The sequence below is a fragment of the Leucopleurus acutus genome (assembly GCF_964270905.1).
Source record: "Leucopleurus acutus genome assembly, chromosome: 11".
In the NCBI taxonomy this organism is placed as follows: Eukaryota; Metazoa; Chordata; class Mammalia; order Artiodactyla; family Delphinidae; genus Leucopleurus; species Leucopleurus acutus.
In genome coordinates, this window is record NC_139152.1 from 56,468,354 (window position 1) to 56,540,442 (window position 72,089).

A 72,089-nucleotide genomic window follows, 5' to 3' on the forward strand; every position below is an offset into this window, starting at 1 on the left:
TAGATGTGATTACAGTTCATAATCAGTTGATCTTAAGTAAGGGAGATGTCCTAGATGATCTGGGTGGACCTGATTCAATCAGTGGAAGGCCTTAAGAGCAGAGCTGAGGCTTCCCAGATGAAGAAGAAATTCTGCCTGTGGACATCAGCTCCAGTCCATGCCAGGAGTTCCATCCTATGCTTCCTGATAGCCTTCCCTATGGACTTTGAATTTGCCTAGTAGGCTCCCATTTCACATACGAAAATTTCTTGCAATAAATCTCTTAATATATAAATCTACTGGTTCTACTTATCTGGTTGAAACTTGACTGATACCATTGCATTGGGGTAAACAAAGATTTTTTAACCAAGACTCAAAAAGCACTACTATAAAAGAAAAAACTTGATAATTTGGACTTCATTAAAATTCTTTCAAGAATTCCCCAAAAGTACCATTAACATAATAAAAAGACAAATCACACTGGGAAAAGATATTTACAATACATATTTCTGTCAAAATATTCATGTTCAGAATATGTAAATAACTCCTACAAATCAATAAGGAAAAAATAAACAACCCAACTAAAAGTGGACATGAGATTTGAACAGGCTTTTGCAAAATAAGATATCCAAACATCCAATAAGTGTATGAAAAGACGCTCAGCATCATTACTCGTTAGGGAAATGTAATTTAAAACCACAGTGAAGGGCTTCCCTGGTGGTGCAGTGGTTGAGAATCTGCCTGCTAATGCAGGGGACACGGGTTCGAGCCCCAGTCTGGGAAGATCCCATATGCCGCGGAGCAACTAGGCCCGTGAGCCACAACTACTGAGCCTGCGTGTCTGGAACCTGTGCTCCGCAGCAAGAGAGGCCACGATAGTAAGAGGCCTATGCACCACGATGAAGAGTGACCCCCGCTTGCCACAACTAGAGAAAGCCCTCGCACAGGAGCGAAGACCCAACACAGCAAAAATAAATTAATTAATTAATAAACTCCTACCCCCAACGTTTAAAAAAAAAAAAAAAAACCACAGTGAAATACCACTAGACACCAACCATAATGGCTAAAATTAAACGGATCAATAGTGCTAAATGATGGCAAGGATGTGGAAGAACTGGGATTCTTATACATTGCTGATGTAAAACAGTATAACCACTTTGTAAACCAGAAATCTGGCAGTTTCTGCTAAAACTAAATATATCCAACCGCTTGACAGCAATTCCAGTTCTAGGAATTTACTGAAGAGAAGTGAGTATATATGTCCACAAAGGACATGCATAAGGAAGTTCATCCCAGCTTTATTCGTATTAGCCAAAGCAGAAACAACTCAATGCCCATCAATAGAAGAATAGGTAAATAAATTGAGGTATATTCATAAAACAGAATATATTTTACTTAGCAATAAAAAGGAACAAACCATTGGTACATGCAAGAACATGATGAATCACATAGATACTGAGTGAGAGAAGCCAAGTTTAAAAGGTACATATGAGTCCACTTATACAAAGTTCAAGAATTGGCAAAACTGATCAATGATGATAGAAGTTAGAATAGTGACTACCCACCCTTCCTCTCCATGGAATTGGGATGCAGACTTGGAAGAAGCAAGAGGGAATCTTTTGAGGTGCTGGAAATTTTCTAGATCTTGATCTGTGTGGTAATGATACAAGTATATACAGATACAACAATTCATTGAGCTATACTCTTAGAATTGGTGCCTTTGGTGTTTAGGTATTATCCCTCTATAAAAGTAAAAAAAAAAAAACAAAACAACAACAACAAAAACACTGGGGGGTTCTATTCCTAAGGACTGTTGGGTACAATGAACAGTATCTGTCACAGCCACTCCAGGGGGTCTGAGAACAGAGGTTCCTGCTCTCCCTACACTACCTGAGTGCATTTCCCACTGGGTCTCTGAAGGAGAAGAACCTGAGGAGCACCTTCTCAGGACATCCAGAGAGGCTGGTGGAATTTGGAGTCCTGGGAGTTAAGAATTCTAGTTAATACTCCTCTAAGCTTTACTTGGCTTGGTGCAATGGTGTATAAAAGGAACATGAAGGATCAGACAGGATCTCCTTCAATTTAAACCTTTTGCCTAAAATTTGACTTAGTGAATGTTGTAGGGAGGCCTGGGTTTTTACTGCCTGAACCAATAATAAAGATAGATCTGGAGATGTAATAATTTACAGTAAGCATAAATAAGCACAAATCTCAGTTGACAACTGGGAGGTCACCCTTTCTTCCTGTTAGTATCATTTTAAAACTACATTGAAATTTGCTGTTCCTGAAGTCTTCACTGGTACCTAGGAATATCGCCTCATGTATTTCATTTGGTTAGAAGAAGGCTTACGTTAAATAAAGCAGCAGGTGAAGACCTTCTGCTATCAAAGTTATTCAAAGCCTGTTCAAATGACATCCTCTAAAATATAGACCCATCTGTTTATTAAATGGTCCATTTAAACCTGATGCTTATTTCGTCCTTAAGATACGTCAGACTGAGGATTTCTGGATCAATATTTTATACAAGTTTCAAGCATAGATACTCCACTATTACCTAACAGAAAAAATTACCAAGAATAATATAATAGACTGTTAGTAGCCTCCCATTCTTGGAATTAAATGGGCACAACTTAAAAACTTAAATACACTAAATGAATTATAGAGTTGGTTTTTCCTGTTTGCCTTTTGACTTACCTTTCCTCTGCCTTTAATCCTGAACTAGAATGATTCTACTACGTTAAGCTTCCTGAGCACAGTACTAACTCCCAGCTCTTGGTTCTTATACAAAAGCTGCATTTTAACATCTTAGCAAGAGTCAGTATCTGTTTTCTGACAGATCTGTCTCCTGGCAAACCAGATAACTACATTGAAGGGTCTAAAGCAGGACTGAGTTCTTCTACCTCCCACACCTTCTTATCAACTGCTCTTTGAATGACAGAAAACCCTTGGATGACCTGGGTACATTCCCCTCTGCTGGAGACATGAATTAGAAATGGCTTCAGAGTTGCTCAGAACTGGACTTTTCATGGACGCATTACGCCCTTTTTTTCTATGTCTGTGGTGAGTGATTAGTAAAAGCCTCTTTGAAAATCTTCCATGCTAAGTCACCTCGTCCATACTCTATGATGAAAAAAAAAAAAAAGAAAAGAAACTTCAGGGACTTGAATTTGTTCATTTATTGAAGGACCAGAATAGGTTCTTAAGAATGTTCTTGTCATAGATATTCCTTTGGTGGACCTTTGAAATGAGGAGGGTGTGACAGATTGTATTTTACAAAAATGGCTACAACAATATTTTAGGTCCCACATGCTCTTCTAAACTCTACCACTTCCCCATTAATACCTCCTGGAGTCTATATCCTTTCCTCCTGAAACTGGGCAGACCTTTGTACACGTCTCAATGGATGGAATGTGGTAGAAGTGACAGTATATGACTTCCAAGGCTAGGTCAAAAAAGGTAATATGACTTCTACCTGACTTTCTCTCTCTCTCTCTCCCTCTCATTCTGAGCCACCATGTAAGAAGTCCAGTTATCCTAAAGCCTTGCTGCTGGACAGACTACATGCAGAGACTACATAGAGATAGACTCGCCCAAGGAGCCCAGCTGTTCCAGCTCCCAGCTGACTGAGTCTTCTCAACCTGGTACCGGATGTGTGAGTGAGCAGACCTTCAGGTGATTCCAGCCCCAGTCACTGTCTGCAACTGCATGAGAAAAGCAGAGCAAGAACTGCCTAGTTAAACCCATTCAACCCCTATAACTATGACAGATACTAATAATAACCATTGTTGTTTTAAGCCACTAAGTTTTGGGGTAGTTTGCTAGGCAGTGATAGATAACAAAAAAAGAGAACTAGACATCTATTCTGAAGAATGGTTTGGTTAGGTGTCTCAATTTTCATAAAAGCTGGTAAAAATCTCTTTGGATAACTATAGTATGTGTTGCCATCCTAAATGAACAACATAGAACAATCACCCTTCAGGCTCTGAGAGAAGATATAAACTCCAATGATCTGCTCCCAACCCTTGTAAGAGACCTAGTTCAGAGAGGTGATCTTAATGGAGAATTGTTTGAAGGACTTGCACTCCTCTGGATTTTCTAGATGTATTCTTCGATTTAGCTAAAATTTTAGAAAGTTTTGATGTCAAACCATATTTCCCTGGTCTTCCATAAAACTGCTTTCAATGAGTTACACTACGGACCATGCACCAGGTTTAGAAGCACCCTATTAAGACACAGCTTTAGAAACACCTTATTGAGGGAATTCCCTGGCAGTACAGTGGTTAGGACGCTGTGCTTCCAATGCAGGTGGCACGGGTTTGATTCCTGGTGGAACTAGATCCCCCATGCCACGTGGCACGGCCAAAAACAAACAAAAAAAACCCTTATTGAATTTCTTGTAAAAATATCATTAAGGACACTGTTTACCACATTACTCAATGTCCCAGATATAAAACTCCACACCAGAAATTTATTTTAGAGCTAAGTTCCAATAAAAGCTTGAACAACTAGAACACTTTGCCTTTGTAGTCAAGAAAAATCACAACTGGCCTTCATTTTTCAGCAGAAAACTCACATCCTTATCTGTGGCTCAGCTTAGATAATTATATAAAATCCTATTGCTTATATAACTCATTCCACTCCACTGACTTGTTTTTGCTTAATATATGTTTTTAATGATCCTGACTTTATTATTTATATTTTCTAATGGATCATATGTATTCTTGTAAGCTTTTGGAATCCCTTGTGGAAGAGGACAGAACAGAAATAAAGTGAGAGGAAAATGAATACATAAGTAAATTATTCTTCTGAGACCTTACCCAATTATAGGCCTCCCACAGGTCTGATTTAATGATTTATTCATTTACCTCACAAATATGGATTAAACATCTACTATGAGCCAGGCATTGTATTAGGGAGGGTAGGAGCTGAAAACATTAACACACACACACACACACACACACACACACACACACAGTCCTTGCCTTCAGGGGAATAGAATGCCCGAGGGTGGCCCAGAAGTTTGGGGCCTAAGAGCAGTAGGCAGCAAATGCAAATAGTGACCTCTCTGAGGTCCCGTAGTCAACATAAAGGCAGATCTCCTAATCTTTTCCACAAATAGGCCCAGGGGTGGGGGTGGGAGTGGGGGCTGAAGGTAGATCTTAGATGAATACGCACTTTAGGTTCCTGGCCAGGAGCATCCAGAGGCTACCATCTCAGAAACTCTTTCTAGTTCTGGAGAAGTTTTCTGCTAAACTTGCCCTCAGACCTGGATTGCCACGTCTATGCTGACCAATTCCTTTGTCCCCTGCAAGACTAACACTTGTAACTCTGGTTACACCACTGCCACTTGTAACTCTGGTCACACCACTGCCACTTCTACTTCTTTACTGATTTTTTGACTCCCACTCTGGTCCTCTGCCATTTTCATTTGTACTGGTTGGGTCAACTTTTACACCTGACTCACAGGATACACTTGTAAACTCTCAGCTTCTCCTGCCAAGGGTGACAACGATCTTAATCTTCCTTACCAACCTTAAAACGTCATGTTCTTATCTACTTCATTATCTCTTTTTTCTTTCTTTTTTTTTCTTTTGCTTATGAGTAGAAGCCCCTTTCTTTCTCTTTCTTTCCTTCCTCCCTCCCTCCTTCTTTTCTTTCTTTCTCTCTCTTCCTTCCTTCCTTTCTTTCTTTCTTTCTTTCTTCCTTCCTTCCTTCCTTCCTTCCTTTCTTTCTTTCTTTCTTTCTTTCTTTCTTTCTTTCTTTCTTTCTTTCTTTCTTTCTTTCTTTCTTTCTTTCTTTCATCCTTTTTTCCATTATAGTTTACCCCAGGATATTGAATATAGTTCCCTGTGCTATACAGTAGAACTTTGTTGTTTATCCATTCTATATATAATAGTTTGCATCTGCTAATCCCAAACTCCCAATCCTTCCCTCCCCCACCCACCTCCCTTCCCCTTGGCAACCACAAGCCTGTTCTCTATGTCTCCCACTTCATTATTTCTCACAGCATTTCCAATGAATATTTCTACTCTGTTTTCTGGTCTCTGTTTTTCTTTGGTCTTTGTCTTTGCCAGCAGGGGGCTCTGTACTCTTGTCTCCAAGAGTTCCCTCTACCACTTGAGATATTTTGCTGTCTTCTAAGAGAGCTACTTAGAATCCCTTGTGGAAGAGGACAGAACAGAAATAAAGTGAGAGGAAAATGAATACATAAGTAAATTATTCTTCTGAGACCTCACCCAATTATAGGCCTCCCTACTCTAATATTGTCAAATGTGGTTACTAATCCAGTTATCCTAGTATCTACATTCCAAAGAAGATGCTTGATTGGCTAATGCAAATGTTCATAAATACTTTATAATTAAATTATAAATCCCTTTTGGCTTCTCCAAATGCTGGGTTCTAGGTACTTAAAACAAAAATGAAAATAAGCCTGTCCTCTGTAGGCCCTTGTCTATGGAGTTTTAAGAAACTTTAGTACTCTGAGCTAAATTTAAATAGATATGAATTGCTTTTTTGAAATATTCATATGCTGTCTTCCATTTACCTAATAAGAGATATGTGACCTCAGCTAATTTCCCTGACAAATCACTGTCAAAAAGTGTGAGTACTCTACCTGGAAAATAGTCCTCACGGCTACCATTTTTTTCTCAATGGTGCATAAAAAGGAATAGAAATTCCCCTTTCTGCATATAGGAAAATCACTGAGGGGGTGACTTTAGTAATTGTCCACATCACTGAGCGCTCTTTGCTTAATGATTACTTGAAGTGTCGGTGCTGCAGAATGAAACCACATTCAGGTAATGATGGCCCCATGAATTCAATGCAGCCTTGAAGGCTGAGGTCATCCTGCATCAATATGGTACATTTCATCTCCTGTTCTAGCCCTCCATCAATACCATCCACCCTCCCTCCCCCCAACATTTTGTCAAAGAAATATCCGCCTCTAACTACTGCTGTGTTGGCTGCTGTTTTGAAGGATATGGTTCAAAAAGATATATTTTTGTATCCTACTGTCCACTTGGTTGGGTGTATTAGGTAAGTCTTAGAGCAATACTCCATGCTGTGCTTCTACAGAGAAGAACTAGGTCTATCCCATAACCAAAGCAGATTTTATACACAACTCACTGCATTTCACTACCCAGAACACTTTCTTTCACAGCAGCTGGTTCCACATTTGCTATTTACCCATACCTTTAAGTACCACCATTACCCCCATCAACTGGCCAGTACCTGCAGAAGGTATAAGCCACTAGAGAAAGCCTGCAGGAAATCCTCCTATCTGCCAGAAAGCAATCCATGTTTATTGATACTGAACATCAAGGAAATATATTGAGTGGAGGCCATCGAACTGTTATTTTTCTTATGCAAACATATTACCGACCCATGCTAAAACTGAGAAGACCAGCACTGATGTCCCTCCAGGTCTTGAAAAACATTAACCTCATGGCCTATTCTATCAGTCAGAACACTTTGCATTACAAGTGACAGAAAATACAATTTAAAATGATTTAAACAACAAAGCAAATTTGTAAACCGTAACTCAAAAGATCCAGAGCGAGGGCTGGCTTTAAGAAGCTTTAACCTGCAGCACAAATTGTATCATTAAGGACTGGGCTTCTCTCTGTCTCTGCACTCAGTGTTGACTTCATCCTCAGTCTCCACAACAAGGCCCTCAGTAGTTCTAGAATCTTCTCGAGATAACAAAATGGCTGCAGCACATTCCATCACACCACACCATCCAGGCAGATGCAAGTAGTTCTTCAAGAACTGAGAGGGTTTCTTAGAAGTCCCAGTAAACATTCCTTGGGTCTCATCAGCTGTGGCTAAGATATATGACCATCCCTGAACAATTAACTTGTACCTAGGAAATAAGATTGGAACTTTCTACCCTGAAGAAAATCAGGATATGGAATGGATTTGGGGTAGTGAAAATAATGTCTGTGCAAGATTCCTACCCATGTGCATTTATCTTTCACAACTCCCCATACTACCTGACACCAGGTAAAGAAACCTTTGCTCATCTAAACTGATATAATTTTTCTCTTTTCAAATCAGTGGGCCACCTTCCCTGGGTTATCTCGTCTACTGCCAAGGCTTTAAATACCATCCATGAGGATACCTCTCTAAGCAGTACCTTCAGGCCAGAACTTTCTCCCGAATGTTAAAGAGATATGCCCAACTGCCTACTAGATAACTACATTTTTTTTTACTCAAAAGCATTTGAAACTCCTCTTTAAAAAAAATAAAATCCTTGTCTTTTAGAGATACATGCTAAAATATCTATAGAAGAAATGATATGATATTTGGAATTTGCTTCAAAATATGTCAGTGGAAAGAGGGGGAGGTGTGGGTTTAGCTTAAATCAGATAGATGAAGTGGTAGCTGTTGAAGTTAAAGTTGAGTATGCATGAAATTATCATACTATCCTTTCTACTTTGCGTATGTTTGACGCTTTTCATAAGAAATTTTAAAGGCACCTCAAACTCAACATGTATATGAAAGTTAAGATATGGTTTCAGCCACACACATAAAGACTTAAAATAATAGTGGCTTTACAGGAGAAAAGGTATTTCTCTTTCATGTAAGTCTGGTAAATCACTCCACAGCATCAGGGGCCCAGGTTCCTTCTATCTTATTGCATCCCTAGCCCTATGGTGTTCTCTTGGCCTTCATGGTCCCAGATGTGATATTGTATCACATTTCAACCAACAAGAAAGAAAAGAGGAAGGGAATATGCCACTCCTTTTAAGAGTGCAACCCAGAAGTCATGAACATCACTCCCACTCAGATCCCATTTCCCTGGACTTAATTATGTGAATAATTTAGCTGTAAGCACGGCAAGCTGTAAGCACTGTCTTCCGCGGTAGCCATGTGCCAAACTCAAGACTTCTGATACTAAGAAAGAAGAGAAGACATGTAGAAGGACAACTAACAGCCACCAGCCCATTCTGCCCCTCTAGTCACCCAAATATCCATGTGCACCCTTCTTCCTACACAGTTATTTCCTCCCTGGGGGAAGAAACCACCAAAGTCCCATCCAGTTTCTGCATCCAGCTCAAAGTTCACAATCTCTGTTTAATTCTCAGTCCTATTTAGAGCATCCATGTATAATTCCTCATGGTCTGTTAGCCTATAAACTAAAAGAAAGTCACCTGCCTCCAATCATCCTGTTATAAATTGTAGAGCACAAATAAGATTGCTCCATATATATTTTTCTCCCCTCCCTTTTAAACCATCTATTTGAAAAGAGGTGAATGGGAAAGACACAGCAGCCTCTGGTTCATCGCAATCATCAAATCCTGCAGATCAGTAATTGCAAAGACTCCCTTCACTGGTACTGGAGTGAGTCCCTAGGTTATCCCATATGGCAGTTGCTATTATTGCTGCTTGGGGGTGGACAGGTGGGGTAAGTGGGAACCTCTCTCCTGAATCCTTGCCCTTTTCTCTCCATGACCCCAAATTTTGTCCTGTGGGCGGTTCTTCCTGTCCATTCTTCTCGGTGCCCACATCTGAAGTAGGCTTTGTAGAGTGTGCTCCACTTGGGGCTGGCTGCTTAGTTTTCAAAAGGGATTTCTGTGCTGCAGCCTTGGGAGTTGTTGGGCAAGTAACCACACAGCAAATGTTTCCGCTAGATATTTTTTAAGGCTGAAGACTGATCTTTTATCAAAAAGGCATGGAAACAGATTATCTCCTAAAGCCTCCAAAAAGGAACACAGTCCTGCCAACACTTTGATTTTAGCCCAGCAAGACCCATTTCAGTCTTCTGACCTCCAGAACTCTAATTTTGGAGGTTACCTTTAATTTTTTGAGTAACATATTTAACATATATAACAATATAACAATTTAACATATAATTTTTTTCAACCTATGTCTGAAGTTATTTGATAGTTCTATCATAGTCCAGAACAGAACCTTAGCACAAGCTATTTCTATCTATTCTAGCATCATTATCACGTTGGCTTTTACATACACGTTTACTGCCTCATGGTTGCCATATGGTTGCCATAACTCCATTTAGTACCAAGTTTACATTCAAGGCAGAAAAAAGGAGGGGGGGAGGTGAAGAGAAAGTTTATATCTATCCTATTTATTTATTTATTTATTTTTATCCTATTTATTAAGAAAGCAAAACTTTTCTCATAAGCTACTAGCAGAATTCCAACTAGCTTGCATTGGCCAGAACCAAGTCTCTAGTTGCAAAGGAAGCTAGGAAAACTAAGGCAACACAGTATTTGCTAGTAGATCAGGATTCCATTCCCACTTTACAAAACTTGATAATGGTTTATAAGAGGGAACCAAATGCATCCCTTCTAATTATGATCTGGAGCAAGTCACTTTCCTCTGTTGTAAAACTAGCACATTATATTAGATCATCTTTGTTGGTGATGAAGGCCTGGGACAAAATAATAATAGTAGAATGGAAAGTATTTGAGAACTAGTTAAAGAAAAATTTAACTGTTTTGAGACTGAATGAGCTCAGGCTTTTCAACAGTTTTTTTTTTTTTTCATTTCTTTCAACATTACCTAATAAACACCTATATCTCAGTTCTAATTTCTTTTACTTGGTTATTCAAAGATTTAAGTGGGATCATCACTGCTCTACCACCAACCTGTATAGAATTAGGTTTTCTCTTCTATGAAAAAAAAGGGGAACTTGGATTCATAGGTCCTTCTTAGCTCTGAAATTCCTTGATTCTTTTTTAACAAGCCAATTCAGCCATCATTCATTTAATGCCTTTTATAACTAAGGCATTCTTCAAGATGCTGTGGGAATATAGAGATGAGTAAAATGTGTTCCTTGACCCCAGGGAATTCACAGTATAATAGGTGTGACATTTGGGTTTATCATCATCATCATCATTATCATCACCATCAGGCCTGCTTTTCTTCAGGCCTGCTTGCTTCCAAACATTGTTGTAGCCTAGTACAGAGATAGTTTGTAACTTTACCCTAGGTATTTCCTTTCCTGGTTTCATGTAATTGGGATTGTTTCTTTTCTTTTTTTTTCTTTTATTTATTTTACTTTTGGCTGCGTTGGGTTTTCATTGCTGCACACGGGCTTTTCTCTGGTTGCAGCGAGCGGGGGCTACTCTTCGTTGCGGTGTGCAGGCTTCTCATTGCAGTGGCTTCTCTTGTCGTGGAGCACGGGCTCTAGGCGCACGGGCTTCTGTAGTTGTGGCGCACGGCGTGTGGGATCTTCCTGGACCAGGGCTCGAACCCATGTCCCCTGCATTGGCAGGAGGATTCTTAACCACTGCGCCACCAGGGAAGCCCTGGGATTGTTTCTTGAAGAAAGGAGACAGCATACAGAAGAAAGATTGAATGGCAGGATTAGCTTCCTTTTGGAAGGATCCATGAAAATGAGGTGGAGCTGGAGATACACTAGCTTGCTAGTCAGAACTCCATAATAGCTTCCCTAGCTCCTGAGATCAAATATTTCTTTCTGACTTGAGTGAACAAGAGGCATTAAAAAAAAAAAGAAAGAAACTAGTACAAGTGCTCACTATTGAAGAATTAAATCACTGAACTGGCCATGTGGAAGACTTAACCAGATTTGACTAATACAGTTTAATCTCATTACTCTTGGGCTAGAATTTAGAACAATAAAGGTTGTAAAGTAAGCTTGGCCTAGAAAGATCCCTTCTAGCTTTTTGACCCCACAAGTGAATATATATGGTAGGTAACATTTACTCATTTCTATACATTCTATTCTACTTATTCTTCTTTGACCCTCCAGATCCACTTTCTACCCTTTTCCACCCTGCTCTCTACCTCAGTGGGTGACCTTTATGGACCATATCAGTGGTACCTCTTCCACCTTTCCAGTTGGGTTCATCCAACAGGAGGCCCTACCAGGAGATGTAAGGTCAAGAGCGGAGAAATATCAGGTATTTACTTTCCAGGTTCTCTCCACTGTGTGCCTCTACTGAAGGCTACAGCCTAGGCAAGGGGTCTTCTCTTACAGTTACAGATTTCTCTGAGTTTTAGTAACTGATTGCTCTCTTTGTCCCTTCAACCTTGCCCTAAAGTACTTCATCACCCTTTATTAGTTTCTCTTAACCCTGCCCACACGCTCGTAAATCACTGCTCTATTAAATTCTCTCTTTTCATATACAAATCAATTTTCACTGCAAAGTAAAGGAGCTGTTACGGTGGAGGATTACTGGACTGAATGTCAGTATTATGACATAGTATGAGTGTGTTTCGTGTTTGGTAATTGCAATCATTGTTGCTTTTGTTGTGGACATCCATTTACAATGCTTCGTGTCAGTTTATCTCTTGTAAAAATAAAATACAGTGTGTGTGTGAAAAAAAAAATCTCTCTTTTCCGCATTGAGTGTGGCATCTCTTTCTTGCTGCGTTCTGACTGGTACATCTTCCCAGAGAATTCCAAGAGAGTATCACTGCTTCTAAGGACTACTAGTTCCCTCACATCCCACACACCACACATACTATAATTTTTGTTATAAATTTATTTATTTTATTTATTTATTTTTGGCTGCGTTGAGTCTTTGTTGCTGTGCGGGCTTTCTCTAGTTGCAGCGCGCAGGGGCTACTCTTCGTTGCCGTGCACGGGCTTCTCATTGCGGTGGCTTCTCTTGTTGCAGAGCACGGGCTCTAGGCACGCGGGCTCAGTAGTTGTGGCTCGCGAGCTCTAGAGCGCAGGCCCAGTAGTTGTGGCGCACGGGCTTAGTTGTTCTGCGGCATGTGGGATCTTCCTGGACCAGGGCTTGAACCCATGTTCCCTGCATTGGCAGGCGGATTCTTAACCACTGCACCATGAGGGAAGCCCATACTTTCTAATTTGAGCTGATGCTTATACAGCATTTGTCTCAGGGGCTGGCACATATTACTATATGCTCAATAATTGTTGGCTCTTTCCCATTTCTTTTGTCCTCATCCTAACACTCTATTTGAGGTAGATAGTATTATCCCTATTTTTTTCAACAGGTCCTATTGAGTTTAAGTAACTGTTGCCCAAAATGTCACACTTGGGTCTCAAATGACAGTGTTGAGTCTCAAGCCTAGATCTGTCACATCGCATGTTACCATGCCACTTCTTACTACATCACGATGGAGTTTTATTTATATTTGTAACACTCATTACTACCTACTACAGTGGCCCCCACATAGTAGTTGCATTAAAAATATGTGTTAAAGGAATTCCCTGGCAGTCCAGTGGTTAGCACTCTGTGCTTTCACTGCTGAGGGCCCAGGTTCAATCCCTGGTCAGATCCCACAAGCCACGCAGCTAAAAAATTTATATATATGTGTGTTGATTAATGGAATGAATAAATTATGTCATCACTTATACATTTATTTAGTTGCTGTATAAGTTGTAGGAAAAAATAAACAGTATGATTATTAATTTTGAGCCCCATTAGCTCCATAAAAATTGATTTTTGATATTTAAAAAAATACTTCCACTCATATTAATGTCATTGTGTTTTGCTGAAGTCCAGTCCTTCACATGGACTTTATATTTCCATTTCACTTCCAGTAATTTCCAGAAAGAAATCGCAAAGATTTTTTTGCAAAGACAAATACATTTTACAAAGCACAAAATAAGGCCACTTGTAACAAACAACACACTTTAAAGTCATGGCGAGAACTGTTTATTTTTTAAAATATATTTTCACACAAATGTTGAAAAATAACCTATGGCAAACTACAGTGTAGCCTTCAGATGTTTTTATTTTTTAATCAGATGTGTCTCATTAGGATTATAATTTTCTAAATTCCAAACTCCATCCTGAGTCCAAATGAATAGCTATACTGCACAATAAAGTCTTAATTCTATGGTTTTTATTTTTTAAACTAAAGTTTAAATTTTTCTTGATTATACAGTTAATAAATATATATTATAGCAACAATGAAAACAGAAGTGTATAAATAAATAAGAAACTAAAAATACTCAGATCTCCACTGCCCAAAAATGATATTAACATTTGGATGTCTTTGTAGCCAGTATTTTGTCTATACATACTTGAGATGAACTTTTTATTTTGGCCAGTATCTGATCATCCTGGCAGTGTGTACATGATCCTTTGCTTAATGTTCCAGCCCTGGACTTTGAATCTTGAGGGAATGTACAAAAAAACAACACAGAATAGGTACGAGGTGGCTTCAGCTCAGTAAAAAGTGTGTCAGTCTAGCAAGGATCAACGGTTAAGGGTGGAGTTCAGCCGAGTGATAGCAATTATCTAGTGGCAACAATGCTGGTGAAAGCTTCCTAGGCAGTTTCTCTCTGCAACATGATCCTGACTCTACTTTGCCTCCTTTGGTTCTTCTGCCTGTTTTCCAAATTCAGTTCTCAAGTCTTTTAGTCAATTTTGTGTGTTCACTGATACCTCACAGTATATTTTCTTACTTTCAGTGTCAACTTGAGTCCTCTTTCTTTTACTCGCAGCTGAGTACATCCTAAATGATATATTAGGGTGAATTCACCAATGGTAGACCACTGTTGACCTATAAAAACTGCAATTTTAGGTGGTTCAGTCTAACAGAATTTGGTTAACAGGAAGTGCAGTGCTTTAAATATGAAACTGACTGATTCAAGGAGGGAATGCCTCACTTTTCTGGACTTTAATAGGTCTTTCTAATTTAGCCATCACAAAATAGTTGGTTTAACCGTTGTCTCTGAAGTGGAGTATACAAATCTGTTCATTGGGATATAGAAAGATATTAGATCATGTACTGTTATAATTTTTATTTAAAAAATTGAAAACTTCAGCTGAACTAATATTTAATATGTGAATTGACACTAGTGTCCTCACTCAATTCATATGTCAAATGGCTTTATGTCACTAACGTATGTAGAAGATATGAATCAAGGTTTCCTGGGGCCCAATATGTCTATATTTGGGGAACTTTCTTAAAGAAAAAGAACAAAATGATTATGAATACAAAATAAGGTATGAAAGCAAATTGTTATTTAGAAGAAGAAAAGAAAAAAGGAATTTCAAGTTCATGTGATTTTCTCAAAAAGAGGAAAAAATGTATGGTGAGTTGATAATTTTATATGCCTCATTATTTAGTGTATTCCTGTCAGTAGAGACTTTCATTTTGACTAGCCATTAATGAGAACCAGATCTTCCACTTAAAATTTTGCATGTCTCTTTAGATTAATTTTCTAAAGAATAGTATATAATTCCATACCTTTCAAACTTTGTTTCTCCTCCACTACCCACATACCTCCAGAGCCTAGCACGGTTGGACACTCCCAGATCACAGTATGACATCTGGCCTTGTGTCTTCGTACCACAGAAGTTGCGTGAGTTGGCACAGTAGCAATAAAAATATTTCTAGAGGGCTTCCCTGGTGGAGCAGTGGTTGAGGGTCCGCATAACGATGCAGGGGATGCGTGTTCGTGCCCCGGTCCGGGAGGATCCCACATGCCGCGGAGCGGCTGGGCCCGTGAGCCATGGCCGCTGGGCCTGCGCGTTTGGAGCCTGTGCTCCGCAACAGGAGAGGCCACAACAGTGAGAGACCCGCGTACCGCAAAAAAAAAAAAAAAAAAAACAACAAAAATTTCTAGAAAGCATTCCTATATCAGGATGGCTAGCAATAACTTACACAACATAAATATTTTCTTTTAACCCCAAACTAAATGTACCCCATCATTCAATTTCCACTTAGACTCAATAAGATGCCCACTGCCATTCCAACCCCCATCCAGCATGAGGGGGCATTGTATGACAGAGGAAAGTGGAGTGGAAAGGAATAGTGGTCTCAAATTGTGGAAAGGGCCCATGAAAGTGAGGAACTTTGAATCATTAACTCCTTTTGCTTCCTACATCATCCCTCCTACTGGGGGCAATTCTGAGGAAAGAGGGGAATTTCCTCCTCAACACAGAGGATTCTAAAAAGATTCCCTCACACAGGCACTTAATACATTTCACTTGCAGTGTATTTCGATACGTGGCAGTTTATGAGAGCCCAGTTATACAGACTTACAGATTATATTCTCTAGCTTTAACCAAACTAACCATAATGAAATGTCCAATCGTCTTAAAAACAATCCTGAGAAACCATGGTTCACAGTTAATACTAATAATGAAAGTACAAGTGAAAGCAGGAAAATGGCAGAACCAACATTATCTACTTCCAATACGAACCCTTGTCAGGTACATATAGATGAAAACAATGATGATGCAATCAGATTTGACAAGCGTAAACCCCAAAATTTCAAGAAGATTTGAAATACAGATTAACATCCACTAATGATAATACTAGGCCATTATGATTAGCAAGACATTTTACTTTTTTTTTTTGCGGTACGCAGGCCTCTCGCTGTTGTGACCTCTCCCGTTGCGGAGCACAGGCTCCGGACGCGCAGGCTCAGCGGCCATGGCTCACAGGCCCAGCCGCTCCGCGGCATGTGGGATCTTCCCGGACTGGGGCACAAACCCATGTCCCCTGCATCGACAGGCGGACTCTCAACCACTGTGCCACCAGGGAAGCCTAGCAAGACATTTTAAAATCTTATTTATTTCATCCTCTAAAATTGTATATTTGTATATATGTTCATGGTATAAAAATGTTAATATAAAATGTCTCAATGAAATAATATTTACATTTTCATATACTATGGCTGTATGTTTTTAAATGTTATACTGATAGGGGTAAGTATTTTAAAAAGTTTGGGAACCACAGCACTAAACTATGGCCTGTAGTATGTTAGAACCAAAATCATGTTCCTGCAGAGGTTATGGCATTGACTTATTTGGAGTAAGTCAGAATGATAGCATGTGTTAAATATTTATGGATTTGGATTTTCCTTCCCCAACCATCAGGCTTTTGTCTATGTGTTGTCATTCAATAGGTGGAATGTGTTAGACAACCTTTGGGGTGTCCGCTTAGTTCAAAGCAACCATCTTTCACTGACAATTCTCCATGCTTTCCTAACTCACACGAGTAGAATTTGTAAGCCAAGTTGTTACTCTGTGACCCTACTGCCTTAGACAAACTTGACTAGGAGTAGACTTCTATTAAAACTGAGCTAATCAGTTGCTTTCTCCTTAGATTTTGTAATCGAAACTAAGACAGGTGGCCATGTTCTTGAATAGTGGTTATTTGAACTCTGGAGCTGAGGTTGCCATTGTTGCAAGGCCATGTACATGGAAAAGGAGAGCAAGTTCCTCTATACAGAGAAAAAGCAAATGTATAATAGGGAACCTTAGAACATTACTTATCTCCCTTCCAATCTCTTTGCTACTCTTCTTAAATATTTTAATTTATATTATTTATACTATTGGAGTGATGTGATTGTGGAAAGGGGGCCATAGCCAAAGCATGTAGGCAGCCTATAGGAGATGGATAAAACAAGAAAAGGGATTCTCCTCTAGAGCCTCCTAGAATCCAGCCCTGCCAACACCTTGACTTTAGCCCAGTGAGATCCATTTTAGACTTCTGATCTCCAAAACTGTAAGATAATAAATTTGTATTGCTTCAAGTCACTCAATTTATGGTAGTTTGTTACAGCAGCAATAGGAAACTAATGCAGGTGAGCTAGACGGAAACTCCTCTGCAATATTTAATATACTATTGTCAAATTTCTCCCAAGGCACCTTGAACCTTCAATTCTATGTAGATCTGAACAACAGAATTTCAGAACTGAGAGGGACCTTCATGGAAGACTTGAGGAAAAGGACTTGTCTAAGGTTACTTGACTAGTCAATTGTAAAGCCAGGACAAGAACCCAAGTCTCCTGTCTTTCATCTATGTACATTAACAGCTGTAAGATGTCTAACAAAGAGACTGTTATGCAGAAAGTACTCAATAAGCGAAAAAGTTTGTCATTGTTGTCATAATTATTATGCATTTTCCTTTGTAACCCACTACAGTGTTTCATTTTGTGGCCAAATAAGGATGTACCCTGCAACAACATTTTAAAATCATCAGAAAGTTGGGGAAGTGCGAGGTACAAACTATTGGGTGTAAGATAGGCTCAAGGATGTGTTGTACAACACAGGGAATATAGCTAATATTTTGTAATAACCGTAAATGGAAAGTAACCTTTAAAAACTGTATATGGGAATTCCCTGGTGGTCCAGTGTGTAGGACTCATGCTTTCACTGCCAAGGGCATGGGTTCAATCCCTGGTCTGGGAACTAAGATCCCACAAGTTGTGTGGCATGGCCATAAAAACAAAAATTAAAATGAAAAGCTATAAAAATTACTTTTAAAAATAAAATAAAATAATCAAAAAGCTAAACAGGAAGTGAGTAAGGAATTATCTGGCCAAGAAGCAGAAGGGGATAGTGTCTATACATTCAGAGTGCTTTTGTCCTGGGGGGCATTTTTAGATTCAAAAGAGATGGCTGAGAGTTTTAACTCCACTTTTGACATCTAGGGGAACAAAATATGGAGTCTAGGACCTGTCAAAAGTATAATTCTGAACCTGTCAAAAGTGGTGATTTTGGTAAACCATATTTTGGGCTGGTCTTCACAAGGACAGTACCCTGAGAAGTAAGGGCAAACCAAACTAAAGCAATCTCCCCAAGATTCCCAATCATCTGGGTTTGTTGGTATCACCAGGTGCATGCCAGAAGAAAATGAAAATCCTCTATGGAAAAAAAATCATCATATGTCCCACATTATTTCTTCAAGTGATTCAGTTATGATATCCAGAGAGATAAAACCTAAGATCGACAGTTTTCACAAAAAAAAAAAAAAGATGTCATTAAAATGATCCTAACAGAGTTTAAAAAGAATGAAATAGAAATTTTAGAATCTAAAATTTAAAAAAAAGCTAAAAAACAAAATTAACAGCTCAACAGATGAATCTAACACTATAGGAGAGAGAATTAGTAATCCAGAAAATAAACCAGAAAAAAAGCTATTCAAAATGGAGCATGGGGGGCTTCCCTGGTGGCACAGTGTTTAAGAGTCCGCCTGCCGATGCAGGGGACACGGGTTTGTGCCCCGGTCCGGAAAGATCCCACATGCCGCGGAGCGGCTAGGCCCGTGAGCCATGGCCGCTGAGCCTGCGCGTCCGGAGTCTGTGCTCCGCAACGGAAGAGGTCACAACAGCGAGAGGCCTGCGTACCGCAAAAAAAAAAAAAAAAAAAAGGAAGCATGGGGGAGATAAAGGCATGGAAAATTAAAAAGAGAAGGTAAGAGAAATAGTGGATAGAAAAGATCTAACAAACATTTCATTGGAATTATAGGAGAGAAGAAAGAGTGGGGCAGAAGCCATATTTGAAGAGATAGTGTCTGAGAATTTTCCAGAACTTATGAAAGGCACCAATCAATATATTCAAGAGGCCCAATGAACTCCAAGCATCATAAATAAAAAGAAATCCACTTCCAATAACTTTAAATCTCATATTTAAAGCATTTGTTATAATAAATCCCACTTATTCATTTATTAAAGAAAGAAAGAAAGAAAGAAATACACTTCCAGACATGCACAGTAAAAGAGCAGAAAACCAAAGTGTAAGAGAAAAAAATCTTAAAAGCAGCCAGAGGGGGAAATCTCCAATGACCTTCAATAAAACAGTCATGTTAACAGCTGACTTTTCACAGGTAGCAATAGAAGTCAGAACCTTGGAGTGATTTTTAAGCGTACTGAAAGAACAAAAACTGCTTTTACCCCACTTCTCCTCTGACTCTTGCCTTGCTCTTTCACTTATAGGACTCTCGTGATTCCTTTGGACCCACCAGGAAATCCAGGATAATCTCCCTATCTCAAGATTCCTAACTTAATCATATCTGCAAAGTCTGTTTTAGAATGTAAGGTAACATATTCACAGATTCCAGGGATTGGGATGTAGAACTCTATGATGGGCCATTATTGCACCTACCACATTACCAATCTAAAAAATGCTCTTGCCCTTTATCATGAGTGGCTCTTTTTTTCTATGAAGCCCCATAGGAAAAAGGAAATCAGTGTTTCCAAGAAGCAGAAGCAGATAGGCATTTTTCATACTATGTCATTTAAACCACTATCAACCTTCAACCTTGGTGAGGTAAATATTATTACCCCAATTTTAAAGATTCTGAAATTGAACATGAGAGAGGATAGGTAACTTGAAGGAGGTCATCTAGGTGGTAAAGTGTCTGACTAGAAATTTGTATCCAGATCACCAGACTGGTCTCTAAGACTCCAACCAAGCTTTTCTACCATATTAAGCACAGTTATCACTTGGCTTATCATTGTATGAATAATTTCTGGGCAGTATGTATCTTATGAAACACACTCTAACTTGGTGGGTTTTAAAAAAGGTGAAAAAGAAATAAAGAATGGGAGAAGGTTTCAAACTGGAGAGACACCTTTGAATAAAGTGTGGTAGTCCACACTTACCTGAGGGGATATGTTCCAAGACCCCAGTGGATGCCTGAAACTGCAGATAGTACTGACCCCTACGTATACAATGTTTTTTTCTGGACTAATAGGTATTAACACACATATGTGGAATTTAGAGAAATGGTATAGATAAACCTATTTACAAAGCGGAAATAGACACAGACGCAGAGAACAAACGTACGGACACCAAGGGGGGAGGGGTGGTTGGATGGACTGGGAGATTCAGATTGACGTATGTACACTACTATGTGTGAAGTAGATGGCTGGTGAGTGCCTACTGTACAGCACAGGGGGAAAAAAAGGTACAATCTGTCTGCAGGACATATATTAAGTAAACCTTAAAAATGCATTCCAATATACTTTAGATGCAGACAAATACTGTTTGATTCCACTTATATGAGGTACCTAGAATAGTCAAATTCATAGAGTCAGAAACTGCATTGGTAGATGCCAGGGGATAGGGGCGTGGGGAGGGGGAATGGGGAGTTAGTGTTTAAAGGGGACAGAGTTTCAGTTTAGGAAGGTGAAAAATTCGGGAGATGGATGATGGTGAGAATTGCACAACAATTTGAGTGCTACTGAACTGTACAGTTAAATATGGTTAAAATGGTATGTTTTATATTATGTGACTTTTACCACAATAAAAAAAACATTAAAAAAAAAGTGCTAGACAAAAAGATGATTCATTTCCAGGGCTGGTTGGAGTGGGATGGCTAAAGATTACTTGACACTACTAAGAACGGTAGCAACTTAAAACTTAGAAATTGTCTATTTCCAGAATTTTCCATTTAATATTTTTGGATTGCAGTTGACCCCAGGTAACTGAAAACCTCTTTAATGGAGGACTGCTATATTGGTGGCAAAAGCTTTCTTTATTAACCACGTGACTCCGGTTAAACCACTCTGGTTCTTTTTTTATTTTATTTATTTATTATTATTATTATTTTGCGGTACCCGGGCCTCTCACTGTTGTGGCCTCTCCCTTTGCGGAGCACAGGCTCTGGACGCGCAGGCTCAGAGGCCATGGCTCACGTGTCTAGTCGCTCCGCGGCATGTGGGACCTTCCCAGACCGGGGCACGAACCCGTGTCCCCTGCATCGGCAGGCGGACTCTCAACCACTGCGCCACCAGGGAAGCCCCCGTTCTTTTTTAAAAAAATAAATTTATTTATTTGATTTATTTCTTTTTGGCTGCGTTGGGTCTTCGTTGCTGTGCACGGGTTTTCTCTAGTTGCGAAGAGCAGGTCTACTTTTTGTCGCGGTACTCGGGCTTCTTGCGGTGGCGGAGCACAGACTCTAGGCACACTGGCCTCAGTAGTTGTGGCACACGGGCTCAGTAGTTGCGGCTCACAGGCTCTAGAGCGCAGGCTCAGTAGTTGTGGCGCACGGGCGTAATTGCTCCGCAGCATGTGGGATTTTCCCGGACCAGGGCTCCAACCCAGCTCCCCTGCATTGGCAGGCGGATACCCAACCACCATGCCACTAGGAAAAACCGATTCTTTAGGTCTCTGTTCCCTTTCTCAACTGTAAAAGATGTTTGGATTTAATGACACCTTTTCCAGTTTTCTGACATTCTTTGAGTCTAAGAGTGAAGCCCTTGCCTGAAGATACCTCCACCTTATAGGGTGGGTCCGAGGGGGACCGCATTCAAGTTAGAGGCATTTAAACTATCCCAGAGAAAACCAACTGCAGCTCAAAGGAGGAAACAAATGAAGAGAGATGAAAGGTTGGGGGTGGGGGGAGGTGGGACGCGGAGGAGAGGAAAGAAGACGATGCCGATGATACAGATGGAAAGATAAACAGCATGCAAATGACACAAGTAGCATGCAAATAACTAAAGATAATCATCAACGGGTAACTAGCGTTCACAAGGTAAACGAAATTCTGCTGGTCTCTGAGGTTGCAGGGGTGAGACATCCTCTCTGGGCGCTCACAGAAAGCGGAGCTACACTTTGTATTTCATCGTAACATAAAACTTCCACCTCTCTAAAAGCCCTGGCTGTGAGAAATGTAAGAAAAACCGAGAAATGAAAATATCACAAAACGCTTGAGTCTACCAGGGACAACGTGAAACCACAGTCTCTGGAAATAACTGGGACCACCCCCGCCCCTCCCCGCCCCGCCCCCCAAGCCTAATCCAGACACACAAAAGAAACCGCTTGTGCCCTCCGAGGTGCAGTTTTGATTCTCCGCCTGCGGAACTGGCGGCAGCGGAGCAGACGCACGCCCCCTGCCGCCCCCGCCTCAGCCCTCGGAAGTGACGCAGCGCGCCCCGCCCCCGCCGCTAGATCCGCTGCTGCTGCCGCGGCGGGCGGACCTGCAGGAGGTAGCGGCGGCGGCGGCCGAGGCCGAGGGAAGATGGCGGACGGTGTGGACCACATAGACATTTACGCGGATGTGGGCGAAGAGTTCAACCAGGTACGTGAGGGCCCTGGGCCCACGCCGCCGAAGTAGGCGGTGCTGCGGCCGGGATGCGGACCCGGGGCCCACCGTGGGCCGCGAGCCGCCGCGGCTGCAGCCCGTGCGCCCTTGGCGCCTGTGGGCCGCGCCGCCCGACCCAGGCGCGGCGCCCCCTTCACCCCTCGTTCTAGCACGTCGTCTTGCGGGCGGCAGGCGCCGCCACCCGCCGCGGGTCCCCGAGCGCGGACGCGGGCCGCCGTGCAGCCGCCGCCGACCCCTCCCTCTCCGCTGCCTCGCTCCCCATTGTTGGCGGCGGCCGGCGGGCGCTTCCCGCCGTGTTAGGCCTGGGCGGAGGGGCGGCTTGTGCGCGGGGGGAGAACGGGCCGCCCCTGCGCCCCCTCCCCGGCCGCCGGGGCGAGGAGGAAGCCTGGCGGGGCGCGCGCCGGCCGCCGTCTCGCCCCCGGCCCTGCCGCTCGGGCTCCGATTCTTCCGGTCGCTCCATTTTGTCTCTGTCGGCGCACGGTCGCCTCATGGAAGGCCGCATTCACGGCCCTTTGTATCCCGCGCGCTCTGCTTCCTGCGCTTTCCTGCTCGTGTTTGCGACAGGTTTCGGCGTGGCGCCTTCTTCCTCCTCCCCTCACACTCCGGGAAGGCGGCTTCGTGGCGGGCAAGTTTGCAACAAGTCCTTTGACTTTCGGACCCATGGCTCGTGTTTAAAAAGTCGGTTCGCTGCCTCCCTGCCTCGGTGGCCCAGGGCTTGTAGTGCCTTTGAGGCCCAGTCGTTCGTGCTTGGCCTTTGTGATGAAAATACCTGTGAAGATAGGTGGCCCGGGCGAAAAGGAAGACTTGGACGCCCGAGGGCTGGATGGAACAAAAAAAGGCGGTAGCTCACCAAGAGATAAGAGGTGTGATGAAAGAATCTCACCCGAAATTCACGTGGTGTTGGTTTTAAAATAAAGGATTGTAGCTATGACCCGATTTCCGAAAGCAAAATGTTTACTGTCCTCCGAGGGGTTTTGAAAGGCTGGAGAAAGTGAGAATGCAAGGTTTTTCCGGTATCTCACTGGCCACAGTAGCCTAGAAGGACTAGCTGTGGAGCTATGATGTCTGATGTTGGGCATCCTTGCGAAGGGTTGTTACTAGAGTAGTGACGTTTAAGCTGTAAGCCTACTGCTCACATCTCTACTCCCTTTTATGTAGTAACACATTTAAAAAATTAAATTGTGCGTAATTGCAGTGCACCTAATCGCTTTATCTCTTATATTTTCCAGGTCCATATGAGAAGCTTAGTAAAATTCTGGTTAATGTGTTTTTGTGGGTTTTTCCCCCTTCCATTAAGGATCTTATTTCTGACTAGGGGCTAAAGATTTTATTTTAAATAGGGAAAGCTAGAAATCTTTTCTGGTTTTTTTGAGGGATGATTGTGCCCCTGGTTTAAATATTAGAAAAAAAAATGCAATTAGCTTTAAATGTTTCCTACTCCGATAAAGACTGAATATTTAAATGTAACCCACTGTAATCAAACATTAAGTTTAAAAATTTTTCTTTTTTGTTGTGTTTATATTTTGGATATATGATGCCTGAGTTGTGTCAATGACAGTTTAGAAAATTACCTTGAGTGCTAAACAGAGTCAGATTCTAATCCTTTTTTAAGGTCAGTAGACAAAGACTTCTCAGGAAATTTCTTTTCCTTTTATTTATCAAATAAGTGTGACATTCCATCGAAAAGGGGTCCATATCTGGAAGTAAAGGAAGAGTTAAATGTTCAAGACAGTCTTCATTAGCTTTCTTACAAGAAAATATATGTGCTTTGTCTTTCTACCCACAATAAAGGAAGAATTGGGCTACAATTTTAGAAGTTGAGCTTTCTTCAGAACCTTTTAATTAAATATTTTTTAGGCTTTTGCCTGTTTAATTTGGGATGGGCATTTCTCTAACCTGTATAGCTGGATGTAGTGATACTTGCTTATCCCTGTGCAGCAACTAGTGCTGACTGAGCAGGAGGTAAGAAGAGGTTAAAATTCTGTGACCCTGATGAGAAACTGCTTTAAAGGGTTCTTTTAAAAATGTAACTTTTTGTTGATTTGTACATATAGTATTATATTTCACACATAGTTGCATGATTTTTACTAGAAAGATATTTGTACTTTTCAATCGGTTAATGGGATTAAAGAGACTTTGTTTTTGTTATTATTTTGCATATCACTGGCCTTTGTAATCTGCTTGCTGTGGTAATTCCTGTTTAAAATATGGCCACATAAGGATAGTTGGTGGATTTTAAGGTTCATCCTTCATTTTTAATAATGTTACTATCATTGAAATATTTATCTGAAATTTTATCAGAATTAGAGGCAACTACAAAATTATTATTGATTGTTTTATTTTGCACTCTTACTTTGCAGTGACATTACTTCTGCTGGTTGCTGTAGTAAACTATGACTTTTTTTTGGCTGTGTTGGGTCTTCGTTGCTGCACACAGGCTTTCTCTAGTTACGGTGAGCGTGGCTTCTCTTGTTGCGGAGCACAAGCTCTAGAGCGCAGGCTCAGTAGTTGCGGCACTCTAGAGCGCAGGCTCAGTAGTTGTGGCGCACGGGCTTAGCTGCTCCGCGGCATGTGGGATCTTCCTGGACCAGGGCTCGATCCCGTGTCCCCTGCACTGGCAGGCGGATTCTTAACCACTGCGCCACCAGGGAAGTCCCCACTATGGCTCTTTATTTTGTTGTAGTTGAGTAAAATGTTTTGCTAAGTATAACGGGTCATGACTTTGGCTTCTAAACTGCTGTAAACATTTGAAAAAAATCTTTGTTCTTCAATGTGAGCTGTAGTTTTAATTGCACAGTATGCTTTGAAATTCTTTGTAATACATGTATTTTTCATTTTTTTAAATTTTAAATGGTCATACTTTTATGATGCTTTTTTTTCCATGTGTGTTTTGGTATAGAACAGTATAATAAACCTATTTCAAAATATGAGATATTCTGCTGTCTTAGAAGAAACTTTCATTTGGATATGGTGTGAGAAAAAGTTAGTGAAACTATAGAATAGTTCCTTTCTTCACCAGATAAATTAAGAATGGAGAATGAAGAATGAAATTGGAGAAAGGGAGACGGCACAAGGGACTCAACTATTCCTTATAGCTGCTCTTTTAGTTCTTAAGTTGAAGGTCTTTGCATGTAACCAACCAAATTGAGAACAGTTGCTCCAGTGGAAGAATTTGAACTTCCAAACCTCTACCTTGGATTTGGAGTTGAGAAGAAAGTGGGTGGTTTCAGCCTCTATAGTGTGTATCAATTCAGTTTGAACTGGGATTTGTACTTGAAGGTAGTAACTAGCCTAATATTTAATAATTATAGATTTTTATTTTGACCAAAACTAAATTAAATTTTTTAACTCAATTGTTTAATATATCTTGAGTATTTGTTATATGCCAACAAGGAAGGATACAAAGTTTAGATAGTCTGTCCTTAGAGTGCACTGTAGTGGGATTGGGAGACACATACATAAATATAACACTGACAGGTCATGTGTTATAGAAACCACTCCTTTATGTGTATCTTTATCTGTAGAATTTTTGTTGGCAGAGGAGAGGAAAGTCAGGTTCTATGAACTTCAGGAAAGCTTATGCTGGGTGCGTTGAAATAGTGTGTATTTTGCTTGTTTGGGGAGGAAAAGCTCTTAATGTGGCATTTAGTTATTGATGTACCTGGTGGTAGGTCACTGATAGCAGTGCTCACTTAGTAATCTGACCATCCAACTTTAAAATGAAAATGTATATAGGTAGTGGGAAAAAATTCATTTGGAAGCTAGAGACCTAGACATGCTTATAACTCTACTTGCCTTTATATCATGAGTCTTTATAGTTTATATTTAGTTATTGTGTATCTACTATAGCCAATGTCTAGCTAATTTTGGAAAATAAGTTTATTAGGCAAATATCAGTGAAATCTTATTTCTGATAAATTTATGTTGAATAGAGAACCCTCTAAGATAAGGCTTGTAAGGTGGAAACTGAGGTAGGTAGAGATTGATTCAGAAACTTGGATAGAAGAAATGTTTAGGGGAGCTGGAACTCTTCTTACTCAGTTTTATTATTTATGAGTAGTTCATTCAGTTGCCCACTTTGTGGTTTATGTGGCATATTTTTAGTACCAAGTTGGCTTCCTTACCATTAGTTGAGCTTTTTACAGGGATTACAAACTAATTTTAATATCTACTTGAAACATAGACAAAATCAGAAAGTGAAGTATTTTAAAAAGATAAATATGTATTAGATTGTTTGCTGTTGGATTTTATGTGCTGGTATATTATATTCTCTTCCATGGTATAGAATACATTTTGTAAATGCAAAATAAAACCTTTCCCCCTGCTATATTTCTCTAAATGGAAATGACTATTAAATTTCCTTTTTTTTTTTTTTTTTTTTACTGCGAAGACTTTGAACAAGTGGCCTTTGCTGTGCCATTAGTGGTAGTATCATAGAATGCAGGAGTGGTATTAATACAATTTTAGGACCACCAAAAGCAGTCTTGGGCCTATCAGGGAGAGTGAAAATACAGTACAACTATACCACAGTCATCCCAATAATGGTATACAGTATATCTGTGACATGAAAATTTTATGGGAGGTGATTAGGGAAAGTATGTCTAAAAAATAATTCTTTGGAGGGAGGGGTTAATGATAATGAAAAAAAGGTTGAGAAACACTGCTTTTAAAAGGAGCTGATTGAATTTTGGTTATTTTACTATCCATCTTAATTTAAGTGTTTTCTCTGACTGGGCAACAGCTACTCATATATCATGAGGAACATAATCTTGAAGTGTACAATCTTGAAAGGATACCTTGCCTTTAAAATGATTATAGTAATTAGAATGTAGGGAATGAAATAACTTAGTGGATTTTTTAACAAACCCTAAGAGCTGTTGCCTACTGGAATTTATATGTAATGTACAGCTCTATTGGTGATTAGCTGCTATGAAAAGTAGATAGTTACAATTGGGCAGTATTTGGTATCTAAAATAATTAGAGGGGTAATGTTGATTATTTTTTGTTGTTGTTGTTTTTGAATGCCATTAAAATTTCCTAATGGTAATAATCAAAAAGACTACATAGTAGAACTTGACACTGTGGGCTATCTCTCTTTGACAAAGTTTGTCCAATAGACTTTCAGAGCTCACCTTCTTTATTTGTGACACATGATATACATTTTCCATAATTTCTGAATGTGCATGTTTTCCCCCTTTTTAGAGTGGGAACAGAAAGTAGGATGTGTTCTGTGTGTGTGTATATATATATTTTTTTTTTCCTTAATCTGGAGGATAGGTGTGATATGCTAAAGCTGAAAAGGAAGATTACTGATACTACAGAAGAGTATGTGTTTTGAGTTGCATTTTAGTAATGGTGGCAAATGTATTCAGATTCATTAATATTTTTTCACCAAGTCCAAATGCATACCATTGGGGCTAGAAGTACAGGCTGTGGCCTTGGAACTGAGCGAAGCTAACTAGTCCACATGGAGATCAAACCCCAGGACCATGGTCTCAATTAGCATCATACTTCAACCAATTGGAAGCAGTCCAGCTACCAGACAAAATGGCTGATCCTAAATATTGGTAGAATCATATCAGTATGGAAAATTGGTTGGTGTCAACATAGGAATTCGTGGATGGACAAAAATAGTAAGTCATGGTGATTCACCAGGTTAGTGTAGCTGCAATTATGCTTGTAAATGATGTCTACTTATGTGAACATTTTCCTAGATTTACAACTAATGAAAAATCATGTTGTGTTAACCTGTTTCATGAAAGTGTAAATCTAAATACTTTTACTTTAGTGCTGCTATTAATAACCCTTGCATTCTCTTTTACTCTCCCTCAGACCATATAGTGTGATTATAGTCTCTGCTGAGGAGGATGGAAACACAACTCCTTTTGAATAATAGTAATAATAATTCTACTTGATGTACAGAACTGGATTGCCAAAGAGTCTAAAGTGCCCACTACCCCTTGCGGGAAGGTTTTTAGTATCTTAAGTGTGTGGAATCACTGCTGCAGCCATGCCACCTGAAGCTTCAGCTACACTGAAACTTCATAACAAAACTCACCCTTCTTTTTTCTAATTTTTGCTTATCACTGCGATTTGATCATGTTGCTTGGTTTTTGAAAACTCAGTTCTCAAAGGTTATTTTGGTATTGTTGTACAAACAAAATTATGGCATTATTCAGTGACTTGTGGTCTTAGTTTCTGCCCATTGCTAATGATGGTTTTGTTCTCTGACTTACCTTGAGATTTTTGTTCCTTGTTAAATGTTACAGACATTCAACCTGGTTAACAATGTTATGTAGTGATTCTGTTACATAATCAGTAAATTGGATAACTTCGTTATGCAGAAGGTTACCTGAAATGACTTTACAAATTTCAGGTCCCTTTGGCTATGCGTTATAAGTGGTATTTCCCCTTCTAGATTTTTTTCTTTTTCTGTTTCTTTTTTAAAAAATCTTTTTCTGGCTCCCTTCTGAATAACAAAACAACAGCCATGTTCCCTTGGGGCCTATAATAAAAATATTTTGTTGATCTGTTCACAGTCATCACAAATATCTTCTCTGTGTCATTCTTTATCCATATAATAGTCCCTAAAACTATTAGCTTTTCCTTATGTGCCATTTGTATTCATCCTTAGTGAATTGTATTAATGGAGATGATATGAGTTATGTCTGAACTCCTTAAGTTTATTGTTTCCTAAGTGTAATTGCCTCTCTTCCCTTATTATCTCAAATATTCTACCTCATAAGAATAAAATAGTTCACATCCATCTAGGTACTTGGCGGTGGAAAGGGAGGAAGATAAAAATAGAACTTTTCCTCTGATACTGGCTAGTCAAGCCTGTGGCCCAGTAACTGTTACCAAAGGCAATTTAAGTGGTGTTCAGTGTTCTGCCAGTACCTGCATTTCATTTTTCTTGTGCTTATTTACAGATTGAACCCTATTTTTCCATTTTTCTCCTGTTCACATATTTGCTTTTTTTTCGTTTACCTCTTACTTGCATATCACTTGGGCATGTAAGTGGCATCTACTAGCATTGCTTTAATTCTGCTGCTGACAATGGCAAAGCTTTACTAGATCCTTGTTCGTATCCCTTTTCTCTTGGCTATGTAGATATCTTTTGCCAATTGACTAAGAAGTCAGGTAAGCATTAACTCTTTGTTGACGGAGAATAATGAAACTATTAATAGATACTAATTTGGATAGTTTAACCTGTGTTTTATTTATTGTTTCTCTTTCCCCTGTTCATTTGTTGTGACATACGGAATCATTTACATACCCACATTTCTTTATCCCTTTCCTATGGCTTAGCTCACTATGCTTTTTCTAAAACTAATAGCTTTCAGAGTTGGGAAGCAAGATACTGAATACCAAAGAAAACAATAGTTGTATTTTCCTGTTAAATATTAAAATATTTGTAATGGCTCTGATTTTGTGATATTTTTGTGTCAAAAAAATGTAAGCCCATCTATTTGTATTCATGTGTTGTTACTTTTAGAGTATTTTATTTCCATGGAAAGTTTTTTATTATTACTTTATTTTGTCTACATGTTATTCTATTCCTAGAGGAATGTTATTTCCTGTATTATAATAAATATCGGTGGGAAAATAGGATTGATTGTATAGAAATTTGCTTTATAGGCACTGTTCAAGAAGAATACGTCTGTGGCATAAAGTGAAAAGATTTGTACTGAGATCTTTGGCTGTTTCTGTCTTCTACCAAATGTTTAAAACAAAATAGTTGAATGAATTTGCATTCAAATCTGTTTAGTAGTAGTCTGACTATTGTATAATCTAGAGCATTATTTCTGTATCTCAGGAAGCTGAATATGGTGGGCATGATCAGATAGATTTGTATGATGATGTCATCTCTCCATCTGCAAATAATGGAGATGCCCCAGAAGATCGGGATTACATGGATACTCTCCCACCAACTGTTGGTGATGATGTGGGTAAAGGAGCAGCACCAAATGTTGTCTATACATATACTGGAAAGAGAATTGCATTATATATTGGAAATCTAACATGGGTAAGTGACTTAACATATGAATAAAAGCATAGGTGATTGATTTCAAACTGCTTCAGTAGTTGGTTTTCTCCAGTTTTATAAAATAAGAATTTGAAGTTACTAGATTGGTTCTACATGCTTGCTTATGCAACGAGGAGGGAAATACAAGTACCTTTAAAATATCGTAAATTCCAAATCTTCTAGTTCTGAATTTTGTAGACATTCAACTTGTTTTGGTAGAGATTCCAGTTAAATATAGTTCGATTTTATCTTCAAATCAATTCTTTTTATGTTACTACTCCTACACTTCAGCTATCCCAGTTTTACAAAGAAAAATGCTCACATAAAGGTCTCAAACCGAGATTCAGAAGTGCAGGAGAGAAACACAGTACAACTCCTGGTTTTAAGAGTTTTCATTATCTAAATCATACTACAGACGTGTTGAGTTTCATTTTTGCTCATAAATTTGAAATCTGATTTATGGAAATGCTGCTATGTACATTGTATTTTAATTTGGGTTATTTATGAGACTGTAGGATTATTATTGGTTGGGAGTTTCATTAGCTGGATGTTCAGTGTTATCTATATTTTATTAGTATTAAATCTTAAATATTTACTAAAATAGTTCTATAGAATTTTTGCATCTCTACTTAGAAACATTTGTTACACATAATTGAAAATTTTTTAGTTGTCTAGAAATCAAAACTTGTTACTGTTCCATTTCCTTAATAGCATTTTATTTTTAAATGTTTACATTTTTAAAAAACTAATTGATCTATCTCCCACTACCCAGTCTGAAGAAATTTTTTTTTTTAAGTTTTTTGGGTTTTTTTTTTTTTTTTTGATATGGACCATTTTTAAAGTTTTTATTGAATTTGTTACAGTATTGCTTCTGTTTTATGTTTTGGTTTTTTGGCTCTGAGGCATGTGGGATCTTAGTTCTCCAACCAGGGATTGAACCCACACCGCCTGCATTGGAAGGCAAAGTTTTAACCACTGGACCGCCAGGGAAGCCCCTGAGCAATTTTTAAATATTGGAGACAGTAGCAATGTAGTTATGAAGAGTATGGTTGCTAAGTAAGCCTCTGAATCTTAGTTTTTACATATGTTAGTTTTATAACCTTGGAAAAGCTCTTCAACCTCTCTATAACCTCTCTATCCCATGTGTAAAATGGGAGTGATATAGGACTTTTATGTTTTAAGAATTAAATAGTTGATATAAAGTACATGGTAGGTACTCAATACATGTTAGGTGTTTTGTTTTGTTTTGTTTTTTTCCATCTTGCATTGAAACATAAGATGGAGTTTATTTCCCCAAGTAATTTCCTTTAAGGAAAGGAAGTGACAAGTGACATTGGTTTTATTGAAAATTTAAAGTTGTAGCAGTTGAAAGCTGGAAGAGACCAAAAACTCATTAAGAGTTTAAAAAAAAAAAAATCTATGTTCTCTCTAAGGGTATGTAGCTTCTAATTTCCAAAACTCTTATCAAGGGATAAAATTATATCCTCAGGTGCTTTTGTGCTATTTAAAAATTGAAGGCTGACTGGCAGTAATTGTACTTAATTTGCACTGAGCATTTTCTCTTGTTTATCCTGAGTTTACCCTTAAAAAATAAATGGAAACAATAAAAATCTTGGATATGTTTTGATGGTTAATGAGGGGGAAATATCTTGCAGTGGACAACAGATGAAGACTTAACTGAAGCAGTTCATTCTTTGGGCGTAAATGATATTTTGGAGATAAAATTTTTTGAAAATCGGGCAAATGGCCAGTCAAAGGGGTAAGAATTTTGTTTTAATTCTTTTTTTTCCCTAATGGAAGTTAGTAGCTAGTGATTACAATTTTGGGGGTAACTTTCCTTGAAGTTAATGCTAACTACACATGTGTAGGATGTTTTATTTCTACATTGTCAGGAGGTTCTTGGACAAAGATTCATACTCATTTCATGTATCCTGTGATCTACCTCACTGAAACTAGTGGAGCTGGGAGTGTAGATAGATTAGGTCTCTTTTCCAGTTTTCCTGAATTTTCTCCATCTATGGTTGAAATGATTTTTGAAATGACAGTTTGAAGAAGCATTGCTATCCCTGTAATTAAGGGATAGTGGAAGATGGGCAACTGAAGAATAATGTAACATGGGTGTTTTGCTTTATTTTTTTAAACTATTAAACTACACAAATGAGGTAGGATCATTACGGGATCATTATAAAATACAGATGTCGAAACGTAAGAAAATAAAAAGCCACAATCTCATCATCCATAGATGATCGCTCTTGACATTTTAGTGAACATACTTTCAGGTTTTTAAATTTTTACTGCAAAAACAATAGGATTACAACTCAGGTTTTATAATGTATTTGATACACGGAGTAAAACAAATATTTAACACTAAACATACATCTTCCCTAATGTATTAAGTTCTTTCCATCATACCTTGTATGCTACTGTAATTTATTTTACCATTCTAATTTTTGGTTATTTGGGTTTCCAGTTTTTGCCTATTATAAATAATGTTGTGACAGACTTCATTTTATATAAATCTTTAGGTTCAGATTTTTGACTTTTTAAAAGGTAATTTGCTAGATGCAGAATAATAAAGAAAAAATATGCTTAATGTACTTACTTTATATTGTTTAATATGCCAGTTTTCAGTAACTAGGAATATTTTCAAAATGCGTACAGAGTCTGACTGCTTTTCATGAACTTCACTTCTACTACCTGATCCGAGCCACTGTTCTCTCTTACTTGAACTTCTGTAATAGCCTCCTACATGGTGTTCCTGCCTTCACTCTGATTCTCTACAGTCTATATACATGACACATAGCAGAAGTTGAAAAAAAGTGACATCAATATTTTCCTGCTCAGAATCTTCTAATGGTTATCTATTTTATTCAGAGTAAAACCCAGAATCTTCACTGTGGCCTACAAGGCACTAAGACCAGTTTCCCCACTACCTCTCTGACCTCATCTCCTACTACTCTTTGCCTTCCCTATGCTGCTTCAGCCACATTAGTCTCTGATGTTCCTCAAACACATTGCTACTTAAGACCTTTACACTGTTTCTTCTTTTTGGTTTATTTTTTCCCAAAATGTCAACATTTGGGATCTTTCACTTCATTCAGGATTTTGCTTGAGTTCCCTTCCCTGGCCACCCTATGCAAGACCTTCTACCCCCATCACTGTTTCCTTTTTTTAGTTTTTCTTATGATGTATTTTACTCGTTTATTGTCTTGTCTCCTACTAGGTTTAGATTGTAACCTCCATAAGAGCTTGGCTCACTGTTGTATCCCTAACCCTAGAATGGTGCCTGGGATATAGGAGGTGGTGCTCAATAAATGTTTGTTAAATTAGTGAATTAATTAAAGTATTTCTAAATGTTGTGACCCAAGATAATCTTGAATCAGACAGCAGACTTTTTTGACCAAGGATCTAGTTTTTTTTTTTTTTTTTTTTTTGCGGTACGCGGGCCTCTCACTGTGTGGCCTCTCCCGTTGCGGAGCACAGGCTCCGGATGCGCAGGCTCAGCGGCCATGGCCCACAGGCCCAGCTGCTCCGCGGCATGTGGGATCTTCCCAGACCGGGGCACGAACCCGTGTCCCCTGCATCGGCAGGCGGACTCTCAACCACTGCACCACCAGGAACCCCAAGGATCTAGTTTTTTTTTTTTTTTTTTTTTTGCGGTACGTAGACCTCTCACTGTTGTGGCCTATCCCGTTGCAGAGCACAGGCTCAGCAGCCATGGCTCACGGGCCCAGCCGCTCCGCAGCATGTGGGATCTTCCCGGACCGGGGCACAAACCCATGTCCCCTGCATCTGCAGGCGGACTCTCAACCACTGTGCCACCAGGGAAGCCCCAAGGATCTAGTTTTTTTAAAAATATTTATTTATTAATTTTGGCTGTGCTGGGTCTTAGTTGTGACATGTGGGATCTTCGTTGCAGCATGCGGACTCAGTTGCAGTAGGCAGGCTTCTTAGTTGCGACATGGAGGCTTCTTAGTTGCAGCGTGCGTGTGGGATCTAGTTCCCCCACTAGGGATCGAACCTGGGTCCCCTGCATTGGGAGCACGGAGTCTTATTCAGTGGGCCACCGGGGAAGTCCCAAAGGACAATTTTGAATACCAGGGAGAAAAGGCTCCTAAGAGTCCTTCTGAGAATAATTTAGAATATTGTATAACTGTGAGTTGACGCTCATTCATTTTTTTTTCTATTTTAACTTTATTTTTCCTAGTGAGATATAATTCACCTACTATAAAATTCATCATTATAAAGTCTTCAAATCAGTGGGTTTTAGTTTATTTATAAAGTTATACAACCATTACCACTGTCTAATTCCAGAATATTTAATCACCCCCAAAGGAAATCCCATATGCATTAGCAATCTATCTCTGGATTTGCCTATTCTGAAATGGTATCATAAAGAATGTGGTCCCATGTGACTAGCGTCTTACACTTAGCATAATGTTTTCAGGGTTCATCATGTTGTAGCATGTGTCAGTACTTAATTTCTTTTTATAGCTAAATAATATTCCACCATGTGGATACACCACATTTTAAAAATCCCATCCATCATTTGGTGGACATTTGGGTTGTTTCCATTTTTGCTATTTTGAATAAGACCCCTATGAATATTCATATACCAGTTTTTGCATGAGCATATATTTTCTTTTTTTTTTTTTAAGGAAATTGTTTCTTTCATCTAAATAGGTTACACTGTTATTATATCTTCTACCACTGCTACTACTTGATTAAATAGCTTGAATTTGGGGCTGTTTTATAAAATGTTAATTTTGAAAAATAATTTTGTATTTTTAAACACTAGATAGATTATCATAAGCAAAGTGAGCTACTCATACTTTGAGAAGCACATGGAGATGAGATCTGACTGTGGAAACTGTGTACTAAGCATCCTATTTCTTCTTCATTCTAAGGTGCAAATTCTCTGGGAGCCAACAATAGGTTAAATTGCACTATTACCTTTTTTTGTCTTGTTTGGGGGGAAGTTTATTATTGGTCCAATACATTATACCTGATTTATGTATGTTAATTGTGTAAACAGGGAACTCTGTAATAATACTGGTAAATAATAACATCAGCATACATGTGAAAAAAAAGATAGGTTACACTGTAGTCCCCATATGATTTGGCACTGTTCCAGAACCACCCTTTCATATAGACAGACAAATATTTAGTGAAAGAAGTTAAATTTATAAATATTTATAGTTTCCTTTTTTTTCTTATAAATTATGCCCCTGTGAATATTCATGTACCAATTTATGTGAACATGTATTTGCAATTCTGTTAGGTACACGTATACACGAGGAGATTTATTTTTCTGCCATGAGGCTTGCAGGATCTCAGTTCTCCAACCAGCGATTGAACCTGGGCCACGGCAATGAAAGCGCCAAGTCCTAACCACTAGACAGACCACCAGGGAACTCCCAGGAGAGAAGATTTATTGGATTGTATTTTTAACTCTGTATTTAACCTTTTAAGGAGCTGCCGGGATGTTTGTCAAAGTGGCTGCACTACTTTACATTTTCCATCAGTGTATGTGGGTTCTAGTTTTCTCCACATCCTCACCAGCACTTGTTAATTGTCTTTTTGGTTAGTGAATGTGAAATGGTATCATTGTGGTTTTAATTTACATTTCCCTGTTGGCTAATGATATTGAGCATCTTTTCATGGTGACATTATTCATAATAATGAAAAAAGTGGAAACAACCCAAATGTCTGTCAATTTTTGGGAAATGTGGTATATCCATATAATGAAATATTATTCAGCCATGAAAAGGAATTAAGCACTGACACATGCTACAACATGCATAAACCTTGAAAACATTACGCTTAGTGGAAAAAGCCAATCACAAAAGACCACATACTGTATAATTCCATTTATATGAAGTGTCCAGAATAGGCAAATCTGTAGGGACAGAATGTGGATTAGTGATTCATTAGGGTTGGAGGATGGGAAGAAATGGAGTGACAGCTAAAAGTTATGGGGAGTTTTTTGAGTGATGAAAATTGTTTTTAAAATTGATTGTGGTGATGTTTGTAAAATTCTGAATATGCTAAAAAAATAAACCACTGAATTCTATACACTTAAAGTGAGTAGGTAGTATGATGTGTTGTTATAAAAAAAAGTTAAAGATCAAAGCGTGAGCTTTGTATATTTCTAAGAAATATTTTCCGTTTTCTTAGGTAAAATTAAATTCAGACCATTTCCTTTTTAATAAGAGTAATAACAGTTAATCCCTCCTCACTTTCTACCCACACCCCTTTAAACATCTTTTAGGTTTGCCCTTGTTGGTGTTGGATCTGAAGCATCCTCAAAAAAGTTAATGGATCTGTTGCCTAAAAGAGAACTTCATGGTCAGAATCCTGTTGTAACTCCATGCAATAAACAGTTCCTGAGTCAATTTGAAATGCAGTCCAGGAAAAGTAAGCAACCCCTCAAAGGCTTTTATTAAAAGTTGTACATTTTAACTAATCTTGCTAGCATTTGTTAGATGTTATATTGGAGAAGTCATCTTAATATTTAGTATTTAGTTCATTGGAGAATCCATTTTAGAAAGTCCATGCTTTGAATTTGATTTAAATTACCGATTATGACTGGTCCCGTGTACTGGGAACCTACTCCCGTTTTTCTCTAGATGTCACAGACCCAGCATTATACAGCAGTGTGCAAGTTCTGTAGCCCTGTCATTCCCATCGTAAAAAAAGGAAGAAACTACATTCTAATCCTTAGATTGAAGGAAAGTTATGTGGGTGTCTGTTATGGTGGGGGAGGAACCATTGATAATCAGAAAGTATTTGTTGATTTTCTGCTTAGCACCAAGACCTTTCACTACTTAGTAAAGTGGCTATAGAGAAGATTTGCCATTATGCACTTACAAATGTTATCACTTAAAGAGATAAATGGATGATCAGGCAATTAACAGAAATTCAAGTGGTTGTTTCAATGTTCTAGCACTTAACACTCAACTGACGAATGTTACAAAATTTAAATGATTTATACTTACTGACATTTAGATTTCTGTTGGAGAATTTTGGTCTTGGCCGCTGCAGAGTACTGGTTTTTTGAAAGTAACTCATGTTTGCTTATTGGAAATACATTTAAGCCTGGATCTTTTGAGGCTTCAAAAGAGCTTAAATAGATATGAATGTTTTCCTAAACTGGTACTTCTCATGTAGTTTGGACAGGCCCAAGGCATCTGCAAGTTAGTATATAGTGTAAATGAACTTTGAAATAGAGTTGTTTCTAATATCTAACAGTGGTTATGTATCAGCTATTTTAATAAATGCTATTTATGAGTATTTGGATATTTGCAGCTACACAGTCAGGACAAATGTCTGGGGAAGGTAAAGCTGGTCCTCCGGGAGGCAGTTCACGTGCAGCCTTTCCACAAGGTGGTAGAGGACGGGCCCGTTTTCCAGGGGCTGTTCCTGGTGGGGACAGATTTCCTGGGCCAGCAGGACCAGGAGGGCCACCTCCACCTTTTCCAGGTAAAATTTTTCTTAAATTACCATGGATAAAATGTGTCTACCTAATACCTCTTTTCCTTTTCTCTCTTTTTCAAGTAATGCATTATTAATGTGACTTACTCTCCTTGTTATGCTATTTTTGGAATCCAGGAAATTTGATCAAGCATCTTGTTAAAGGAACTCGGCCTTTGTTCCTGGAAACTAGGATTCCATGGCATATGGGGCACAGCATAGAGGAAATACCCATTTTTGGCCTAAAAGGTCTTTATTTTTCTCCAAACTTGCTTGACTTATATATAGAATATTTACATCCGTCTTATTTTCTTACCTCTTAAAAAATCCTTTCAAGACCATTTTTCCTTGTTTCACTTTCTAGCTTGGCATCAGAGTAGACTATAAGGTGGGTGATTTCACTGTAAGAAGTGTGTGTACGCTGAAAGATGGAAACTATCTCTAAGCAATGTAATCTATTAAAGTTTTTGTTTCAGTAGTTTTTCTTAAGCATAAATTGAGCTAGCTAAATGTGTAAGGATAAACTTCACCTTTGTAATTGTTAGTGTAGCATTTACCATATGGGTTGCATTTAAAGAGAAAGAGTCTTGGTCTATGAGTTACGCTTTAAAAGTATAATTTTGGCGTGAAGATAAACTGCCTTATTGAAGTGTTTTTTTCTCTCTCTCTCTCTCTCTATCTCTCTCTCCCCCCTTTATTCTATAGCTGGACAGACTCCACCACGTCCACCCTTAGGTCCTCCAGGCCCACCCGGTCCACCAGGTCCTCCACCTCCTGGTCAGGTTCTGCCTCCTCCTTTAGCTGGGCCTCCTAATCGAGGAGATCGCCCTCCACCACCAGTTCTTTTTCCTGGACAACCTTTTGGGCAGCCTCCATTGGGTCCGCTTCCTCCTGGGCCTCCACCTCCAGTTCCAGGCTACGGCCCCCCTCCTGGTCCACCACCTCCACAACAGGGACCACCTCCACCTCCAGGCCCCTTTCCACCTCGCCCACCTGGCCCTCTTGGGCCACCCCTTACACTCGCTCCTCCTCCGCATCTTCCTGGACCACCTCCAGGTGCCCCACCACCAGCTCCACATGTGAACCCCGCTTTCTTCCCTCCACCAACTAACAGCGGCATGCCTACATCAGATAGCCGGGGTCCACCACCAACGGATCCATATGGCCGGCCTCCACCATATGATAGGGGTGACTATGGGCCTCCTGGAAGGTAAGTTAGTATGTATCTATAAAAGTAGACTTGGTGTATTTGATCTGCAAAAGGTATTTTTCTCTGTCAGTGAAGTTTTAAAAAAATCATGACCTTTTCCCCAGGTACATAATTTTTTGTATTGTTTTCTCTTAGAAGAAGCAGTGTGATATGGTGAAAAACATACTGAACGGGGTTGGGAATAATCCAGCTCTGCCACTTATACAGCCATGTGATTTTAGGGCAAGTCACTTTGTTTTCATCATTTTTAAGTTAAAAGAGGTTAATAAAGATAATTTAAGCGAGCAAATGGGATCCTTAAGCTATTTTCAAGGTTTTAAAGTCAATCTCATTTACCATTGATGACATTACATAGAATGCTAAAGTTTCTTCATTGGTTTAGGAATTAGGTCAGTTTATTAGATAGGTACTATTGATTATCTCATGCTTATCAGGAGTCCTGAGTAGCAGAATTACTAACTTTTAATTAAAATGGGAACATTAAATAATTTACAAGCATATTTGGGTAGACAAAGACTTGTAAAATACAGACTTTATGGAAATTAAAATGGTTAATGGCAATCCTTAGAAAAAAGCTGCATGGGGCTTCCCCGGTGGCGCAGTGGTTGAGAGTCCGCCTGCCGATGCAGGGGACGTGGGTTCGTGCCCCGGTCCGGGAAGATCCCACATGCCGCGGAGCGGCTGGGCCCGTGAGCCATGGCCGCTGAGCCTGCGCGTCCGGAGCCTGTACTCCGCAACGGGAGAGGCCACAACCGTGAGAGGCCCGCGTACCGCAAAAAAAAAAAAAAAAAAAAAAAAAGCTGCATGGAAGTCACGGTGGAACTAAGTGATCCCTAAGCCCCCTTTCAAAATACTTTTAAAGCTATCCATACTCAAATCATAATCTAGAGATTAATCTCTAAGAACTACTTGAATTTGCCCCGTTCAGTTTCTTTTGAGTTTATCATTTGATTTTATATTCTTTAACTATCACTGTTGAATGACTTTGTATTTTGTTTTGTCTGACAGTGTTCTGCAGGGATGGATTTGAGCATCTGCCTAATTCCATACAGTTGCACAGGGCCAGGGAAATAAATTTGATGTTGTAAACAAAGTCTCCTGACAGTTATTTACCATAGAGCTTGTGTCTTTATGTGACTGCCAAAATTGCTTCGTTTTCTTTTGAAAAACGTTATAACTAGGAAGGTAGCACAACTTTTCTCCTGTTCAGCTTAATTTCAGTGAGCAACTACCTATTAAGTGTCCACTCAGTGTATAGGGGTGGGTTAGGTGGTTTGGTTTGACAGTTTAAAATTTGAATCTCATGTCTTTTTTCTAACATAATAGAATTTCTACAGTGTCAGTTTTCCTTAAAATACATTTGTGTATATATTTTTAGTTATTATTGAGTAATTTTTAATTGAAAATTGGAGAAAACTGATTATCTTGCGTGGGTTTTTTTTTTAGGGGATCAGATGGGTATGAGTCACAGAAATTAATTGAAATCATACATGGATTTTGAACAACTTGTGATTTGGTTGGGCTGTTTATAAAGTTTTGGGAATAACAATAATACCTTATAAACATGAAGAAGGTTATATTAGCTGTTGTCCTCATTTCATTAGAATGAACTGCTACTGCTTACCTCAGTTCAACATCCTACCTAATAACTAATAACTAAGATGGCAAAAAGTTTACCTTTTCCTATACTGCACATGCAGTCACAATTTTTAAAGTTGTCCAGCAGCTTTAGAAAATCTTGGGATTTTACTGTTTTTTTCCAACAAATATTTACAGGTACTGAGTGCCTTTTATTTGCCAGATATCCTTCTAGGGATTCAGTGGCAAACAAGATAAGTCTAAAGTCTTCTCCCTCCTGAAATTTTATTAGTCCAACAGACATTTATTATCCTTCTCTTATGAATTGGGCCTTGCGCCTAGAGGATCCAAATATAAATGAAACCAAATTCCATCCGTTGATAGTGTAGGGTTGTATTTTTTGCAGTCAGGATTTTTTGTTTAGATATACCTATGTGTCGGGACATCAGAACAATTTATTATATCTGTTTTTGTATGACTCTGAAAAATAGTATATTATACTTATGTAAATACATAATTTCTGGCCTCCAGAAAGATGAGGTTTCTAAGTTGCTACTTTATTTCAGCTGAAAGATAAGGGAATTTTGCTTAGACCTTCTCTTCGTAGGAAAAAGATCACATTTCAATCTGAAAAAGTAACTATTAGCTCTAAGGCACTTGTCAAAAGCAATTATTTGAATTGCTTTACACTATTGTGACTAATTTAGAAAATCTTTTGAGTATGATTTAAGGTTTATTTTGATTTTACAGGGAAATGGATACTGCAAGAACACCATTGAGTGAAGCTGAGTTTGAAGAAATCATGAATAGAAATAGGGCAATCTCAAGCAGTGCTATTTCAAGAGCTGTGTCTGATGCCAGTGCTGGTTTGTATATTTCTTTCTGTATTAACATTTCTTATTTATGTTATTAGGAATGACCTAAAAAGTACAGTCTTGAAGATGGGTCATCTACATGTAGTAGTTATTTTTATATTTACAAATCATTACCTATACTTTATTTAAAAGGCATTGAAGGGAACTGTATGTCACAGTGTAGTGGAAAAACTCCTAATTTAAAAATTTTAGGTGTAAATTTAAATATTAGCCCTGACATTTAATGGCTCAGGGACCTTACGGCAGCTCATTTATTCTCATATTTACTAAATGATTGTGTTTCACACAGCTATAATAGTAACAAGTGGTGTTAACTTCATGTACATTAAAGCCTTTCAGAATGGTGAAACTCTGAGAAAAATTAAGACATCTTCTGTAGTGATTTTAAAGTGCATTCCTTTTGTAAAATGGTTGCCCCAAATGGTTTGGTGGTATTTTGAAAACAAAATTTGACTTCGGCCCCTCTCCTTCCACTCACAGGTGATTATGGGAGTGCTATTGAGACATTGGTAACTGCAATTTCTTTAATTAAACAATCCAAAGTATCTGCTGATGATCGTTGCAAAGTTCTTATTAGCTCTTTGCAAGATTGCCTTCATGGAATTGAATCCAAGTCTTATGGTTCTGGATCAAGGTAAAACTTTCCTGTCTCATGTCTGTTTAAAACTGCTGCTTTGCAAATAGAAAAAATACTGTGTTTGGGACTTTATAGGACTTTGATTTTACTTATTACTGTTTACTTAGCAGCTAATGTGATCTTGTTATTGTTTTTGTTTAAACCCTAAATCAAATGTTAGGTGTTTGCTTGCTTAAAACCCTTCAGTGGCTTCCAGTTATTCTTAGAATAAGACTGTAAATATTGAAGTGCTGTGTGATATAGTTCTATCTATCTTTTCAGCCTCACTGTGTACCTCTCCTCTGGCTCACTGTTCTCTCGCCACATTGGTCTCCCTTTTCTTCTTGACACATCAAGCACTTGCCCACCTCACTGTTTTGTTTTGGGTTTGTTTTTTGCGGTACGCGGGCCTCTCACTGTTGTGGCCTCTCCCGTTGTGGAGCACAGGCTGCGGACGCGCAGGCTCAGTGGCCATGGCTCACGGGCCCAGCCGCTCCGCGGCATGTGGGATCTTCCCGGACTGGGGCACAAACCCATGTCCCCTGTATCGGCAGGCAGACTCAACCACTGCGCCACCAGGGAAGCCGCACCTCACTGTTTTTGTACTTGGTATTTATGCCCACCTTGCTGTTTTTGTACTTCGTATTTCTTCTGCTGGGAGTCCTTTTCCCTGGCTCTAATAGCTGGCTCCTTATCCTTCATGCCTCAACTCAATCTAACTTGCTAATAGGGGTTTTCTCTCAGGTTATTCTGTCATGTTCATTCTGTTTATTTTTCATACTACTTACTACAGTCTATTCTTATTTGTTACTAATGCACATTTTTTTTCACTAGAACACATCGAAAGATGGAAAGGACCTTACCTGTCTTGTTCGCTACAATATTTGTAATGATGAAACAGTGCTTGGTACAGATTGGGTGCTAAATAAATATTTCTTGAACAAAGGAGTTAATAATCTATTTCTTAGTATTTTTATTTTGATTAGGCAGTTCCTTTTTTTGGCATTACTGCTAACCTTGAAATTTTACATATTTTCAAAAGGTAGATCTTTAACCTTGACATGATACTTTCAGGTCTTTAGTGTACTTTATCTAGTGGTAGAGTTGTCTTCATTAAGTTAGGAAAAGAGAGCTTTTCTTTGTCATAGTCCACAACTTCATGATTATTACCTTTTTGACCCAGTATAAAGATGTTTGGACCTGAACACATTTGTTACAGCTGAAGACCGTATCTTATATAGTCTTCTTTTAACTATTTAAGTCCAGAATAATAACTTCTACTTTAATCACAGGCTTAGCACTTAATAATGTTTGCTAAGTTGAGCTGTCTGGTGCAGAAATACAAAATAGAGATTAAACTAATAGCCAGTTGTTATTTCCTTGTTGTGAATTTCAGAATTTAGAATAGTAGGATTTCTAAGATACATACTCTGGTTAAAGTACCTGTTTTTTGTTGTTGTTTTTAAAGGCAGTTCATGAAACATTTCTCTTTATTAAATAAAAATGAGAATAGTATCTCAGTCTTTTCTGGTGGTCATGTTTACTAAGTTTCTTCTCTGCTTCCCACCATGCCCCTCAGCACCACCACCCCCCCCCCCCAAGCATACCTACGAATATATTTCATTAGGAAGTTTCTTAGTGGGGTAACACTCATGATGAACCATATTTTGGCTAGTTTTAAATGTAAAATTGATATTTACATATAGGTTTAGGTAACATGTATTAATGGGTGGTAGTTTTATGTATTTAAGTCTCATTATATATTGAGTGATTTCATGAATTTTGTGTCTAAAAAACTACCTTCTGTATGTTCTTTAGCTTGAAACACAAGTCCTTTGAAATTTTCTCTCCTTTACCTTTCTGCTTTTCATTCAGTAAATACTACATGTCTGTTTTAGGCTGCTAGTTATAATAGATGTAATAGATGATATGGTGTATTGCCATGGTGTGTCTGGTTCCCAATTTTTATTTATTTGGCTGCGCCGGGTCTTAGTTGCGGCACATGCGATTTTTAGTTGTGGCATTCGGGATCTAGTTCCCTGACCAGGGATCAAACCCAGGACCCCCCTGCATTGGGAGCGAGGAGTCTTAACCGTTGGACCACCAGGGAAGTCCCGGGTGAATGTTTTTAAAAATGGGGTTTCTAGTTCATGCTTGTACGTGAGTAAATCATTATTGGCAGTTCAGGATATTTTAGTTTAAATTAGATTTATAAGTTATTTTTTGCCGTAGGTATTTTTAAACACCAAAATATTGAATATCTTTTTAAGCTATCTAATTATGGAGAGCATTAATCCAGTAATTTCTTTTAGAAGACGTGAACGATCAAGAGAAAGGGATCATAGTAGATCACGAGAAAAGAGCCGGCGTCATAAATCCCGCAGTAGAGATCGTCATGATGATTATTACAGAGAGAGAAGCAGAGAACGAGAGAGACACCGGGACCGGGACCGGGACCGCGACCGAGAGCGCGACCGAGAGCGCGAGTATCGTCATCGTTAGAAGGTGGGTATTCCTTGTTCCTGTTGTATTTAACATATGTATTATTAATAGTAATTATAACTCCGAGGCTATTGTTTATGCAGTATATACCCACATTTTACATGGTTCAACTACTTGTTCTGAATTTAATCTTCTGGAAACATCTGAGATAAATGACAGGTGAGTAATAACAGGTAAACATTTTGACCTCTTATCCTTAAATATTGTGTTGCTTGCTTGAGCTACAGCTTTTAGGTTTCAGGTTGTTAATGGTCCTAAGAAATAATCAAGAGGACTCATTGTCTACTTCTAAAAATCTAAAAATTGGAACTCTCTTAATCACATACATAGTTTTCATGTGATTTAAAATATAAAATATAGGGAGTTAATTCATACTATATATAGTATGCTTGGACTTCAAAAAATAAAGTTTCTTTCCTTGAACTAACTTTATTTATCCCTAAAAATTTTAAAGAAAATCTGACAGTATAATAGTTTCTAATACAGGAAGAATATAGGAGGGTGGTTTCTCAGCATTGAGAAAAACTTTTTTTTTTTTTTTTTAGAAAAGACACTTTTCCTGCCATCTGGGTTTTGTTTTTAAAAGAAAAGAAACAGTATTCTTTAATTTGCAAAGAAGATAAGAAAGTTACTCAATTAAAATGGATTCAGGGTATTCCATATAGAGAATTTTAAATTGTACCAAATCATACATCCCAGGTTAGAATAACCTTGAAATAATTTTCTTTGATGTTTCATTCATAAACCATAATCATTGTGTCTTTTTTTTCTGTATTTTAAAACTATTGTGTACATTTTTCATAAAGCGGGAAGAGTTGTCTGTTTATACTTCATTTTCACGTGTAATTTTATTTTTATATTTGTGAACAGCGTTTATTCATGTGAAAAGTGGGGAGAGGGCACTATAAGGCTTGTGCATGTGACACAAAGGTTATTCTGTAAACAGATTTTTTTTTTCTTCATATGTTGGTGGCATATCCAAAATAAATTAGGCTAAAACAAACCCCTTATTGGTAATTACTCTTTACATGATTATTTTCCATAAAATAAAATTGGGAAATATTGAAAATTCAATTATGGTAATTGTTAGTATTTAAATTGTTATGGGCAAAATCAAAGGATTGTATGTAATTCTGTGACAAAATAACAGTTTCTTTAGATATATTTTAGCAAACGAGATCCTTTTTAAGTAATATTACTTAGAAAATAAGCATGTAAGTCTTATTTTTATGGTACACAAATAACCTATTACATTATACAGTTTTAAGGGCTTTTTGAAGTAAAAAGGCAAGTTTTAATACTTTTCCATGCATTTTGAATATATATCAAAACCTTAATTTTAAAATAGTTCTCCATGTACTGTATTATAGAACTTAACATAAATAATTCTCAAAACATTATTTTAATATGAGGCAAAACTTTTTATTTTTAAAACTAAGCTTATTGAAATTGATACTGTTTTTGGATGTAAGAACTGAATGTTGTATCATGTAAGACTAAATACTAAATTTTAAAGATGTAGCCCTCTGCCTCTCCCACTCCCGCCCACCCCACCCCCCAGTTATAGATCTGATCCCATCTTATGAAAAAATTATCAGTGCCCATCAGTGCTTAAGGTGAATTGTGGCCAACTTAGGGAAATGTTTAACGTATATCAGCCATTTCATTTAAAGTAAGGTACAGGTCCTTCAATTTATATTTTTATTTAGACTTTGTCAGTTATCAACAAGCTTCTAGTTACTGAAGTCATGATAATGGAACTTGCATACATTTTCAGTCATCTCCAAGATTGGATATGCCCATCAAGGGCATTCTGAGCCAGTTTATACCCAAAGTTAATTAACAAGTCTTCTTAATGGTTTTAGCATAGTTAAGTAAACTCCTTCTGAAAGGTCCATTGTTAATTTTAAATACTTTGAATTAACATTACATTCCGGTAATGGGTACACCTAACTATATCATGGTTTGAGTTTCATTACGTTCAGACATTAACTATGAATTCCTAACTTGCAAACTATTGTTGACATTTTTTCTTAATCACTGATGTGTACCATACCAAAATTCCCATGTTTTGTTTGTGCATTAATCAGAATTGAGTTGTAATATTGTTATGTGCTTTCATCCAAGCAAAATTTTACATAAGCATTTCCAGTGCAAAAAATTCTGTTATCCTGGAATATTGTACCTTTGCTATACCAAACAGTATTTATTGTGAACATAGATGTGAATAAATGGGTAGGGACTGGGATTAAATATATCTGAGTGAAAAACTTTTTTGAGCAAATAAAAACTATCTGCACATTTAATCACCATCATAATGAGGTCTATTGACCTTTTTTAGAAGTTTTAAAATATGAGTCCTTTTGAACTTTCATGTAAATCTTAAATGGACTGAATGGAATAAGAGTAACTTGGAAGCTAAAGTGAATGTCAGTAGTAAGTCTGTATGCAAATAAAACAATAATGTAATCTATTATTAAAGTGATGATGAATGGCTAAAAGGGCAAGTTCTTAATTTAACTGGAAACTTAAATGATGTTGGCAAGCTGTTAATGTCTGTCCCATCTTAATTTTTTTGTGTGTTTGAACTGTTGGTAATGTTAATTGCATTCTCTCATTTAAAAAATGTATTAGTTTTTCTAAAAGCATTGAATATCTAAGTTCAAATATATAATATTTTAATGGGAATATCGGTATTGTAAATTTCAGCATGTAAATATATTGTGCTTCATATTCTGTAATTTCTGCCTCTATTCTCAGACCACTCTGAGCAAAACAAAAGTAGTTCAGTGTTTTAAGATTATATGCTTTTTACAGAAATAATTTTGTTTTCATAGTTGTTTTCTTTTGTGTTCCTCTTATTACTTGCTGGGAACAACCCTACTCAGCGATTTCTGTTAACAGTTCCACTTTTCTTTGTATACTGAAGAGTAATGAACTGAAATTATTTTTTTAAATACTCTATTCATGCTTTTCCTCTCTCTGACACATGATGTTTACATTCTCAAATCATTATCCATTCCTTTGATTAGATTTTAAGCATCATATACGGGCTATAGGTTAAGTAACTATACTTTCCTTTGCTGTATGATTACTTTTCTCCTTTCACAAATACCATGATCTTAGATTTTGTTGTCATTGCACAAGATTTAGGGTGTTTTGCATTCCTTATTCAATTTATAGCTTTGCATTAATTTGGCAGGGGGAAGCCAAAAGAATCAAAAGTTCTTGCGTAAATGTTAAGATGCTTTTATCTCCTCAAGAGTTAATGTTAACTTCGAGTCTTATGTGAAAATTAAATTCTTCTAATCATCTGATGAATGATACGGGTGGTAATGAGATTTAAAAATTATTTCTGCAACTCTTAAGTCATCTGAGATCTGACTAATACTGTCCAGCCCTGTGTTTATTGTTTCCCCATATATCCTAACCGCTTCATCTGGATATGCCAGCTTTCATTATTTTCACTCTAATTTTCCTTGCTTTTAGTATTATTTGCAAAACCTGCCTGACTACACAGTTATGTTAATTAAAGTGAGAAGAGGGTAAAAAGTGATCCTAGAATGGATGTATAGTGTGTTTTGCTCACTGTGGTTTAAGAATATGGTTTTGTTTACAAATGATTAATGTTCCCTGTTTAAAAAATAAAAATCAGTGCCAATGTGAGTCACCTTGATCTCTCACCTTCATCTCAGTGTGAAATTTACTACCATTGTTCTAGTTTGTAAATTAGATTGTTTTGAATAAATAATGATTTGAATGAGTAGTTAGCATTGTTTAAAGGAAATCTAATAACCAAAAAAGGAGTAAGGGTGTCATATATGCTGTCCAAATTTACTACTTTGCCTTGGTGGTAGCATGTTTTAACTCTCACAGTGAAATCTAAATCACACAGCAGCTTATTTTGAAATGTCCATTTTGTCAAATTTTTTGGGCAAAGCTGGGTATTCTTTAACTGTGAAGTTTATTTCTACTATTTAGTGAACTGCCTAGAGCAACAATCCTGTATATGTTTTATAGTGTAATGAAATGCGTTAGTTAAAATGAGGTAAGTACTATCTGCAGAGATGCAAAGATGAAAGTACGAAATGTTTTGGTAGTAAGGGAGTTTTTTGTAAACATCTACAACAAACAGGATTTTGTAATATGTTCTAGTCAATGCAAGAAGGGATTTTGATTTTAAAGAGTTCACTTGTATTTAGATACTTCTAGTTCTTTTGCCCACTTCATCTCCTTTCCTCTCATTAAGAAAAAAGTGAATTTTATTATACTGCATTAATAAAAGTATATCTCTAAAATTTTATTAGAATCCTTCTTATTCAGTGTATTAATGTGAAAACCTGTAAAAGATCCATATCTAATATATATTTGAATCTTCTACCTGAAAGGTGAATTAACTGATACCAGTAAATTTGCTTGGATAAGTTTTCTAATAGAAACACTCGTAATTTGAGTTGTTAGTATTGACTTGATCTTGCATTATCTCAAAATGCAGGTGCTTCTCTGTATTGAAATTTTAACTTAGTGCTCACTTTATATACTTCATTAAAGAGCCATAGATTCCATCTGTCTTAGTTTTTTTAACAACTGCTTACATAGATCTTCCTTCTATAACTGATAGCTAAAGCAAGAAATTGTGTGGCTTTGACATTACAGATTTGACCACATGGTATTCTGAAAACATGACCGTTGAATGTATTTGTCACTTTAAGCTTCTTTTTGATATCTGTGTTTATGTAGATTTCTACTTAGAAACTTGAGACTATAATATGGAATTGGGTTATTGGAAATGGGTTGTATTGCCTTCAAATTTGCTTTTTCTTTTTTTTTTTTGAGATTGTAAAATTTTGTATTTCCAAATGGATAAATGTAAAGTGTTTAGAAATAGAAATAAAAGCTGTCAGATTATCCCCCAGATTTTGTCTGTATGGTGAAAATTAGAGACTTATTAATAGTAAAGATCTATCTATAAGACAAAAGATAAGTGCATTCATCCTAAAGATATGTGTTGTAATTTCACAATAGGATTCTCTACCTAAAAAATAGTAAAAATTCTCCATTGGAGTGATATAAAATTGCAGAGTATGCCATGTTTTTTGGAAGGGTTGGGTATTTTTGTTTTGCTCACTGTGACTTAATTTTTCCCTCTTATTTAAATCCCTTCCAGCATGATAAAATAACTAGGGAGATAAACATCTTTTTGCAATAAGATTTATGAATTTCCCATTAATCTATTTTTTCAGAGTAGAACATATGCCTTGTCTCTCTTTAATACTTCAATACCAGTTTTTTTACGTATATTGCAAAGTAGTAAAGATAAAATGTGTGAAGCTACCTTTCTAGATTTTTTCCATGAAATAATTCCACCAAAAGCTTTATCAGCATAAGATAAAATTCATGAAAGGTAACATTAGAAATGGCTGAAGTATCTATTTGAAAAATATGGGCAAATTAAAAACTATTTAAAAGTCCAGGATTATAACATCTGCTTTTTCATTTCGTAGTTGTAAAATTTAAGATTTTACTGCTAGGCAATGTGAATGCGTATGTGTACTGATGCTCTTAAGATGCTTACACCCTAATTGAGGAGGAAAGGACATAGAAGAAGATTTATAGTTGTGACAGAATATTAATTACTCTTAATTGTAGAGCAAAAAGTATTTTTCAGTTACTTTTATGGAATACTATCACTAAACATTGTGCCCTTTTGCCTCTTACATCATATTATTGAAACACTCTCTTGGAATTTATATTTTAAATATCTGGTGTTTCAAGTGATCACTTATATCCACGTTACTTGAATGTTTCTTTTGTGAACCTCTACCTGAAGTTTGCATATTTATGTACTCCTGAAACTTTAGGTTATCTCATTTATTGGGGTTTTATTTCTTTATGTGAGTTTTCAATGAAATTTATCATTGTAGATTCCCATTTAGCTTGTTTCGGCTTAGTTTATATATTTACATCAGATATTTCAGTGTAGGTGGAATAGAGGGACAGTAATGTTATAAATTTGTATATGTCTAAAGATTTGTATGTGGATGTCATATTTATTTAAATGTGCATACTGAGCTTATATTTATAAATTTTGTAACATGGAGGACCGTTTGATTTATAACATTTGCAGAAGTTCCTGTATGTCAAATAAATACAACTAATCTGTAAAATAATTTATTGCATTTATATTCAGTTCTCATTTAATTGTTTATGAGTTATATAGAATTTATGTGGGTGAATGATAATAATATTTACATTAAAATCATCCAAGTGTTTTTCCATTTATTTTTGTAGTACGCATACTTTAGAAAATGACTTATAAATGTTTCCATCTTCACAGAAACAGTAGCTGCTACATTTTCATTTCCGTTTCAGTCATTAAATTTATAAGGCAATAATATTTAAGAAGAATGAAATCAGAATGTCTCAGTTTTAATCACATACATTTGGGAGCCTTTCTCCATCACAAAGGCAGCTACTGTTTCAGTTAATTCTTATTTTGTGTTAGAATACATAACAGTGAAGTAGATGCACGACTTGTGTATGTATAGTTAAGCCAGCATTTTTCTGTGTATTATGGGGAATAGCAAAATCTACATCATAAATTTTGACACATTACAGCTGAAGGAAGAGGAACACCTTCCAAGACAAAACAGTCTTCATGAGGGAAAAATGACGCTTGTCCAGCAGTTTGCTTCTTGTGATTGAACTGAACCTGTAAGGATTCATGGATAAAATGAACAGGAATAGATCTGAATAAAGCAAATCTGCATAAATGGTAACCAGTAGCTCTACTTTTATTTTTTATGTTGCTTACCTGTTTTATTTGAAGGAAACCTGTGTGATTTAAAAAGTTATAGCTTTTGCAACTTTATTACTGGTTATATACATTTGGCCATTATAATGTGCAAGCAATTGGAAAAAAAGTCAAGTAAATGCTTGTTTTATAGTAGTTTGTTCTTGTTAAAAATGTTCATACGATAATGTCTGTAAACAGCACCACTTTGATTACAATAGATGTAGTGTTGTAATAAACTGTTTAATGGGGCTGATGTGTAAAGCTGTTCAAGTTATTTGATGTTTACACCTCAGGGAAAGTCTTGTGTTCAGCAATATCTAAAGATAATGTTACTATGACATTTATACTGTCCTTTAAAAAAACATTGCAATAGCATTTTTGGATATGCATCAATCTAATCTTGTGTTCAGTGAATTAAACATACTAATTAAGTGTCTCTTGCCCTTGATTTTGATATTAGAATAGGTGATTACATGGGTATTTAATATTTCTATATTCTGCTTTTCTAGCTGTTTTTACCTAGTTAAGCTTGTGACTTTGCTGAATGGTATGTAAACTTGTAAAAACTGAAATTTCACAACATAACCCAGTCATTGTGTTAGGGGTCAACAAAGATTTTGTGGTTTTAACATTTTAGTAAAAACCCACACGTGATTTGCTACAGTAATGCAGCTTAATTACAACACAGGTGTACTGAAACGCTTAATTGTAAACTGCTAGCATTGAAGAAATATTTTGACAGTTCTGATTTGATGTGGCAGTTATTAGCTATTTTATATTGATAGTGCTTATGGTTTATTGTTGAAGCCATGGGCAACGTAAATATAGGCAGCCGTGCAGCAGACAAATGTGAGTAAAGAAAGCCTTAGTTTTATTTTCCAGTTACAGGAAATAGATTTCTGAAGGGTGTGATGTTTATTAACATTGGGTTGTATTCTCCTATATGTGTAATAGGAGATTATAGGTGTACCGATCTCCACAGTTTAAGGAGTTCTGTGTATTCATGCAACCTATTAATTCATGCTAAAGTTAACCTAATCAAAGGTTTTTTTCAAACCTGCCTTGCATATAAGCCCACATTAAAAGCACCTGGCTAGCATGTGTTCTTAATTGTAAAATTAGCATAGGCAGAGTGTCAATTTGATTAGACATTTTTATAGAAAGTTCATTCTGAATCATTACTTCAGAAATTTGAGTTAAAATCCTTAAGCAAGTTAATATGTTTTTTAATGTTTTTAAAATCTGATTATCTTTGAGAGATCTTCTGATAATACACTTCCTTTTTTTTCTTTTTTTAAACGTATAGCCAAATTTTAGGACGTTGCTTGTTTAGGCACCCTAAATATTATGTAAGTGCAACCTTAGAAGCCCTCCAGAGAACTGCAGTTCTTTACTTTCATGTTGTCCACCATCATACCAGTTCTTGCAGAATTAGCTGTTTTAAATTATCCATATTATTGCCAGCTTTATTTTTAAAACATTTTGTGGTTAGAGTATTTGTGCATGGAATCATTGGTGTTTGTCAGAACTGTTTGCTCTCAGAAATGATTTTTTAAGTGTTCTATCTTCTTGAAAATGCAGTTGCCTTTTTAACATTTGAGAGTTGTATCAAAATCAGTTTTCTTGCTTTGTGTATAGATGTTGTTAGTTTTATTTCTTAGATTTTTTTTATATTACAATGCTGTAATGCGAAGAAGTATGGACATAAATATATTACAAGGGAATTAGTTAATAGTAAGCTTAAAAGGTAAGTAAATGTCCATAAGGATACAATTTTCTCTGAACAGTTTAAAAATGGGATCATAAAAATCTTAACTGTGCTTGAACTTGAAATGAAAACTGGAAATTTTGTACTAATTAAATCCTTCATTTACCTTTTCATTTTTTTTTTTTTTAATCAGTGGAACCCTTTAATTGCTCATACTATATCACTCCTCCCTACTTGGCTGATCTCATTACGTGACTTTTGTTGCAGACAATGTGAGTGTACTAGAATTGTTTGCTGTTAGTGTATTATAAATGTTATCAGAAGGGAATAACTTTTTGATTTGACCAGTTTTTGCCAAGTCTTTCTCTATCTGATACATGAATATATAGCAATGAAGGTGAAAATGCAAGCTATGTTTTATTCTTCATATCCCTTTTTTTTTAATGGGCTGATGTTATTTGAAAATTTTTTTAAATGTTTAAAAACAATCCAAAGAGATAAATCTCTACATAGACACCAAAAAAAGAGTCCCAGAGATCTTTTCATTTCTTCTTAATAATAATTATAGTGGATATGAAAACAAAACTGAATTTAATTTTAAACCATAGCACTTGTTAGTGCTATGCCATCACATTCCTTTCAGCCAGTAAAGTTATGAATGAGTGATGCAGCACCTGAATGGTATTGCTTTTGAAGCAGTACTTTGAATTGAATGTGCTGCTTTTGGTTAATGGACATAGGTTTTGGAAAGGATATTCCAGTATAAATTTATAAGTGTTTATTTTGTCAATTTTTATAAGCAAGATTCGGAGTAAGTTACAGTGGCTAATGATCATAGTTTAGCCCATTTACTTAGAATATTCTTAAGCAGTTAACTACAATTTGGAGTTCACAAAAAACGTATAGATTGTAGCTTAAGGTATTACTTTCAGTTAATTCTCCTGTGGAGAATATTGCTTTGTTTTCTACTAGTTTAAGGTCAGTTCTTAAAATAAACATGGAGATTTTAATGAATGTTGTATAACATTTTATAGTGAGGGGGAAAATTTGTTGGAAGGGTAAAGACTTTCTTTCCCTTATGTATTTAAATGTGCCAATAACCTAAATACATACTGTTTTATACAATGAGATGCTACTACAAGACTTTCTGTTGGCGCGCTCTGACATTTTGGTTTTCATACTGAATGATCATTGCGTTTTCTGTATCTTGTAAGATGGCTTCACTTTTGTGTTTTAAGCTTCAGCTTGTTATTTTAAGAGGAAGTTTATGTTCTGTTTCTTTACTGAGAATACAGTATTGAGATCCTAGCTGTTTTACAGATAACTGCCTTTTAAATTTTATTCATTAAGTTCATTTGCATCCCATAGCCATCTGTAATATTTCCCATAATTGTATGTACTTTAAGTGCACGCTTACCCATTGTACACATTAGACATTTTTGTGCTAAAATACATTAAGTGGGATTTTTGTAGCAAAGTATTTTTCTGTTTTTACAGTGTGTGTGTGTGTTGTTTTTTACGTTAACCTTCAGTTTAAACACTGGTGTATTTTATTTTTTAGCAACTTGACTCTTAGAAGCCTTAGACTAATTTTTTAATAAATATTCAACCAAAAATTATAAATTTATTAAGATGTGGCCTTACATATAGCATTCCTTATGTTTGTAATGTGAGATTTTTGATTTAGAGAACTCAAAAGATTCAGGATTAAAGTATCTTATTGTAAGTTGAAATAGAAAATGTGTTAAAATGTCTAAAATGTCTAGGCTTCTGGGAGGAAGTTCTTATACTCTTCTTTCTTGGTATTAGAAAGAAGCAATATGAATTTCTATGAATATTCAAAATATTCAGGCAGTTGTATCTTGTTCAGATTGATTTAGGTTTGTCTTAACCAATTTCTTTAAAATTTCAGGTTGTTGGCATTCACTCTGAGTATGCAGCTACCATGGTTTTTGTATGGGACATATAAACACTTGGTTAGGTATAGACAGATGTTAATGTTTTAAAGACTTCCTGCTATATTAATTAGCATATTGTAATGGAAGTTTTTTAAAATGTTAGGTGGAGTTTAATTGAAGTCACACAAATCTTGAAATGGTATCTGCAGATAATAAATACTACGGAGAGTTTTTCCTGTGGGAGTATCCTAAAACTCCGCCATGGGTGTAAATGTTTTACATTAATTTCATAATTGGACAGACCCTGCATTTAGTGAAAACATTTCATTTTGAAGATGTGTTCTTTTTGTCTCATTGTTACTGCGTAACACTTCTCAGCATTCTTTCTGTAAGTTAAATTATTTTAAAATGGTGAATTCGTGTTTATTTTTTTACTTTGAAAATTGTAGTACTCAGGTGGTATTTAATGGGAAAGGATCCTTTGGGGTAAATCATAATGTATTCTAAGGAATGCATCTATAACATTGACTTTAGCCTTAAAGAAAGGTCTATTATTCCTTCTTCCTCTTCATTCCATGGTATATTAGCAAAGTAGTTTACAGCCTTGTACAGCCTTACAAAGTTGTTTTACAATTTTTAATCGAAAGCCCTTAACAAAAAACTGTATCATATTACCAGTATACATGCATTACTGAACCATGGTTTGTAAATAATTTGACTAATACCAGAAGGCCAAAGAAAGTCTTAAAATTTTAGCTATTGACTCTATGGTGACTTCACAATAAGATTTCTGTGCAAAAGGTAAGGTGATATTTGATCAAATAAACATCTTTTTGGTGTCCCTGAGAAGTAGACTTCCATATTCGCTTCTATTAAAAAGCTTATCCCATTTTATTAAAATGTTTGTAATTGCAATTTTGTGTTTAATGTTTACTTTCTGTCTTTTCTTTCTTTAGCATTTAGGTGACTGTTCAGCAGTTTGCTATATGGCCATTGTTGGCCTTTAAACTGCACTAGTAATGAGCATGGTATTTATCTTGTATTGAAAATAAAACACAGTTTTTATAATACTTTGCAGTTTGTCTTGTTTGTTTGATTTATAATTTTTTTAACCATTGTGTATGGTGTGAATAATTCATATCTAATTGCAATATGCAGTATAACAGAAATTGTACTGTTTGTATTTTATCTTTAAGCCAGCCTCCTAGATACTGGTCATTTTCTTTTGTATTGGCCTTTTGATGGTCTTTAAAGCAGATGATATGTGACTAAATTAGGATTTAGAAACCTAAAAGATTTCTAGGCTGCTTTATTTTTAAGTCTAAGATTCAGAAAATGTTTGTCTAATTTTAGAGGATTATTAACCTTACTAGACTTTAATCAAGTAAAAATGTTTCTAGGTTGCAGCAAAAATATTTCATACTAGCTTTGAAGTAATAGAGTACTTTTTAAACAGTAACAAATTATGATTTCAATAAAGATTTGTGTGCCAGGTGTTAAATCAGACCCCAGATTTCTCATCTGTAGGATTCAGTCTATGTTGAAGGTAGCAATTCTGAACAATTGAAATAACGATATAAGAAATAAATGACCATTACTAGGATCTCTTTCTGCGACCCCATTAAAATTGTGCTTGAGGTTTTATTAGTTTCCCTAATATTCTTTTTTACATGTTTACATTTTAAAGAGGATTGTGTTCATTGATCCTCACTTGCATTGAGTTAATTGAGTCTCTTGAAGAGTATTTGAAAGAAAAGATTATTGGGAACATCTTTTAATCAGGTGCTACACAAAACTTAATAGGAGTCAGTCAAGGCCTGATTTAGTGAAAGAGGGAGCTTTTTAATAAAGGATTTGTAAGGGAATTCCTTGGCGGTCCAATGCTTAAGACTCGGAACTTCCACTGCAGGGGCACAGGTTCGATCCCTGGGCAGGGAACTAAGATCCCTGCAAGCTATGTGGTGCGACCAAATAATAATAATAAAGGATTCGTAGACAGAATTTTCCCAGTCTTCTAGTTTTAATTCCAAAAGTAAATGATATTAGAAATAGTTTCCAATGCTGTCTTGTCTTGTATCTTTGTTTCTCTTTTATATTTCACTAACAGTTCTTGAATTTTCATGTTCTATCAATTCCAGTCAGTTGCTATTTTCAGTGTTAGATAAGGAATACATGTATATTTTTTACAAACCTTTCAAAAAACCTATGACTTATAGGAAAACTTGAGAAAATAGTTTACTTCCTTAAGTTACACCGAGTCCTGAAGAAGGAATAAGATTTAACTTGGGGAAAAGGGAAGGGGAATACCTTCTAGGCAAAGGGAGGTTTGCACAAAAGACCTTTTGGTATGAGGGAGCATATTAGGAAGAGTACTGATTTGACTGAAGTAGGGAGTGAAGAACATGGCCTGTGTGTGGGACTCAAGAAACAGACAAGGACCAAGACTGCAGGGCTTGTAAATCACACTAAAGATTGTCCCAGGAATGATGTGGCATCACTGAAGTGTGTGTAGTGTCAAAGCATTTCTGAAAGCTTGGCTGCACGTTAAATCAGGTAAAGAATAGATGAGGTAAACCAGTGAAACTATTGCAAGAGTCTTTGACTAGAGAGATAGTGGGAATAATAGTGGTGGAGAAAAGTTGATTTGGTGAAAGACTTGAGACAAAACTGGTAATAACTGAAAGTTTGGAAGGATGATATTTAGAGCTTAGTGGTAGGTATGTCATTGCCTGAGATGGGAAACACTGGAAAAAGATAGACACTGAATTTAATGCCTTTGAGATCCAAGAAATAGCAAGTAGTCATGTATTCATTAGTTATGGTTTTGGAGTTTAGAAGACATGTGGATTAAAGCCATAACTTTGTAGTAACAATTAAAATAGAGAAGAAACTAAATAATGGGGAGAGTCTTCATCATTTTTCAATTTAATGGCTGTCAACCCAGCTGCAGAATAGAATCACCCATGCCCTCATTTTTTTATGGGGGGTGGGGGGAGTGCCATCAGGATTCATTACATGTTTGATTTTTTATATTCCGCATATAAATGATATCATAGGGTACTTGTCTGGCTTATTTTACTTAGCATATGCTCAAGGTCCATCCATGAGCATTTTTTAAAAATTGCTGTTGTACCTATTATCTCGATAGAGTTTCTTACCCTGTCGAATACGCAAGGTGGTTTTCTCCTTTTACAAGTGGGCCAACAGGCTCTGAGGGGTTATGGCTAGCAGAATGGTGAGTTGAAGTTAGAGTAGGTTTATGACTGCAAATCCACACAGCTTGTGTGCTGAATGGTTATCAAACTAAGCCCCCACCGCTGTTAAGTGCTAAATTAAAAAACTTCATTGATAGCTGTAAGCATTTAGGAGTATATTACTTTAAAATGTTCATTTCTGGGACTTCCCTGGCCGGCCAGTGCTTGGGACTGTGCTGTTCCAACGCTGGGGGAGAGGAGGGGGGGAGGTGCAGGGTTTAGATCCCTGGTCAGGGAGCTAAGATCCCACATGCCGTGCAGTGCGGCCAAACAAAACAAAACAAAAAATGTTCATTTCCACAAATACTGAACATACCTGTTCTGTAAAATATACTGTGCTGTATAGGACGGACCATAGCAACTCAGTTGTATCTCGTTATTTTTATTTTAAAAAATTTCATATTAATAGTTGTACAGGTTCTACTGACATAATTCCTGTAGCTGTCCTATTAGATATAAGATCAATGAGTAACATTTGTGGAAATGTTAATTTAACATTGTGGGAAAATTTGGCATTGACTCAGGAATTGGGCCGCACCCCATTGCAGTATAGAAACTCGAGTATCACTGTGTACCACTTTAGTTCTTTTTCCCCTGAAACTGGTAAGTCATTTTACATTACTCTTTCTTCAGCTTTTCCCAAGTAAGGGAGAAAATGAAAACAAAATGCTGGAATCTAACTAAGCATCTAACTTAGCCTAAGAACATGCTCACTTTATTAGAAAGTGATTTGCAGACTGAAGACTGGAGCTAATTGTTATTTGCTGAATTTAGTGATGACTGGCTTTTCACAGTTAATAATAATGTATCCATTGTAAACATTTGTTGAAATCATTTTTATGCATCTCAGAAATTGTTTCAGGATGGCTGGCAGCCAACATGCTGTGTATATCTACACACCGGGAAACTGCCTACCTATAAACTTCTGTGGTAATCAGTTTTATGTTGTCCTTGGCTTTCTAAATGATCTGAGTATGTAGATGAACACTAAAGGGAGGAGGGAGATAAATGGCACAACTCCTCACCCCTGGGTGAGATGACCTGAAGGTACCTTTTACCAGTTGTTTCACGTGCTTACGTGAATGTTGAGGATGGAACATGCCCTCTTATTAGAAGTTGATCAGTTCAACATAAATAGGCAGATAAAATGGGGTCATAAATGAAGATTTTTAATTTAAAATTTTATTATTCCTTACATCCTTCTTAGTCTTCTGTTTCTCTTCCCTAACCTTTGAATTGTGGGGTACTCCAGGAGGCTTAGCCTCCCTGCATTCCTTGGTCCTCTTTTCCTGTCTCATGGCTCTAAGTATTAATATGCTGTCAGTTTCTAAATTTATATTTCCGATTCAGACCTTTTTCTCAAACTGGAGATTTAAGTGTCTACCGACATCTCTACTTGAATATCAAACAGGCATCCCAAACATAACATGCCAAGGTTGAATTCTTTCATCCTCACCCATTCCCCACCACCTGCTCAGCCCGCAGTCGTCCTTAACAGCTAACATCAACATCATTTCAAATGCTTAGGGTCAAAACCTGAAATTATTGACTCTTCTCACACCCCATATCCAGTACATCAGGAAATCTTGTCCACCACAGAAAATACCTAGAATCTGACAGCCCATTACTGCTTGCACTGCGCTCATTCTTTGCCTGTATTACTGCAGTGATTCCTAACAGCTCTCTGTGCTTTCCACTCCTGCCTCCCTGCAGTTTGTTCTTAGCACAGCTGTCAGAGCTTCTGTCGTTTCTGTTCAGAATCCTGCTATGGCTCCCCATTTGTACTAGAGTAAAACTCCAGTCCTTAAAAGGTTCCTCCATAATTTGGCTCCTATTACTTGTCTAACCAGACTTCCCAGTACCTTTCCCCATGTTCGCTGCATTCCAGCCATTCTCGCCGCCTTTTTTGGCCATGCCACGTGGCTTGTGAGATCTTAGTTCCCCCACCAGGGGTTGAACCTGGGCCCTCGGCAGTGAGAACTCAAGAGTTCTAACCACTGAACAGCCAGGGAATTCCCCTGGCCTTTTTCAAACAGTCCAGGCATATTCCTCTCTCTTAGCCTTTGTATGGGCCGTTTTCCTTGCTTGGAATGCTTTGGATATCTGCATGACAGTATCATTTTAATGAGATTTATTTTCACCTTTCTATTGAAGAATGGAACCCAATATCTCCCTTAGTTCTGCTTTATTTTTCTATGTGTTACCTAACATAATATATGTTGTTACCTAGCACAAGATGTTATCTTTGTTGTCTGTTTGACTATCAGGCACATGAAAGCGTATATCTTGTAAGTGCCTACATAAGGGTATGGCACATAGATGTTCAGTAAATAATGAATGAATGTCCTTAAGGTTTAGGTCTACCACGTTATCCTGTTAGCTTATGCTTATGGTAGTACAGTTGTAAGAGCTAATTCAGCATCTTTCAAATTGTATATAACAAAAATTGCCATTTAAACCATTTTAAATATACATCTTAGTGGCATTAAGTACATTCACAATGTGCAGCCATTACCACTATACATTTCTGAACATCCTAAACAAATTCTGTACCCACTAAACAGTAACTCCCCATTCCTGTCCCACTTCTAGCCCCTCTAGCCTGGCAACCTCTACCGTACTTTCTATGAATTTGTGTGTCCTAGGTACATTATATGAGTAAAATTACACAATATTTGGTCCTATGTGCTGGCTTATTTCGCTTAGCGTAATGTTTTCAAAATGCACATTGTAGCATGTGTTAGAATTTCATTACTTTTAAGAGTGAATATTCCATTGTATGTATATACCACATTTTGTTTATCAGTTTGTCAGTGGACATTTGGGTGGTTTCCACCTTTTGGCTGTGGTGAATAATGCTGCTGTGAACATTGGTGTACAAGTATCTGTTTGAGTCTCTTCTTGAAATTCTTTTAGATATATACCTAGGAGTGGAATTGTTGGATAATATGGTAATTCTATATTTAACTTTTTGAGGAACCCTGAAGCTTTTCCACAACAGCTATACCATTTTATATTTCCACAAGCCATGCATGAGAATTTAAGTTTCTCCACATTTTTACTAAACCTATTTTCCATTTTTCTTCTAGTAGCCATCTTGTTGGGTGTGAGGTATGACATTGTGAACTGTGATTTTTATTTAATTAATTTTTTTTCCTGCAGTTCCATCAGTTTTCGCCTCATGTAGTTTGATATTCTCTTGTTAGGCACATACACATTAAGAACTATGTCTTCGGGCTTCCCTGGTGGCGCAGTGGTTGCGAGTCCGCCTGCCGATGCAGGGGACACGGGTTCGTGCCCCGGTCCGGGAAGATCCCAGATGCCGCGGAGCGGCTGGGCCTGTGAGCCATGGCCGCTGAGCCTGCGCGTCCGGAGCCTGTGCTCCGCAACGGGAGAGGCCACAACATTGAGAGGCCCGCGTACCACAAAAAAAAAAAAAAAAAAGAATTACGTCTTCTTGGAGAATGGACCTCTTTCTCATTGTGTAATGTCCCTCTTTATCAACTGATTTTTAAAGTGGCTCATCTTTAGCCAGTTTTTCCAAAGCACTTAACGTACTTTACATTGAACCAGTTGTGTTTGCACTCACATTTTATTGGTTTACATAATGTTAAGTCATGAAATCACAGGAAAAAATACTATCGATATAGTTTAGGAACACACGCACTGAATCTTATGTAATGTAATTAGTAAGCAGAAGTTCTTGGACATGAATTTTGTGTTAATAAGTCAGTTTTATAGAGAGACTGTACAGGTAGGTTATGTGGAGGGCATTGGGTACGCAGGTTATCTCACTAGACTTTTGACTTGTATAAAGGATATTATAATGAAAATCCTTACAAGTAAATCTAAATGCACATCTTTTCCAAAAAGTTTCTTTTGGTGCTTGATTCAATAAGTATGAACAATTGAGGTTTTTGACACATGAAGTTGCCCTCTGATTGACCTTCACCACAGCTGTATGTGAAAATGCGTATTTCTCCACATCCTTTTCAATGATGGGTGCTTTAAAAATTATCGATTTTAGAGGTGAAAATTGATATATTAAAATATTGTGATTTTTTTTTACAGAGGCTTAATATTTTAAAATATTAGTGTGCTGCCATCTAGTGATAACTATGTAAGAAAAAAGGGTAAGTTGTAATTTAGTAAGTTCATTTTATAATTGAGGAAACAGATAAGTGTATGCATTCGGACCCAAAGTAATAACTAATTAAGGACAAACTCAAGAACTGAAAAATTCAAGCCAGGCTCTTATCCAAGAAAGATCTGAAGGATTCTTTTCTAATCATTGTCCCTGTTAAGTCACAGCAATATAGTCAAGCCAAAAGATCAAAATAATAATGATAATATTCCGATGAAGTCAGTTAATAAAACCTTTTTTATTTCCATCGTTATACTGAAAATATTTCTAAATTTGCTCAGTGCACGTAATAAGGGTCATTTGAAGGGAAGGAATTTTGTATTTATATATAGGTTATATGGAGAATATATTTAACATTTCTTTGAAAAGTATAGTATTCTAATGTCATTCTGAATAGAATTCTGTGGTAGGTATAAGAGTGTGGGCTTAATTTTACTTAGCTATATAATACTTTTTTTGTTTTTAACCTTAGGTGAAAAAGCCTATCTTTTTTTAGCGTTTGAGTGGCCACTCTGCTAAAATTGGCATTCAGGAAGGGGACATAAGCCAAGGAATATTTTTTTGCCCTTTGGGAGTCAGGAAATAAAGTAATTTATACTCAGTGAATACTCAAAATGACTGCCATGTGCAAAATACCATGAATACACAAAGAAAGAAAACGATGTGCTGTCTGGAAGAAAGCCATTGAAGAGACTAATATATGTTGGCCACTTTCCCAGGTGGTATTTTTAATGTAAGCATCAAATCAATTCCATTGGAGTTCCTCATTTTACAGGTGAGGAAACAAATTTAGGAAGATTCAATAGCAGAGCAGTAATCCACTTTAGGGTCAGAAGAGCAAATCTAGAGAATGTGACAGTGGGATTTACTGGTCATTAGTTACAGAAGATAGGAGATGGTATGTAAGATTCTACAGATAAATTATTAGAATCAAAAGGTTAGAAAGCTTTGTGGACACAACATCAATATAGAAACTAGATATAAAGTAGCTAGTTTTAAATCTAATAAAAGATGTGCAAGCCCTTTAGGAGAAAGTTTTAAACCTCTAATGGAAGGCATTCATATAGACCCAAATCAATGGACATACCATGTTCATGAATAGGAAGATTTAATGTAAATATGGCCATTCCCTCCAAGTTAACTTAGCATCAGTGCAAATCCAATTAAAATTCCAAGAGGTTTGTCAGGTCTTACTGGATATGACAGTCTCTATCTAAACTTTATGCAGAGTTAAAAGCAAATGATAACGAAGAGAGGGAAGAGTTGCTCTTGTCACATACCAAGGCCTGTAATAAGATAGTGCAGACTTTGTACACGAATAAATAAGTAGGCCATGAAACAATATAGAGGGACCAGAAACCACATATATATGAAAGCTAGATTTTATGCTAAGATGGAAATGCTGTGGATTATACTGAAATAGAAAAATGGGATCTACCTAATGTTATACGTAAATATCAATTCTAGGTGTATTAAATGTGGATTTAATGGGAGAGGCAAAGCTAGTCTATTAAGAAAATATAGGAAATAATTTTATGAACTTGGATTAGAGTAGGATTTCTTAAGATACAAGTACAAATCATAAAAGGAAATATTGATAAATGTGAATAAATTAAGAACTGTTCATTAAAAGACACCACAAAGTGAAAAGAGAAGCCCCAAACTGGGGAAAGACACTTGGAACACATAAAACTGACAAAGGATTAATATCAAGAATATATAATAAGCTACAGACCTATAAGAGAATGACAGAAACCCAGTAGAAAAATAGGCAACAGACATGAACTGATATTTCACACAATATTCCATAAATATATGAAATGATACCCAACTTCATTAGTAATCTAGGAAATGCATATTGAAATCACAGGTACCATTTCACACCTACTAGATTGCCCCCCCCCAAAAAAGTTTAATCAGTTCTAAGTATTGGCTAGGAGATGGTGCAATGAAGAATACTGCTGGAAAGGGTCTGAATTGTTAAAACCACTTTGGAAAACAGTTTAGCATTGCTTTGTAAAGTAAATGTGCATGTATACACCAGGGAAACTTGTGTCTTTGTACTTGGAGGCATTTACAAGAATGTATATAGCAACATTATTTCCAACAGCAAAAAAACTGGAAATGGCTCAGATGCCCACCAACAATAGAGTAGATAAATAGCAGGACATCCATAATAATGAAATACTACATAGGCTGGAAAGACAAGAACTCTAGCTGCACACAACACCATAAATGAGTCTTACAATTATATTGACTGGAAGAAGCAAGTCACAGAATTCACACCGTATTATTCTATTTATATAAAGTTCCAAGACAGGCAAAATTTTGAGTGTGTATTAGAGATTCCTATGTAAAGAAAACAATAGAAAAGTTCAAGGAAGTCATGAACAACATTTAGCATAATAGTTCCGGAGGCAGGGAGGTTGAGGTATACAGTCAAGGGAGCATGCCACAGGAGGCTCCTAAGGTGGCATAATGTATTTGTTAATCGGAATGGTTGGTACTCATGTGTTTTTACTCTTTGAACTGTAAATATACATTTTAGATATATTTAATACACAATAAAATTGCAGTGATAGAAATAGCCTTTTGTTAAGTGCAACTGAATTCTAGATCAAGCTATCATCATACCTAGATAATGCTACTAATGAGTATTTAAGATAATACTTAAGGTATTTTTCCAAAAACGTTACAAATGCTACTCTAAAACAGTTGATTTCCTATTTATATCTGAAAATTTATTTGAGCACGAGTTGACTTGAAGTAGGAGATAGCACAATCCATTGAGAGCATGGCGATAGCAGATAATGTTATAACTAGCCTCCTGCTCTATTCTCAACATGAAAGAAAGATGTGTAGTTTGGAAAAACTACCATTGCTTTGATGTGTTTTATTTCAAATAACATCAATGTAAAGCATAAGGTTTATATTAGAAGTGAGCTTATGACACTACTTGCTCTCAGAACAGCCTTAAAATTAGTCTTAACACCATACTAGTTAAAGGAAGCTACGTGCCTGGTCACCAGTGTCCCAGCGTACTAGAGTGGGTGTTGGGATAAGTGCAATTGCCAACAATGGTCAGTAACAAGATAAACATTCTGAAACTTTGAGTTGCATGTCAGGCTGCACACAAGTATATTTTGTGTATTCATTGTCTTAGATGGAATGCAGTGGTCAGTACAATCAGTGTACTTGGATGTAGACTGAAGAGTCGTCCTCCCTCGTCGAGCAGACTGTTCTGGAGTTCTATGCCTCCTAGAGCCACTCTGGGTGAGCCTTTGCTCTTAGTAGTATACATGTGCCAAACCATCTCTGTCCTCCTTACGGTGATGTGGTGCCTCCTTTTTTTTCAAAAACTGTTTTGAAAAACAGCTGCTTGTGCTAACGGCTCCCAAATCTTGGAATGATGACCTCAGTTGGAGTCCGCTTCTTGAAAAAATTAGCTAAGATGGAGATTACCAGAAAGAGTCTTCTTAGGACAGAATGGACCCTAGCATAGTGTTGGAAGCAACTACCACTAGGTGGCAGGCCAAGATGGGTTAGGGAAGCTATCGATATTGTGGGTGGCAGTGAAGTGTCTTCCAATATTTGAAAGGCCTTAATTACCAATGGGTTCTGTGTATTCATTCTTTCAGGAATTACTGAGTTGCTTACTAGATGCCAGGCACTGTTCTAAGGGCCAGATTGGAAAAAAAAATTCCTTCATCTCAAGTTTAGTGAAGAAATGAAAAGGTAATTTTTCTCTGAAGCAGTGGATATATTTTCATCAATTTGGGGGGCTCCCAATCTTCTATGACTGAGTTATTTTTGGATATTATGGAGCTAACTTGGCTGAAGAACATATAGCTCATGAACTTCACTTTTTGAGTGCTTTTATGTGCATGCTTTTAAGGGTTAGCCCCAAAAGAGGTGGTGCTGCAGTATTCAGGATGTCTTGGAAGAGGGGTTTATGTCAAGTCATATATGGTGTTCAAACCAGGACATTGTATAGTTAGCATCTCTCTCCAGGTAGGAGAGATTCATTCATTTAACAAATGTGCTGACCACAGATCTAGGAGCTAGAAATGCAGCACTGAGTGGAACAGACAACATCCCTCTTCTCTTGGAGCTTATTTTTAATGAGGAAAGATAGACAATGGTCAAATATACCAATTGGTGTTAAAGTTATTAAGTGAAATAAGGCAGGATATTTTTATACAGGTTCATCAGGGAAGGCCCTTTTTTATAAGGTGCAGTTTGAACAGAGATCCAAAGATAGTGAAGGAGTCAGCTATGTAGATATCAAGGAGAAGACCATTCTAGCAGAGGGAATGGTAAGTGGAGATGCCCTAAAGGGTAAGTGAAGCAGCAAAGGATGGTAGGATGAGGGAAGAGGAGAATGGTCAGAAATGAGTTTAGGGAAGTGTTTGGGGGCATGATTGTGTAGGGCTTTATAAGGAATGGTAAAGATTTTCGCTTTTACTCATGGTGTGACAGGAAGCTTGGAAAGATATGAGTAGAGGAGTGATATAATCCTAAGTTTTATCACAGGTTGCTATCTGAAGAAGAGGCTGTTAGGGAGCAGTTGTGGTAGCAGGTAGACCAACTGGAATGATTTTGCATTAGTGTAGGTTTGAAATTAAAGTGTTTTTTTTTTTTTAAGATTTTTCTTTTTTTTGATGTGGACCATTTTTTTAAAGTCTTTATTGAATTTGTTACAATATTGCTTCTGTTTTATGTTTTGGTTTTTTGGCTGCAAGGCATGTGGGAATCTTAGCTCCCCGACCAGGGATCAGACCTGCTCCCCCTGCAATGGAAGGCGAAGTCTTAACCACTGGACCACCCGGGGAGTCCCTAAAGTGGTTTTGATTAAGGTAATAGCAGTGGAGAAGCAGTGAGACTGAGTATATTTTAAAGCCAGCTACATTTGTTGATGGACAAAAGGTGAATGTGAGAGAAAGAAATCAAGGCTATCTCTATAGTTTTTGACCTAAGAAATAAAAAAATGAGATAAAGAAGACTGGAGGGTGGGGTAGAAACATTTTCTGGTGGGAGCAGGAATAAAAAGTTTCATGTTGGGTATGTTGAGTTTGAGAGAACGATTAGACTACCAAGTGGAGATATCAAGTAGTCATTTGGATGTACATATCTGGAATTCAGAGACAATTTCATGGCTAAAGATATGACTGTGCAAGGTATCAGTGTCTAAATACTATTTAAAGCAGTGGGACCAGATGAGGTCACTGAGAGAATGATAGATAAAGAAAAAAATGTCAGCAGCCTGAACCATAGAGGACTCCTATGCCTAGAAATAGGGAAAATAGAATGATGCAACCAAAAAGACAGAGGCGGCAGCCTGTAAGAGAACCGGGGAAGAGAGAGAGGAGAGAAAGAAGCGGGGGTGGGGGGGGGGGGTGGGGGGGGTGGGGGAGAAAGAGGAAGGAAGAAAGGAGGGAGGGAGAGAAAATGAGGGGGGTTTCAGAAGACAAGTTTCACAAAAGAGGGAGTGAAGTGTGTCATGTGCTGAGGGTTTCGATAAAATGAAGACTGAATTGACCTTTTGGTTTGGTATCTGGAATTCATTGGTGACTCTGAGTGGAATGATTTTAATGGAGTGGTGAGGATAAAAGGAGTGAATTCAGGAGGGAATGGGAGGAGAGAAAGGAGATAGTTTTTAAAAGTATTGTATTGTTGTAAAGAGCAAAGAAATGGGAAAGTAGCTGGAAGGAGATGTTATTATTAATCAGTGGATGTCTGGGGTCTGACACAAACCAAGTGTCATGATGAATATTCAGGAATGGCCAAGTCACATTTGAAAGGCCATTCCACTTGTTGCCTTATATAAAGTTGAAGCTCCCAGGGAGCACACATTTTTACAAAATACCCACCCTCCAGTAAGCTACTAACTGGTCAGGGAAAAGTGAGAGTATATAAAAGTCTGGAACAGTGACCTCATTAAGGCCTCCACAGTCCTAACAATGGAGCTTCCCATTTGTTCTAACAATGCAAGTACTTGACAAGGACACAAACGCACAATAACTCAATAGCTTTATATATTGCAGTCACACTTATACTATGGAGAAGTTCATTTGCCTCCATGTACGAATATACTCATTATATATATATATTTATTTATCCAGGATAATTTGTGAGTTAGCATATGGAATTAGGACCCAGTCCTTTTTTGGGAAATCATGTAAGCAATTCTAGTAACAGAATTCTTTTGTAAAAGTAGAGAATAATAGTGGGCAGTGAACTTGATGACAGTTTAGATCCAAAGTTCTTCTACCTTCTAGAAACCAGCCAGAGCAACAAGGGGGCAGGGGAGACACCCTCTGTATTTGTTTCCTAGTGCTGCTGTAACAATGCACCACAAAAACCATAAATGTATTGACTCACAGTTCTGAGGCCTAGAATTTGGAAATTTAGTTGTAGACAGGGCTATGTTCCCTCTGAAAACTGTATTCAATCCTCGTCTCCTCCTAAAACTATAAAACTCCTAGATGAAAACATAGGAAAAAACTTGATAACATTGGATTGGGCAATGATTTCTTGAATATGACACCAAAAGCACAGGCAACAAAAGCAAACAGATTAGTGGGATCACATCAAACCTAAAAACGTCTACATGTTAAAGAAAATAAACAACAGAGTGAAAAGGTAACTATGGAATGGGAGAAAATTGTAAATCATATTTCTGATAAGGCTTAATATTTAGGGTATACAAAGAACTCTTAACAGCTCAACAACAAAACAACCCAATTAAAGAATGGGCAAAGGACATGAATAGACATTTCTTCAAAGAATGGCCAACAAGCATATGAAAAGATGCTCAACATCAGTAATCACTAGAGAAATTCAAATTAAGCCAACAATGAGATACCACCTCATACCCACTAAGATGGCCACTATCAAAAAAAAAAAACCCAAAACAAAAAATAAGTGTTGGTGAGGATGTGGAGAAATTGGAATCCTTGTGTACCTTCAGTAGGAATGTAAAATGGTGCACCCACCCACTGTGGAAATCAGCATGAAAGTTCCTTAAAAAACTGAAAATAGAACTACCATGTGATCTGGCAACCCCTCTTCTAAGTATATATCCAAAAATATTGAAAGGCAGGATTTTGAGGAAATATTCACACACCCATGTTCACTGCGGCATTATTCACAGTATCCAAGAGTGGAAGCAGCCCAAATGTCCATCAACAGATGAATGAAGTGTGTTTCATTCATACAATGGAATATTATTCAGTCTTAAGAAAAGAAGGAAATCCTGTCACATGCTACAACATGGATGAACCTTAAGAACATTATGCTGCGTTAAATAAGCCAGTCGCGAAAGGACAAATACTGTATTATTCCACTATCATGAAACATCTAGTTTAGTCCCCAGTCAAAATTATGATTCCAAATTTCCTATTAAAATCATGGAAACAAATTTGGTGGCTGCCAGGGGCTTGGGGGAGAGAAAAATGGAGAGTTGTTTTTTGGTGGATATAGAGTTTTACTTTTTCATGAAGAAGTTCTAGAGACTTATTACACAACAATGAATGTTGTGAATACAGTTAACTCTACTGAACTATACACTTAAAAATGGTTAAGAGGTTAGGGGCTTCCCTGGTGGCGCAGTGGTTGAGAGTCCGCCTGCCAGTGCAGGGGACACGGGTTCGTGCCCCGGTCCGGGAATATCCCACATGCCGTGGAGCAGCTGGGCCCATGAGCCACGGCCACTGAGCCTGCGCCTCCGGAGCCTGTGCTCCGCGACGGGAGAGGCCACAAGAGTGAGAGGCCCACCTACCGCAAAAAAAAAAAAGGTTAAGAGGTTAAATTTTATATTATGTATTTTACCACCATTTTTTAAATTGCAAAAATGTGATAATAAAAGATTTTACCATATAAAAATAAGTGTGAGCTTATACAGATATAAACAAATAAATTGAAGTTATGGGTGAATTGACAAGGAATGGGAAATTTGCACAGTTTCAAATATCTCCACACAAAGTACTTACTAATTATAAAGGGGAAAACATTAATTTTACAGTGGAGGTACCTTGTAGACACACCTTAATTGAAGTGATCAAAGTGATTATCATCAGTAATGGGACAAATGGAAACCATGTGCTATCTAATAGGATGCATTGAAAAGAACACAGCCTAGTATCTGCAATATTCCTGCCAAAGATACACAATCTGAATCTCGTCATGAGGAAAAATCAGACAAACCGAAATTGAGGGACATTTATACAAAGTAAATTACTATGATTTCAAAATTGTCAGGGTCATAAAAGTCAAGAAAAGAATGTAAGGAACTGTTCTAGCCTAAAAGGACCATAGAGACATGACAAAATCAATGTGTGATGGTAAACTGGATTCTTTTGCCCTAAAACACATTATTGGGATGATTATCAACACTTGAATAGGGTGTGAGTTGGTAGTAAAGTATAAGTGTCAATTCTCTGATTTTGATTGTGGTTATGTAGGAGAATGTCCTTGGTTGTAAGAATACACCTAACATAATGGGTATCAGTTCAGCAATTTATTCTCAAATGATTCAGGGAAAACAGTTCTTTATGATATTATCTCAACTTTCCTATAATCTTATGATTGTTTAAAAATTTTAATGGTTTATTTGAACTTTATCAACTTTTAGGAAAAAACATGTTGCACCTTCTTTATTGTGAGTTTTCTCTCCAAATCTTTGAAAATTTGTTTTAGAGTCCTTAGTATGTTTTTGAATCCGTATTGCAAAGTTTGAACAGCTTTATTATGGACAGATCTTCTAAGTTGGCATGTATGTTTAAAAATACTTCATCTGCCAGATGAACCTGAAAAGAACACAAATAATAGTTGCAAAATGTTGAATCCAAGTCAACACAGCCTGATAGTGAGGAAGTGACATTTTCTCCAATGAATTTAAAGAAACTAGACAGAGCACGTATTGTGTACTTGTTCACGTTTTAAAAGAATGCTTTGTTCACATCTTTCATTACAGCTTTGTTATCATACAGCTGACCAGAAATGTCATTCACAAACCAATTCAAATCATCCAAAACTTGCTTCACTTTCTTGAATAAAGTCATAGCTAGTTTATAGTTGACAAGAAAGTTAAAAATCATTCATAAGGTTTTCTGTAATAACCATATTACACAAAAATCAATAATTGGTCAGGGTTGTCATATCTGAAATAAAATCTCCAATAATGGACTATTACTTGCTGTTTGATTTATTTACCAGCTAATTTTATACATATTTTCCCATTTTAAAACTAACTTTTTTTTTTTTTGCGTTACGCGGGC

General features: G+C 37.3%; 1 protein-coding gene across 7 annotated transcripts; it reads left to right on the forward strand.

Moving 5' to 3' along the window:
• The first annotated feature begins 22,605 nt into the window (after positions 1–22,605).
• CPSF6 (cleavage and polyadenylation specific factor 6) lies at positions 22,606–56,466 on the forward strand. 7 transcript variants are annotated; one of them, XR_014326565.1, is made up of 12 exons: positions 22,606–22,707; positions 30,548–30,757; positions 32,413–32,516; positions 37,029–37,174; positions 38,066–38,239; positions 38,369–38,479; positions 38,936–39,440; positions 41,769–41,884; positions 42,374–42,527; positions 44,822–45,014; positions 45,095–45,170; positions 45,557–56,466. XR_014326565.1 is itself a non-coding variant. In XM_082849403.1 (11 exons), exons 1-10 carry the CDS (start codon positions 22,648–22,650, stop codon positions 45,009–45,011), a joined length of 1,770 nt encoding a protein of 589 aa, XP_082705529.1. In that variant the 5' UTR covers positions 22,606–22,647; the 3' UTR covers positions 45,012–45,014; positions 45,095–56,466. The 7 variants fall into 7 exon arrangements, 6 of the variants coding, with proteins under 6 accessions (XP_082705529.1, XP_082705528.1, XP_082705527.1 ...); XM_082849403.1 differs by having other exon boundaries at positions 45,095–56,466; XM_082849402.1 differs by lacking the exon at positions 45,095–45,170 and having other exon boundaries at positions 51,630–56,466.
• The last annotated feature ends 15,623 nt before the right edge of the window (positions 56,467–72,089 follow it).

What these genes read in the sequence shown, in the direction of transcription:
- CPSF6 (XM_082849401.1), top strand. Translation starts at nt 22,648, where the DNA reads ATGGCGGACGGTGTGGACCACATAGACATTTACGCGGATGTGGGCGAA. An exon ending in ATATTGGAAATCTAACATGG is followed by an intron (nt 30,758 to 32,412) that starts GTAAGTGACTTA and finishes AATATCTTGCAG; the next exon opens with TGGACAACAGATGAAGACTT. An exon ending in GCCACCTCCACCTTTTCCAG is followed by an intron (nt 38,240 to 38,368) that starts GTAAAATTTTTC and finishes TTTGGAATCCAG; the next exon opens with GAAATTTGATCAAGCATCTT.